This window comes from Eschscholzia californica, unplaced genomic scaffold (genome assembly GCF_041429995.1).
Source record: "Eschscholzia californica isolate CP2 unplaced genomic scaffold, dmEscCali1.0.p SCAF_1, whole genome shotgun sequence".
NCBI classification, from domain to species: Eukaryota; Viridiplantae; Streptophyta; class Magnoliopsida; order Ranunculales; family Papaveraceae; genus Eschscholzia; species Eschscholzia californica.
The window spans coordinates 43,240,619-43,311,152 of record NW_028238198.1 but is presented as its reverse complement, the minus strand read 5'-3'; the positions used below and the strand labels follow the sequence as shown (position 1 = coordinate 43,311,152).

The following is a 70,534-nucleotide window of genomic DNA, read 5'->3' as shown; positions in this document are numbered from 1 at the left end:
GTTCCTGTGGATCCCCAAGGAGAAGTCCTAGATAAAACTACCGCCCCGATGAAGGTGACCGGGGGTATAAGGAGAAGTCCTTGCGAAACTATTCATGCTTGAAATGAGGAAGACAACCATGGTAGCTAAGGCCACGACCGGGGGCACGGGAGGAGTCTCGGCGAAAACTAGTCGAGCTCAAGCCGACGAAAACTGCCCTGCTAGCGAAAGCCACGAACAGGGACAGGACAACCTCAATATCTATAGCAACGACCGAGGGCCCTAAGGAGAAGTCCTAATTAAACTAGCCAAGCTCAAGCTGGAGAAACCAGCTCTGGCAGCGAAAGCCACGACCAGAGGCCTAAGGAGAAGTCCTAGCAAAACTAGTTGTGCTTAAGCCAACGAAACCAACTCTGATAGCGAAAGCAACGATCAGAGGTTGAAGGAAAAGTCCGGCTAAACTAGCCAAGCTCAAGCTGGCGAAACCAGCTCTGGTAGCGAAAGCAACGACCAGAGGTTTAAGGAGAAGTCCTATTGAAACTTGCCGAGCTCAAGCTGGTAATATCAGCTCTGGTAGAGAAAGCCACGACCAGAGGTCTAAGGAGAAGTCCTAGCAAAACTTGTCGAGCTCAAGCTGGTAATATCAGCTCTAGTAGCGAAAGGTACGACCAGAGGTCTAAGGAGAAGTCTTAGCGAAACTTGCCGAGCTCAAGCTGGCAATATCAGCTCTGGTAGCGAAAGCCACGATCAGAGGTCCAAGGAGAAGTCCTAGTGAAACTAGTTATGTGAAGACAGCTCTGGAATAGACAACCAGGGCCAGAGCTAAAAATTCTAACACTATTCAAAACTTTTTACGCAGGGCTAATTCGGGTTCTATTTTGCAGAAGGAAATAGTAAGCTTAGGGCATGTTAGACTAGGTCTGAAATTATTTCTTTTGTAGGAGCGATCATTCGGAGCATACGTAGTAAGCCTAAGAAAAATTGCATTAGTAAGTATAGGACTAATTACATTAACTTTTTTTTACATATTTAAAGAAAACAGGAAAACACAGTCTGGCGGCAAGCTTATATTCACCAGAAGAAGAAGAGGACAAAGGACCGCCAATACCACCGAAGCCCTTATCATAACGGCCAGAAGGTGACCACCCACACGGCGACGAACCAGAAAACCCACAGTAGAAAAAAGAGCAGGTTCAGAAGTGCTGGTAGTACCAGTCAGAGAATAAACCAGAGGATAAAGTGGCCTGGAGGAACTGAGGGTAGAAAGGTGATCGTCATCCATAAGATCGCGCGGACGAAAGACGTCAACAAAACCCTCGCCAGCCACTTCCATGCAGAAGTACTCAATGGAAAGGTCATCACAGTTCAGAACCATGTAGAAGGCAACCCTAACATCACTACCAGGGAGAGTTCCGCTAACCATTAAAAGAGACATGGTGAGATTTGAAAAAATTATTCTTACCTTAAACGTCTATTTATAGGGAAAAAAGGGCCATGATGATAGGGCGTGATCAACGAAGAGTCGCGGCGAGCAGTCGTGGGAAACTAGCAAACCCAAACGTGGGAAATAAAGGAAAGCACCAAAGTAATGAAGAAAAGGTAATTCTTTATTAATTCATAAAAAGAAGCTGTTACAGAAAAAATTACAGAAAAGGACACCCCAAACCCACCACTGGCATTTGGGTCTATTACAGAAGAAATTACAAAAAGCCCCAATTGTTGAGGGAAAGGAAAACAGATAAAAAAAAATGAGAGACTGCAAAAAGAGTCGTCATGGAGTTTGAGAATAGAAAAGCGGAAAGGCTGATAGGAACCCCCATTCAGAGATGCAGTTAAGGACGAAGAAGCCCTCTAGGCATCATCACCCTGTGCCGTGAGCACCTAGGCGGAGGGCAGTACTGACAAGCCTCACCCTCCTTTGAGCTCATACATAACAGCGCGTGAAATTATCACGGCCATTATGAAGAAACCCATCCTTTATCACGGTCATTATGAAGAAACATTCATCAAAGCAAACGCTTGGCATGAACTCAAACATGGGCCTCATCCCGAACCTTTGGGAAGTAAACAAGAAGAAATGAGGAAGCAACAACAGAAGGAAAGAATTGCCGAGATATTTTTTAAACTTTTCGGCAATGAAGAATTAGGAGGCAAAAGCAGGCTATTTATAGTGAGAGGATAACCAAGAGACTTCTCGGAAATAGATAAGAAGCATAAAAGGCGATAGCAGACGCGCCTCGAAAACACTCAACAAAATAATAACTAGGAAGTGCAAACAGCTCAAGAATCGCGGTTACCATAGAGGCTTCCGCGGATTTCATGGAAACGTGCCTCGTTCACCAGTCACGACGTTCCACGCGCCCTCAAATGGTAAAGTAGGTTGCTGTGTGAAAAGATTTAAAAGATCAGCGCCGGAAGCACAGGATCAGAAAATCAAATCTATGACGTCATAAAATCACGCATGGATAAGAAATTAATTACTTGCGCAGAAGACGAAACGTGCCCTGGAATAATAAGCCACGTGTCAGAACACAGCCGGATCAGCTCTAGCAAAGCTAACACCTAGCCAAAGAAAATCTCCAATTCATGAACATCAATCAACTCTGGTGTACTGACAGTAAGACAGAACTCCACCAAACGGCCACAATCTAGGTAAGGCCCAAAAAGTTTCACGATACAGCTCTGGGATAGGTAATACTTTCGACTTCTGGCCTTCAAAGTAAAACGCACGAGTTACTTCTACTCCGTAGTCTCTCTACTTTCAAGTAAGGAGTGGCGGGACTCATGATGATGCATAAAATGTCCAGACATTGACTAACGTCTGAAGAGTCAAAGATCAGCCCAGAAGTCTCTCGGAACAGCTCGGCTTAAGGCAGCAGGACAGCTAAAACCCCTGATGGTCCACCACACATTCCTACAACCGGGAGGTCGGCCAGAAGAAACCAGCTCTGCACAAAACGCCCTTGGCATGGATAGATCAGCCCTAGGATCTCTAAAGGAATAAGGGGGGTCTCCACAGGTTCGACCTATATCTTACGCCCCAGGACTGGGAAGATATCAGCGCTGCGCAACCTAATGACTTAATCCCGGACTTTCCAGAAAGATCTCAGTCGGTTACACATCTTGAAGTGTTTAAGCCAGGTTGACTCCACGTATCTAAAGGAGGAAACTTCTCTTCTAGAGTCTATCACTCCGGCAAGATATCAACGAAGTATCCTTGAATTTAGGAACTTTCACTTATCAAAGATCCGGGATAGACTCAAAGAGAAACCCTAGATACGCAAAAGAGGTAACTTCTATTACGGTTTGATGGCCACCGCCTCACCACCGCCACTAAGGATAGTCGGCCTACCTTCGCCTATAACAGTCCCACCACATCGTCCTTCAAAGGACACGATCTCTGGAGAACAAACACACTATCTCTCCCGAAAATAAGATCACTTCATACCAGAAGGATCGCCCCCAAAAACAGAGTTCTCATAACTCGCCCTCCAAAAGGATCAATCAATATTCATTCTTTTACTGCAAAGAGCACCCTGACTATCTTGAGCGTCGGAGCGGTTTTCGAACCCTTTGCAGGTTTTCCCCCCTTTGGGAACAGACGAACAGGAGCTAGAGCAAGGAATGAGGAGCTGGAGCGAGGAATCAGGAGTTGGAGCTGGAGCAAGGAGCAGAGAAGCAGAGTAGAAGAGCGGAGCAGAGCAGGGACGCAGAGCTGAACGGAGGAATCTCCCCCCTTTAAACAGAATATACCATCATAATTGAGGTTGTCATGCATCAACTCCCTTTTTCATGCTAATTTAACCGGGAGCTTATTTTCGACATCAGCAATGTATTCTTTTATGTGCTTCATTCTTATTATATTTTTTGATATTTTAGGAGCATTTCTTATATGTTTTACTTGTAAGGCGTGGTTTGTTCCAAGTTTGGGGATGGCGTGAGCTTGGCATCAACTTGCAACCTATTATACATGAGTCTTGGTAGTATCATCTTTTATCTCATCCGGTTATGGTAATATCTCTCCACTCTTCTCTTTAAATGGATGTGTCTCTTTATCTTTTGGTGAGTGTGTGCTTAAAACATTGAGGACAATGTTAGCTTTAAGTTTAGGGATGCGGGGATATGACTATAACCAATGCATGACCATGGGTTTCAAAGACAAAAGGGTTCAAATTAGCCAAAAACTAAAAATTGTAAACATTTTGAGTAGATTTGCATGTGATTGTAGTGATAATTTTAAGAATTTTGATGCATATGTGTCGAGTTGGTGAGTTTTGTGATTGCTAGTGGCCTTTGTATGAAAGTCGAGTCATTGAATGTATTTGTTGTACAATATGAGTGACATCTTAGTGAAGAAGAAACGTCTCTAAGAGACCTAGAGTAGTCATTAGTGGAGACTTAACCCGTGTGAGAGCTCAAAGCCTAAATTGTCCTTCGAGTGTACTCTTCTGCGCTAACTGCTAGTAGAATGAAGAGCTACTCAACCTCGTAACTATTAATAGAGCTCATTTGATCTCGTGTGCTCAACTTCTTTAGCCACTAGGAGTGACATTAGGATAGCGAATTAACCTTGCCCTTGTAGTCTATGAAACCCGATGAGAATGCTAACTAGAGGAAGATGGATACACCATCACCATCTATCATCTTATACCCGAGAATGAAGACATGAGAAGAAAAAATGAAGAATGTCAAAAGAAAGTACGAAAGGAAAGTTGATTGCAAGAATATAGTATTGTGCGATTGGTGTTTGTTTTGCTTTGTACGGTTGTACGTAAAAAAAAAACAGAATGAAAAAAAAAGTGATATGAAAAAAAAAGTAAGAAATGAATAAAAGTGGTTTAATAGTATGTTCGAGCATGTGTTAGCTCTTTTGTGTGTACAATGTGATTGTACATGTGTGTTGATGTTTTGTATTCAAGAATAAGTATTCGAAGCAAGAAACAAATTAAATGTGGAGGTGCTTGAGAGGTTCTATCAAGAAGAAGTCGACATTCTCAGGAATCCACCATAATCATCTATCTCTAGTATCCTCTAACCTTTAGAAGGCATCCTTAGAGGGTAGAATGGGTGAGAAGGGCGAGTGAGCTTCCCCACTCCATTTAGTGGTTGTTTCCCTTTAGAAGACCATCCATTCCTAAATGTTGTCCTCACCCTTTTTTATGTGTTGAGTCCATGTTAGTGATCACACTCACACATACGAGCGAACCATTCTTGAGTAATTTCATCTTTGGAGTGTGTGCCCGAGAGGCCAAAGTCGAGGCGAAATGTACTAAAAGGCCAAAGTCGAAGCGAAATGTACTAAACTAGGAATCAAGGCTTTGTTTCTTCGAAACATAGATGTTTCTCATTAGGGTATGACACTTGCATTTTAGGGTAAGACCATTAGTGAAGAGGTCTTTAGCTTTTACATGAACTTATTTACTTTGATTCATTATGTGTTGACATGCTTAAACCCTTTACTATATGAACCATGCTTTGCTATGATGTGAATGTTGGACCCTTGTGTCTCATGAGACTTCATGTTTGTGGGTATCATCTATGGAAACCCTCACGAGACAACGCTCGTCCTCTACGAGCTACCTAGGGGTTTAAAGTCTAGTCGCATATGCTAAATGCAATCGGGATTCCTCCGAAAGTGAGTTAGGCTTTTACTTTATTTTGTTTGCTCGAGGACTAACAAATTTTAAGTCTGGAGATGTTGATGTGACATGAAAATGTCACATTTGGAGCGCCTAACTTAGACTAATTAGTTCGGTTCGGGTGTTATTTCTAATAATTTATGCATGTTTTCATGATAGGTGACAAACATGAAGCTAAGTATGAGTTTGGAATAAAAGAGTGCAAAACATCACCTTTTCCTCCCACATGAAAATGAAGGGCAAGAACCGGAAGTAAGAAAGATCATGAACAAAACGTAAGGAATCAATTAAGGGCAAAAGGAGATATTAGAAACCTATGGGCGAAATCGAAAGAAAAGAACACCAAAGGGCATTTTGGTCTTTTTGTGGAGCAGAGATTAGAGACATAACTTAGAGGCACTCCGTGATTTCTAAATGACAATCAAAGCCCAAGCCCATGAAAAAGAAGAAATAAGAAAGAAGAGAAGATAAGAGAAATGAAGATGATCTTGAAGGCAGCCTCTTTAATTAACCCCAAGGGCATTTTGGTAAAGTGACTTTTGGATAGACAAAGAAAAGAGGGCAGCCACTCTATCATCTTCTCCATCAAGGAATTAGGATTAGAGAGAGTTCTAGATGGGAAAGGAGGCAAGAGAAGCAAGTGAAGAAGCAAGGAGAAGAAGCAAGGTGAAGAAGAAAGGAGGTGAAGGTAGAGAAGGGGTAAGCTAACTGACAAAGCTATAACTTGGTTGAGCTGTTGTTCGGCCAGAGCTACTGCTGGCCGGACAGCAGCTTTCCGGCGAGTAGCTTGGCCGGAAACAAGCAAGCTTGGTCCGGCCCAAGCAACCCCCTTCAACCCTTTTCTTCTAGCCTTCTTTTCCCATTATTTCTTCATGTTTTCTTCAACTTTTTTAAATATTTTCACTACCATCTCTTCTTAACTCTTCTTGTATTCTTTTAGCTTTAGGTTTTTAGAGTGAGAAAGGGTTGATTTCCAGAGTTTTGGGCTAGGTTTTACTGGATATTGGTTTTTATTTTTAGAGAGATAAAGCTTCAAGAAGCTCCCATGGAGTTGCACTATTTTGGGGAAGAAGATGAAGTGGATATGGGGCAACAAGATTTCTGCTAGGGGAGCTAATATTTCACTTCTAAGGAGACCCACATTTTTCTTGTAGGGAGATTGGTTGCACCTACTTGGTTTATCCTTCCATCGACTATAGTTTGCAATCAAATCAAAAGGGGGATTCTCAAACTCTAGATATTTAATTCTCTTCTTTCATTTGCGTTAATGTACAATAACTCCATGGTTATCTAATTATTTTGAGTAGAGGTTTAAGGATGATGTATTTCAATTAAGCTATTATATATGTATGGTTGAATGTTTGATAATAAATCAATGCTCTTTGTATTTCGATTATCGTTTCGGTTGTATTTTCATGTGTTTTGTCATGCACCTGACATAGTTAATAGATGAAGTGAAGTATTCGATATCGATCGTAGTCTAAGTCAAAATTTCATTTGTCTTGTCATGCACTTCACATAGTTAGGCGACTTGACAACACCTTCGATGACTCGGGTTTAACCGATTAGGATGTTTGTTTGACTACACGTATGATCTCCGGATATATCTAGTGCTTAGAAACATCTATCTTAGGAGTCGAGCACATTCGATCAGACCGTACATAGTCGTAAGATCATCATTATGGATTCCCGGACTTCGACAGCTCTCATCCAACTCTCTTACTTGACCCTATTTGAACTCGCTCTCTCGCCCATTTACTTAGATAATCTAATTAGTTTTACTTGTTTTCTTCTTCTATTGCCTATTCATATCAAAACCCCCCGTTACCTTAGGTTTTTCCGTTTTGTCTAAGTAAGCTAGTAACACTTAAACCGGCAGATAAGACCCTTCGTTATCCAAATCACCTTCTTATCCTTGGATCGATCCCGGCTTTGCCGGTTACTACTTGATACCTACGCTTGGGTGTGCAACCTTTCGGGTGCATCACATTATCACCCATCTTATTGAAAAAAGATAGTACTACTTGGTTCATGATTAGATATTAGAAACTTATCCTCTTTCATAGATGAATCAAGTATTTAGGCGTTATGATGCATATTTGAAATTTCTATTTCGTAATAAATTCTAGAAGAGATAATAACTTTCATAAATGAAGTACTTTATTATTTCCATAAACTATTAGGTAACATTATAACCCATCTTATGAAAACAGTACAACTTCATTTGTAGTTGAATATGAGAAACTATTTTCCTTTTATTGATGAAACTAAGTCTCTAGCCACCGACGGACATTTTAAATAGCATTCAGAAAGACAATTATATTTTTCTGCAAAAAAAAATCACCAATTTAGACGACAAGAAGTTAGTAATAGCAGTATACATGGGTGGTAGACAATGTTTTTTTTTCTTTTCTATTATTACACAGAGAAAAATTCTAGATCTATCTATTGGAGAGACCAGACTGAAAATCTACCCATTATAAAATAAAATGTCTAAGTATGCAGCAAAGGGATGTCTTATAAGTGTTGAAGGCCCCTCCATTAATTTAAAGGGGAGTTTACTGCGGAAGAAGGCGCCTTTCACCCTTTATGGGTGTCTTTAAAACATTCGTACATCGAATACATATATTATGCCATTTCAAAAAAAAATGGTCTTGAAAATGAATAGAGGGGTGAGGAGATAGATACCATCACCAGTGATACCACTACATTGCTTCAGGCACTGCCCCACACATTCGGCTCGATCCTGGGCTGAAGTTTGTTGAATAAACATTTCCATCACAACAAATACAACTAGAAACATCACAACTATATTTCTCATTTCAGTTGACATCTTACTCTAATAAAATTTGATTCTTAAATTTTCTTTTTTGCTTAAGCTTTTATCTTATAGGGTAATTTATAGGATTGATGTCTAAGGAATGTTTGTGAAAGTGAGAAAATATTTTTCAAAAAACAAAATCAAATAGATTTTCCTTATCTAAAACAAAATCAAATAGATTTTCCTTATCTAAAGGAAAATCATTGGGATTTTTTCCTTTATTAATTACATTTTTACAAAAGACAAATCATTAAGAAAAGTTTGAAGATTACCTCAAAATCTTCAAGTTTCTCTCTCCAAGCTTTTTCTCCAGAAAATCCTCTCCAAAGGCTACTCCAACAACCACTTGCAAACAACAAGGGTCCAAGACCCCGCACCCCCTTATATATGAGTGGCAAAGTGAATTAGATGGACCACGACGTCCAACACATTTCGCCGCCACACATCTCATCCCAACCTTTAAAGATGTTCTAGACAAGCAACCACCGGAGGAAGCAGAACTTGGCGGAATAACTTCGCTCACAACCACGCGAGAAATCAAGACCGCCTGAACAATATCGGTTGTCGCGTTGCCGAAACAGCTTATTTGTCGAACTGAGCCAAGAACTCGAGAGCAAAACTTCTGGTAACTCCGACGAGTATACATACACGATACTTATATATATATATATATATATAAAACAGAATGGGTTTATGCTGACTATGACAAAATAAATGCAGAGTGACTAGGACAAAATTAATGAATTGTGATGAAATCTCAACTTTGAGTCTCAATCGTTGGATCCTCTTCTATCACTGGGGCACTTACTAAACAGATGGGATTTGCTCTTTCCTCTTCCTGGTTTCAACTTTTGTTTTTCGGGTAGAACTCCAATCGTTTCAACTTTCATCTCATCATCTCCTGACTTATCAGACCGTCTAACCGCTCCAATTTTTGTTATCTTCGTTAGTTTGGGAACTCGGCGGACCTTACATTCACAGGTAAGCTAAACAGTTCTCTTGGCTTGGGATTGAGTAAGTTATCTTTTTGTCATAATTGACCAAGTAAATTCTTATAAAAAGTTATTTTGGGCATTTTTAAAAAAAAAAAAACTTTGAATTAATATAAGGGAAAAAGAATACAAAGGACTATACAAGAGGAAAATGGGGAGCTAATACAATTACATACTCAAGATACCCCCTCAATTCGACACAAAGTCAAAATACGAAAAAACCCTGGTCCAGCCAAGGGACCTACTCCAATGGAAAAGAACACCCAAAACATCTTCCACCTCTACGCTGAAGGCAGGAAGTGAATTTTTAAAGATACCCTCATTCCTAGCCTTCCAAATACTCCATCAGATGGCAAATGGGGAAAGGTTCCATAAGCCTCTCTTCGATTTCTTCATTGGGGCCTTTTTTCACTGAGCTAAAAGTTGATCTAGAGAATCTGGTAGGCTCCAACTCAACCCAATAGACCCAAGGAAGACTTCACAGCCTCCGAACATGGATCAACAAATGAGACGCTGATTCTTCACTCACTTTGCACCTACCACACCTATTTGTAAGACCCATCCCCACTTCTTGAGGTTGTCCACCGTTGAAATCCTCCCCAGGACTGCTGCCCAAACCACGAAGCTCACCCTAGGAGGGATATGACTCGACCACAAGAGACTGAAATCAAACTGGTCTGTCGAAAGGCCTGAGTTGGGGCTAAGTCTAAAATAACAGTTCTTGACCGAGAACACCTCATCCCTCTCCTTAACCCACACTCTAGTGACCTCCTTGCCCTCGATAGGCACAAACTGATCTAGAGTCCTCAGAAGGTTGGCAAAGATTGAGATCTCCCTATCATTAAGACTCCCAATCATTTTGGGTATTCTTTAATCGTGACCTGGTTCTCTATTTGATATAAAATTCACATGTATTTGTCATTTCAGTGTTTCTAGATGTCTTCGGATGGATAGCTACATTTGACTAATGAACAACGAAGATTTATTACTTCATTGTTTAGGTTAAGTTAACTTTATAGTAATTAAGAAATTAAGTCTTCAAGCTTTATGTGTTTTGGTATTAATTACGGAATTTTTTTAATCGTGGTAGTAGTGTTGGGAAATTAAAACCTAGCTAAAACTTGTGATGAAGAGGATTTGTCATGGTGCTTCTGACTACTTGCTAGAACGTGTTAGAACTGGGGAGTTTAAGAACATATTGCAACACTAAATAGGCGATAAAGATAGAGCCTAAGGGCCAAAATAATTACGAGAACTCTTCTAATCGAAGAACAGGGGAAAGTGTAAAAGGATCTACACTAAGGAGAAGTGATGATTAGACATGCTTAATAAATTGGGAATCTACATTATGTCCTATGTTCTTATAATTAAGACTTTAAACTTTTGTTTATGTAGTTTTCATTTGTTATTTTTAATTCATTTTTTTGTTATTTTTGTTATAGAGGTTGTACCTGAGAACATACAAGATGTAATGAATTTCGACAGGCTGACAAGAGAAACTGTTGCTACCGATCTTCAGGCACGAATACTTCCTCTTTCTTTCTTGCTTCCATTAATGTCATTTAAGTTCAGAATTTTGAAAAAGTAAATCGTAAAATCCAGAAAATGTTTGAGTGTAGTTGTTTTTCGAAAGAATAATCCAGAACAGAAATCTTAATCTGAAATGAAAGTTGTTTTGGTATTTTAGATTAAACTATATATGTCTTCAGTTATTCGCAGTTGTAACTGGTCGCTACATCTAAATTTTGTACGGTAAATGTTGTCCCTATCGAGCTTTAAGTTCAATCGAGCTTTGTTTGTTCAATATGTCTAAGGAGTTGAACTTGATTCTTATTTGTTATCTTTTTATGTTCAATATGTATTTCTACAACCTAATTAACATGTTAAGTTCACTCCTAGAGCAGTAGCAAGAATAATGCATCACCCATAGCGTCATGAGATGGGTATTCAATATGTTACAGATGAGGTTGTTTCCATAGGAGAGGCACCAAGTAACGAGTCATGAGTTATTTAATTTCTTTTTTTGTCCTTCCACTTTTTCTTTAGGATCATTATTGGTGCTAATATAATTGACGAAATCATTTTATGTATGTGATGAAATAAATTATTTTAATCGTAATGCTACTTTTTAATTTATATCATATGTGGTCAAATAAATGATTTTAATCGTAATGCTACTTTTTAATTTATATCGTTCTATCAAATTGACATTTTATGTTTTGTAGGAGTTATATGTTCTCTCTGTTGCTATCAACTATGATTCATCCTGGATATAGATTCCTCGCTGAGAATGCCATTTTGGTCAAAATTTGCAGAAAGCACAAAATCAACTATACGAGGCCTAATGTAACTACTTCGACTCAGAAGTGGCCACGTGTCTGTCTGCTCGTGTCTATAGCAAAGAGGAGAGTTGTGGCCGGGAGAAAGAGGCAAAGAGGAGAGTCCTAGCAAAGAGAAGGAGACGTGCGTAACAGAAAAAGAGATGGAAGAAAAGATGGTGGTTGGTGGCAAGTGATGGTGATAATAGTGGTGATGGTGATAATAGTGGTGAAGTTGAAGATCCCCATCTTCTTTTCTTAGGATTGCTTAGTAACATTGGCAAGAATTCCAAATGTCTACTTTCATGTAAAATTGAATCACATGATTAAGTGTCCAAAATCTGTTAGAGAATTAATGAAAGAAGCAATCCGCAATATGTGGTTAAATCTTCTTATATGTATTTAAATTGATTTTCTCCGTGCCGGAGGCACGGGCTATACCTAGTTTATCTACGTATAAGAAAAAAAAACTGCCTAGGACGAGGCAGGAAGTTCCCGCTCTGCCGCACGATGGGCAAGGTAGGACTTCCTGCCCTGCTGCATCCCGGCCAGGGCAGGAAGCTCCTGCCCTAGCCGCGTCCAGGCAAGGCTCGACGATCCTGCTTGCGCGTACAGGCAGGACGCTCCTGCCCTGCCGCGTCCTAGTCCGAACACTCTTGCCTGACAAGTCGCTCCTCTTCGCCCTGGTCAACCGAGGCATCTCCCCCTCTCCATGTGGAAGATCATCAAGTCCGATTGATTTAGGGATCGTAGAGTTGTAGCTGGAGACCAACTATGATCGTCGAATTACGAAGTAATTCGCGGCTAACTTTGATCGGATCCTACAATGGGTTACACATAAGAGTGTCAAATTGATCTAGGATATGACTAGTGGGAGTGATATATAACAATGGGAATGTCCCATAAACATATCTCATAGGCCTAAAAAGAAATTAGGCAAAGATAGTACAAAAAGGCCAAAAACAGAGTTTTTGGGCCTTAGCCGATTCGGGCACTACTAGGGCTCGGATTGGGCTGAAATTTTAAGGGGAGATTTCTGACATATCCAGTAGTATTCATGCAAAATTTCGTGGTGTTTGGACACCTCCTAATTAGGGAATTGAGAAAATATCATTAGATGCTATTTTCGACTATTTCCTTAAATCTTATTCTAAAGGGTATTTTAGGAAACCTTTGAGGAGGTGTATTCTCATTAGGGTTTTCTATAAACACTTTTAGGACAGAGAATAAGGTGTGGAATTTCTCTCTAAGCTTTCTTACTCTACCATATCAAGTAGAGAGGAGAAAGTGAGTTAATTCCCATTAACTATCTATCTAGTCAAGAAGAAAGGAGTTCTTCTTCCAACCACCATTGATGTGCTAGCTAAAAAACAAGGTGGGAGATCAAGTTGATTGCTCATGTCCCAAGTAGAGGAGCTACGCTTGAAGCTCTTGGTCTTCTCATAAGCAATTGGAAAGGTTCGAGGGAAAACTGGCGAATAAGGTATTTATCTTTCTAGTTTTACTTAGTATTATTATGGGCTTATGCATGTGATCCTGGGAATACTAGTGTAGACATTAGATGTCATATTTCCGCTATAAAAACTAGTAGAAGGGTGTAAAACCCAACAGTGGCGTCAGAGCCTCTTGCAATTAGCCTATCTTATCTAAGTGTTTTGAACACAAAATTTTGATTAATTTTGAATAAGATTCAAGTATTTGTCAAAAGATTTCAAAATTTGTTCTTGAAAAGAGTTTCAAAACCTAAAATTTTGATCCAAATTGGTTTGATTAAAAGAGTTGTTTTAAGTTTTTGGAAACTTGTGAAAAACAAAATTTGGAAATTTTAGAATCGTTCTAGAAGAATTTGAGATATTTTTGAAGTGGTTCAAATTTTGGAAATAGCAATTTAGAATTGCAACACAAAAAAAAAATTAGAAACTATTTGAGTTTTTAGAAACTCAATAGTTCCGGCCAGGAAGCTTCCTGGTCGGACCAGCAGCCTGGAAGACGCGTCCAGCTACTGGGTGGACGCGTCTTCCAGACGCGCCCAGCTGCTCTAGATCGCGTCTTCCAGACGCAAACAACAGCTTAACCAGGACGCATCCATCAGACGCGTCCGGTAGCTCTCGACCAGACGCGTCTGGGAGGTCCTCGGTGTCTCGGACTAGGTCCGAGACACCTAGTGCTGGTCTGGTCTAGCACCAGATGCGTCTAGGACGCGTCTGGTGCATGGACTAGCGTCCTGGCTCCGGCCAGGACGAGATCAGGCCTAAAGGCCTCGGCCCGGACATGCCGGCCCTATGGGCCGTGCCATGTCAGAGCCCTTTTTGGGCTTGGGCCGGGACTTGTCTAGGACTTGTCCCAAGCTTTTCAAGGCTTTTCGGACCACGAAAAGGGACCATCATTCGAGTGGGAGTTTTATCCAAATTTTCTCCCGATTCCAATCCAAATATTTCCGAAATTAACCCGAGCCATTCAAGACCCAAACAGAATTTCTCTTTAAAATCGGATTTTAAAATCAAACCAAGATGCACCATTAGTCTAATTCTTTGATGTAGACTTAAGGTCCGTACATGACATATGAATGTCGACAAGAGTATCTCCCGGATATACATGCATATATAATTGTTAGCCTTGAAATATATTAAATGATTGCATGTAATGTGAACGCGGAAACTAGTATAGCCATAGAATTTATTTCTTATTCTTGTTTTAAGCACAGATGGGTGCATAATGTGTAATAATTTTAATTTCAAGTTTACACGATCTGCGAATCGTTTTGAGTCTTGTAATTAGAGTTTAGAGTTTATGAGTCCATTGAAGAAACTCAAGGAAGAAATCCAAAGGCGAGTGGGAGAAATCAATGGAGGTTCAAAGATGGAGATCTAGACGAACTAAAAGGCGAAACAAGAAGCAAACCAAAGGAGATTAGATCTTCTAGGTTAGGGGCCATACTAGGATCCATATGTGTTTGATTTACTTTCTCGCGCGCATTTACTTACTTTTTACGCTTTATGTCGTGGATGTTAGTTAGGCTAATTAGTTCACTAAAACAAACGCCAGAATTTCGCTCCCACTTAACTTCATGTCTATCCTGTCCTTCCCAGTATCCTGTAACTTCACGATCTGCGCATTTACTTAATCCGTTTGAGCGCGGCCACGCATTCTCAGTTGTCACTCATCAAGTGGCCTTGAGACACTTTTGACCTAATGTGATTAGGATGACACAATCCATTCTTGCGCTCCCACTTAACTTCATGTCTATCATGTCCTTTCCAGTATCCGCCTTTATAACCTCCTTTTACGGCGCGGCGTTTAACGGAACTAAAGTCGGGCATTCTTTACATAAGATGAGTGGAGCACTCATGTTTTGAGGAATCTCTCAGATCTTGTCTTTTGAGAAGTATTTGACGTTCATCAAGAGTGATGTACTTATCATTAGAGGGTTATCCAGTGTATAAACCTTTTATACACCCACGTAGTCGAATCAAATACACTATTCCTATAGCCCATGAAACTGTGATATCCCGTCGACTCCCGTGCTAGTCTTCCTGAGTCATTGTTGTCCATGCAATGACCTGGACTAGGGATCTGACAATAAATATTCCAAGTTCACTTAATAGGGGTTCATTTATCAGATCACGTATCTGACAAACCTATTCGAAATGTTTTATTATCAATAGGCTGTCGTTTAAATACTAAACCAAATTTAGATGACTTGCGAAATAATTCTATTATTTCTGATAACGAGAGTTGTAAATCTGAGCCTCTTCCGTAAAACTCTTTTTATTCACTCAGTTTTACTTGTCGAGGTTTATTCCAAATTTACCTCATGGCTTAGATTGTGTATGAATTTCATACTATGTCTTAGGTGACAGTTTAGTTTGACTACCGTGGTAGTCAGTTTTAACCTTTGCTTATTATCAATTAATTTGAAGATTGCTATCTTCAACGTTGATAATTTCTAGTAATCTTACTAGAGTTAAGGCATTTAATTTCTTATGTAGAATTTGCAACAGTTACGGCTTAAACACTTTTAAGCCTACTTTCCTTCCATGTCTGGAAGTTTGCTACGATGACTTGTTTCAACTCTTGTACTACTTCATCCTTTAGCCTTCTAGGATATTTTAAGTAGTGATTTGGTTTTTCAATCCGAATTTGAATGTTTAAATGCTAATCATGTCCGACATGATTGACTTTATGTTTACGAACATAAATCTCTCTCTCACGCGTGCTTGCTCATCGATGTCTTTCAGACTCCGAGTGTTGCAACGCTCTTTGTCATGAGTTTTTGGATCGAAATTCTTTTAGACTTTTCCGAGTCTTAGATTTTCGGTTTCGGATCTCAAGCATCTCAGCGTACTGAGTCTTTCTAATCCTATCATCTTTCTGATCTATGCTTATAGATCTTCAGATGCCCAAAATAGCATTTTATCCTTGTGTGTGGTCCTTTTATTGAGTCAGTTTGTTACTGTTATACAACATCCTATGTTGTACTCAATGTTTTGTATGTACTCTACATATGGACCCGGAAGGTTTGTTGCTCCCACTTACCTTCTTGAGATTCGTGATTCAAGAATTTCTCCATTCCTCAAGAATCAAAACCATTTTGATTTTCTGTGAATCGAAGATTCTGACTCTTGCGTGCTTAATCCGACGATCGATTCTTCGAGCATACTTATGGACATAACTTGATTGGAAGAATCTTATTCTTCTTGTCTAGTTTCGGGAAACATGAATGTTTCCATCCTTCTCAGTTTTCTACTTTGGAAAACTAATTTAGGTCTCCCGTTGACTTAAATTATCAAGCTTCATGTCTTGATGAGATATTGATTTCATTATGATTTTGGCTTCTAACCAAAATCTAGAGTCAGTTTCCAACTCTACGCAGGTCTTTTATCTCTTCAAAAATTACCTTTATTTTTTAGTCTTTGAGATTACTTTTGACCTTAAGGGCTTTGAACTACAATTTGGTGTACTCTCAGTCGCTTGAGAGTTCTCCTGCGATCGACATTCGCTTTTGTGCGGTGGGTTTATAAGATCATATCTTTAACCTTTCCTTCTTCGAGGAGCCGCAGTTTGTTGCTCTTGGTCGAATTTAATCGTCTTGTACAAGTTTCATGATTGTTCTTCATGACTCTTCATGATTTTTCTCATGATCGAATTAATTCGACTTGTACTTTTCTCCCACTTATTCTTGTAGTACTTTTCTCCAAGAAATGCACATTACTATTAGAATACTATCATGAGCAACAAACAGTTTGTTCTCTTGATTGGTTGTGGAAGAAGCCCAAAATTTCTTTTAAAAGAAATTGCGTCAGATATTAGCTAGTTTTTGTATCCTCGTAAAACACTTTTACACAAGATTTAGCTTTTAGACGGATTTTTGGTAAATTCGTGGAAACAATCATTTCTAGAATATATCCTAAAGTATTCAGAAGACTGGCTTTAAACTCATCTTTGATCGAATCATGCATAACAATGTTCGATACTCCCACTGAAACCACCATCCGTCGGATGTGTTTCATGGAGCAGAGTTAGAAACTGTTTCTTAACTCCTTTGATGGTTATCAAGTGTTTGACTCAAGTTTTCACCATTCCAATCTAATCGGATGGCTTAATCTTTCTTGTCAAAGTGATTCATTGCTTCGGTGTGTACTTTGTTTGAACCTTTCAAACGTTCTGACTTATACTTAATGATATGTACTTTTCCAGACTTCATGAAGTTGTCAGAGTATATATTGAAGTAACTCTCGTTAGCTTCTGCAAGTAAACTTATAGGTCTGCATAATACTGTATGAGTCCTAATAGGTTACCAGTCTTATGCCCTTTTGAAAGGGTGACTTCGTCAATTAGTCCTTAAGACCAAATCGACAATGCCGAAGTTGATGAGTTTGAATCTCTTGATTTTAGCCATTATCGATGTTAACCTTCAGTTAATTTATCACTGGTTTAAAACATCAGATGTTTCTAGAAGAACAAAATGTTCTAAGCTAGATCAGTGTCTAATAGAAGCCTTCGATCCCTTTCAGCATCCTTAGCATTACTGCTTCTGCTCCCTCTTGGATCTTTACTTCTTTTAGTCAAGTATGTGATTTCCTTGAGCTTTACCGAGCCACACATCCGGTTTAAAATACCTGATGAAGGAATTTTACGATACTTGTTTTTAACTTTGTTAACAAGGATACGGAACCGGAATTCATAATTCCATTCCTTTTGTCCTCCAGGTGCTAAAGGTAGTTTCCTTTTAAATGGTCTAGCCATTGTTTGGAAACATTCACAGTAATGAGGAATACTCTTGATCATGTACTCGACAACTGTTTTTCTTTGATCAAATGTTTGTCTCACTCGACTGATCCTTTGCCCTTTTGAATCTCAAGAGCTCTTTCTTAGATTCTTTGTATCAAATCTCAAGAACCTTTCTTAGACTGGATATTCCCGTATGTTCTGCTCAATTTGTTCGTAACAACCTGAGTGACTCATCTAAGGTCTTATCTATCTTTGTTCAATCGATATTAAATTGGGTGATAAATGTATTATGTTGTCTTCCCTTAGGATGACTTTCAGATTGCCTTGGAGGTCTCGTACCTCTCCATTTATGACTTCTGTCTTCCTCAGTTTGTCTTAATGGTTATGCTAGCATCCATTACTCTTCCAAAGAGAATGTTATATGATTGCTTGCAAATGGCTTTTGACCTTCTTCGGTAGGAGTCAACATTGAGATTAGTTATTCTAGTAAGCTTTCCTTTTGAATCTGAGAACAATTCTCGTATTCATTCTTCCATTCTAGGAGGTGGATCAACACCTCCCCTAGGTGTGATTTAAAGTTGACTCATTTCTTTGTGTCATCATAAAACTACATAAAAGAAATGGCAAAGTTTTAAAACTCGTTATCGTTTTTGAAAAACATTATTTTTGAAAAACATTACTTTTCCCACATTATTCAATAAAATCGTCCCCAATTGAATAAGTGATTCCAAGACCCCAGTTCTTCAGAGTAAAGCGGACGAAGGCCCTACCCTTTGATTTCGTCGTTCCGGGTGAGCGAACTACTTCACTGATCATACCTTATGACTCTTGGTTGATAGATTTCATTAATGAATGACTAATATATCCTTTTGACTTGAGTATCCAAGACTCTCTTGCTGATCTCGTTGAGTAGAACCATTTAGACTTGTAGGCCTCTTCTATAGACCTACCCGCATTGTCCCAAGGAAGAGGTACTCTGCGAAACCCGACCCACCTTCCTCGAACAAGGGCGCAACGAGTGTCTTAATCTGGATAGGCGATTACTCAAGATTACTTTTTGGGGACTTTTACGCTAGTCTGGCGTTTGTTATAGTGAACTATTTAGCCTAACTAACATCCACGACATAAAGCGTAAATAAGTAAGTAAATGCGCGCGAGAAAATAAATCAAGCAGACATGGATCCTAGTATGGCCCCTAACCTAGAAGATCTAATCTCCTTTGGTTTTCTTCTTGTTTCGCCTTTTGGTTCGTCTTAGATCGCCATCTTTGAACCTCCATTGAATTCTCCCACTCGCCTTTGGATTCCTCCTTAAGCTTATTCAATGGACTCATAGACCCTAAACTCTAATTACAAGACTCTAACGATTCGCAGATCGTATAAACTTGAAATTAAAATTAATTACAAAACATGCACCGATCTGTGCTTAAAACAAGAATAAAGAAATAAATCTATGGCCATACTAGTTTCCCGCATTCACATCACATGCATTCATATAATATATCAAGGCTAAGAATTATATATGCATGATTATCTTGGGAGATACTTTTGTCGACATCATATGTCACATTACGGACCTTAAGTCCAAATTCGAAGAATTCGACTAATGGTGCGTTCCGGTTTTATCTTTTATGATTTCTAAAATCAACTTTTAAGAAAAACTCCGTTTTGGGTTTTGAAAGTCCGGGTCAAGTTCGGAAAAAACTTTGGGTTGATTCTTAATGATTTCATAAATCAATTTCAAGAGAAAAACCATTTTGGCCTTTCGGATGGCCCGGGTTTATTTTGGAAATATTTGGTTGGAATCGGAAGAAATTGGATAAAACTCCCACTCGAATGATGGTCCCTTTTGATGGTCTGAAAAGCCTTGAAAAAGCCCGGGACAAGCCCCGGCCCAAGCCCACAAAAGGCTCGGACAAAGGCACGTACATGACACGGCCCAAAGGGCCGGCATGTCCTGGTCGAGGCCTTTTAAGGCCTTGTCTCGTCCTGGCCGGAGCCAGGACGCTAGTCCATGCTCCAAACGCGTCTCCAAAACGTGTCTGGTGGATAGCTACTGGTCGCGTCTCAAGGACGCGTCCCAGACGCGTCTCAAGGACGCGTCCCAGACGCGACCTCTATAACTGGACCCGTCTGGTCAGACGCGACCTCTGTAACTGGACGCGTCTACCAGACGGGTCCACCAGTAGCTGGACACGTCTGCCAGACACGCCCACCAGTAGCTAGAACGCGTCTGGTCAGACGCGTCCACCAGTGCTGGGACGCGTCTGGTCAAACGTGTCCACAGCTGCTACTGGTCCGGCCAGGAAGCTTCCTGGCCGGATTTCATGAGTTTCTAAAAACTCATGTTTCCGAAAAAAAATGTTTTCTTTTGCAACTCTAAGTTGCTATTTTCCAATTTTAAAACACTTCTAAAATTCTTCCAAATCTTTTTAGAACACTTCTAAATTTTGTTTTCCAAAAGTTTCCAAAACTTAAAAATAACTCTTAACCAAACCAATTTTAGATCAAAATCTAGGTTTTTGAAACACTTTCAAGAACAAATTTTGAAAACAAGTTGACTAATTCTTGAATCCTATTCTAAATCAATCAAAATTTTATGTTTAAAATACTTTTAAACATATCAATCTAAACAAGCATAGATTGGATCAAAATCTAGGTTTTTGAAACACTTTCAATCATAAATTTTTATTTTCAATTTGAGAACTCATTGAATCCTATTCATTATAATCAAATTTTGAGTTTAAAATACTTTCAAAACACTTTACAAACTCAATTTATCAAACTATCAAGCATATCAAATATGTACTAGCTCTGACGCCACTGTTGGGTAGTATACCCTTATACTAGTGTTTATAGCGGATAACGACATCTAATGTTTAACACTAGTATCCCCAAGATTTTCATGCAAAACTAGAGATTAACTTATAAAAGATAGTAGATTACCTTAATCGCTATTTCCCTCGAATTGGTAGAATAAAGAAGACCAAGATCTCCAATCGTCGCTCCTCTACTTGGGACACCGAATAGTGTATTTAATCTCCCTCCTTGAAAGCTTGCTAGCACTCCAATGGTGGTTTGATAATAAGAAGACCTTCTTCTTGCTTGACTAGAAGATAGCTTGGGAATTAGCTCACTTTCTCCTCTCTACTTGATGCGGTAGAGTAAAAAAGCTTAGAGAGAAATTCCACACCTTATTCTCTGCCCTAAGAGTTTTTATATATAACCCTAATAAGAATCCACCTCCTTTTAGATTTCCTAAAACACCCTTTAGAATAAGATTTAGGGAAATTATCGAAATAGCAACTAGATGATATTTTCTCAATTACCTAAGGATATGACGTCCAAACCTAGCCAAAATTGGCATATTTAATTTTCATAACATAAGAAAACGTACCTCCAAAAATCAGCCCAATACGAGTCCTAGAAGTACCCGAATCGGCTTAGGCCCAAAACCCTTATTTCGGGCCTTTTTGCTATCTTTTGCCCAAATTCTATTTAGGCCTGTGAGATATGTTTATGGGACATTCCCAATGTTATATCACACTCCCACTAGTCATATCATCCGATTAAATACCCATTCTTATGTGTAACCCGATGTAGGATCCGATCGAAGTAAGCCGCGAATTACTTCGTAATTCGACGATCGTAGTTGGTTTCTACCATAAACTCTACGACCCCTGAATCAATCGGACTTGATGATCTTCTTCATAAATTGTCCTAGCCGACAAATTACTCGCTTTGCAATCTTGGTCGAAGGACATCTCCTTCAACTCCTTCACTAACAAACCTGCGCTCTAAGAGTAGTTACTCTACTCTAAACTCTATAAATAGAAGAAGCCTCACTCTTGGAAAGGACATCAGGCTCTCACTCGAAATCACTTACTCATTCTCTACTTAGCATTCCAGAAACCATTTTACTCTGATCACCTCATGTCTAGTTACTTCCACTAAAAAGCTCCAGCTAGAAGTCCCCTACCCCGACAACCTCCGATCTAACTTAGTCTAAAGAACAGGTTCCGGCTAGAAGTGTCTACTATAGCTCATCAATGCTTATTGGAGGCTTTCTGTTCCTCTTGCTAGCCTTCCCTTCCGTAACCAGAAGCCTACTCTTCCATAACCAGAAGTCTACTCTTCCTTAACCCAAAATATACTCTGACGACCAAGTAGTTCAAAAGCTATCCCGACTCCTCACTCTGTTGAACCAAGCTCCGGCCATTCTACGAGTCGTGCCACCCCCCGACGCTACAGCCACGCTGATATCATTAGTAACTCTATCTTCGTTCTATTTATCTTATTTAATTGAATTAAGTAACTGACTTGACCGTCGGAGGGTCCTTGGCCGACACCATCACCGATGCCCTTGGACTTCACGGTTATGTTTCTCTTGTGCAGATTTACCAGTACCCGTTTCCTACTCAAATGTTAGCCTACCAGTAGTCGTTTCCTACCCAAACATTAGCCTACCAGTAGTTGTTTCCTACTCGGGCGTTCGTCTACACTATTAGCAATTTATGTTCAAACTAAACTAATATTTCAAGATTATAGCTCTATGAGCAAGTTAGGGGATCACACTATTATTAACTTTCCAGTTTTTGACACTTGTAAGGAGTCAGTCTTAGATGACATGTTAGGAATGAATGATATTGTAACCAACTATGAGGCTCTAGATGCGTTTAAGGACGTCAATGACATAGTAGTTAGAAAGATAGTGGATAGCTTGTTGGATTATTTACCTAAGGAAATTACGGACTTTGACTTGGTCCCCGAGCCTATTGCCTTACCCTTAGAGTCCAGTTCGATCTTCCAGATGATCTCAGACTCGGTTATTGATCCCTTTTGGGATATTTCAGACGTCTTCCCTAGCATGTCTAAGGACTTAGTGGATGCTCTATCCAATAAGCTCGCGGATGACTTTTTACCTTCGATTGACCTCTTAGACCTTTACCTATATGTCGATCCTTTTGACGACTTCTTAGTAGGCGCCCCTAGCATTCATGCTTACTTAGTGGATCGTGCATCCACTAAGTTTGGGGATGGCTTCTTTTCGTTTTTCGTCTCACGTGCATTTCTGTGGATTGATATTTTTGTCAGACTTTTAGCATTTGTATATAGCTTTCTTTGGGTTGACCCCCAAATCTTCTGCCTTTTACTGTCCGATCGTTAGGCCGATTGAGATAGGCCCTGATGTTTGTGGGTAGCATATCTGGAAACCCTCTGCGAGATATAACTCGTGCTCTTGTGTGAAAACAAGAGAATCAAAGCCTAATTGCATAGCTCAATGAAATCGTGTATACCCGCGTTGTTAGACTTTTATATGGTCATGTATACTTTTATGCGCTTAATTCTCATTATACTTTTTGATATTTTAGGAGCATTTCTTATATGTTTTACTCGTAAGGCGTGGTTTGTTCCAAGTTTGGGGATGGCGTGAGCTTGGCATCGACTTGCAACCTATTATACATGAGTCTTGGTAGTATCATCTTTTATCTCATCCGGTTATGGTAATATCACCCCACTCTTCTCTTTAAATTGATGTGCCTCTTTATCTTTTGGTGAGTGTGTGCTTCGAACATTGAGGACAATGTTAGTTTTAAGTTTGGGGATGCGGGGATATGACCATAACCAATGCATGACCATGGTTTCAAAGACAAAAGGGTTCAAATTAGCCAAAAATTAAAAATTTTAAACATTTTGAGTAGATTTGCATGTGATTGTAGTGATAGTTTTAAGAATTTTGATGCATATGTGTCGAGTTGGTGAGTTTTGTGATTGCTAGTGGCCTTTGCATGAAAGTCGAGTCTTTGAGTGTATTTGTTGTACCATAGGAGTGACATCTTAGTGAATAAGAAACATCTCTAAGAGACCTAGAGTAGTCATTAGTGGAGACTTAACCCATGTGAGAGCTCAAAGCCTAAATTGTCCTTCGAGTGTACTCTTCTGCGCTAACTCCGAGTAGAATGAAGAGCTACTCAACCTCGTAACTATTAAAAGAGCTCATTTGATCTCGTGTGCTCAACTTCCTTAGCCACTAGGAGTGACATTAGGATAACGAATTAACCTTGCCCTTGTAGTCTATGAAACCCGATGAGAATGCTAACTAGAAGAAGATGGATACACCATCACCATCCATCATCTTATATCCGAGAATGAAGACACGAGAAGAAAGAATGAAGAATGTCAAAAGCAAGTACGAAAGGAAAGTTGATTGCAAGAATATAGTATTGTGTGATTGGTGTTTGTTTTGTTTTGTTCAGTTGTATGTGCGAAGAAAAAATGAAAAAGAAAGTGATATGAAAAAAAGAAGTAAGAAATGAATAAAAGTGGTTTAATAGTATGTTCGAGCATGTGTTAGCTCTTTTGTGTGGGAAATGTGATTGTACATGTGTGTTGATGTTTTGTATTTAAGAATAAGTATTCGAAGCAAGAAACAAATGTGGAGGTGATTGAGAGGTTCTATCAAGAAGAGGTCGACATTCTCGAGAATCCACCATAATCATCTATCTCTAGTATCCGCTAACCTTTAGAAGGCATCCTTAGAGGGTAGAATGGGTGAGAAGGGCGAGTGAGCTTCCCAACTCCATTTAGTGGTTGTTTTCTTTTAGAAGATCATTCATTCCTAAAATTTGTCCTCACCCCTTTTTATGTGTAGAGTCCATGTTAGTGATCACACTCACACATACGAGCGAACCATTCTTGAGTGATTTCATCTTTGGAGTATGTGCCCGAGAGGCCAAAGTCGAGGCGAAATGTACTAAACTAGGAAACAAGGCTTTGTTTCTTCGTAACATAGATGTTTCTCATTAGGGTATGACACCATCTCTTCTTCTAGCCTTCTTTTCCCATGTTTTCTTCAACTTTTTTTTAATATTTTCATCACCATCTCTTCTTAACTCTTTTTGTATTCTTTTAGATTTAGGTTTCTAGAGTGAGAAAGGGTTGATTTCCAGAGTTTTGGGCTAGGTTTTACTGGATATTGGTTTTTATTTTTAGAGAGATAAAGCTTCAAGAAGCTCCCATGGAGTTGCACTATTTTGGGGAAGAAGATGAAGTGGATATGGGGCAACAAGATTTCTGCTAGGGGAGCTAATATTTCACTTCTAAGGGGACCCACGTTTCTGTTGTAGGGAGATCGGCTGCACCTACTTGGTTTATCCTTCCATCGACCATAGCTTGCAATCAAATCGAAAGGGGATTCTCAAACTCTAGATATTTAATTCTCTTCTTTCATTTGCGTTAATGTACAATAACTCCATGGTTAGCTAATTATTTTGAGCCGAGGTTTAAGGATGATGTATTTCAATTAAGTTATTATATATGTATGGTTGAATGTTTGATAATAAACCAATGCTCTTTGAATTTCGATTATCGTTTCAGTTGTATTTTCATGTGTTTTGTCATGCACCTGACATAGTTAATAGATGAAATGAAGTATTCGATATCGATCGTAGTCTAAGTCAGAATTTCATGTGTCTTGTCATGCACTTCACATAGTTAGGCGACTTGACAACACCTTCGATGACTCGGGCTTAGATTTTTTATCGACACATTCGATCGGACCGTACATAGTCGTAAGATCGTCATTATGGATTCCCAGACTTCGACACCTCTCACCCAACTCTCTTACTCGACCCTATTTGAACTCGCTCTCTCGCCCGCTTACTTAGATAATCTAGTAAGTTTTACTTGTTTTCTTCTTCTATTGCCTATTCATATCAAAACCCCCCGTTATCTTGGTTTCTTCCCGTTTTGTCTAAGTAAGCTAGTGACACTTAAACCGGCATATAAGACCCTTCGTTATCCGAATCACCTTCCTATCCTTGGATCGACCCCGACTTTGCCGGGTTAATACTTGATACCTACGCTTGGGTGTGCAACCTTTCGGGTGCATCACATTATCTCCCATCTTATTGAAAAAAGATAGTATTACTTGGTTCATGATTAAATATTAGGAACTTATCCTCTTTCATAGATGAATCAAGTATTTAGGCGCTATGATGCATATTTGAAATTTCTATTTTGTAATAAATTCTAGAAGAGATAATAACTTTCATAAATGAAGTACTTTATTATTTCCATAAACTATTAAGTAACATTATAACCCATCTTATGAAAATTGTACAACTTCATTTATAGTTGAATATGAGAAACTATTCTCCTTTTATTGATGAAACTAAGTCTCTGGCCACCGACGGACATTTTAAATAGCATTCAGAAAGACAATTATATTTATCTGCAAAAAAAAATCACCAATTTAGACGAAAAGAAGTTAGTAATAGCAGTATACATGGGTGGTAGACATGTTTTTTTTTCTTTTCTATTATTATACAGAGAAAATTCTAGATCTATCTATTCGAGAGACCAGACTGAAAATCTACCCATTATAAAATAAAATGTCTAAGTATGCAGCGAAGGGATGTCTTATAAGTGTTGAAGGCCCCTTCGTTAATTTAAAGGGGAGTTTACTGCGGAAGAAGGCGCCTTTAACCCTTTATGGGTGTCTTTAAAACATTCGTACATCGAATACATATATTATGCCATTTCAAAAAAAAAATTGGTTTTGAAAATGAATAGAGGGGTGGGGAGATAGATACCATCACCAGTGATACCACTACATTGCTTCAGGCACTGCCCCACACATTCGGCTCGATCCTGGGCTGAAGTTTGTTGAATAAACATTGCCATCACAACAAATACAACCAGAAACATCACAACTGTATTTCTCATTTCAGTCGACATCTTACTCTAATAAAATTTGATTCTTAAATTTTCTTTTTTGCTTAAGCTTTTATCTTATAGGGTAATTTATAGGATTGAAGTCTAAGGAATGTTTGTGAAAGTGAGAAAATCTTTTTCAAAAAACAAAATCAAATAGATTTCCCTTATCTAAAACAAAATCAAATAGATTTTCCTTATCTAAAACAAAATCATTGGGATTTTCTCCTTTATTAATTATATTTTTACAAAAGACAATTCATTAAAAAAAGTTTGAAGATTACCTCAAAATCTTTACTGAAGTTTCTCTCTCCAAGCTTTTTCTCCAGAAAATCTTCTCCAAAAGCCACTTCAACAACCACTTGCAAACAACAAGGGTCCAACCCCTTTATATATGAGTGGCAAAGTAAATTAGACGGACCACGACGTCCAACACATTTCGCCGCCACACGGCACATCCCAACCTTTAAAGATGTTCTAGAGAAGAAACAACCGGAGGAAGCAAGACTTGGCAGAATAACTTCGCCCACCACCACGCGAGAAATCAAGACCGCCTGAAGAATATCGGTTGTCGCGCTGCCGAAACAGCTTATTTGTCGAACCGAGCTAAGAACTCGGGAGCAAAACTTCAGGTAACTCCGACGAGTATACATACACGATACTAATATATATAAGAACAAAACTGCCTAGGACGGGGCAGGAAGTTCCCGCTCTGCCGCACGACGGGCAGGGCAGGACTTTCTGCCCTGCTGCATCCCGGCCAGGGTAGGAAGCTCCTGCCCTAGCCGCGTCCAGGCAGAGATGGACGATCCTGCCTGCGTGTACAGGACGCTCCTGCCTTGCCGCATCCTAGTCCGAACACTCTTGCCCGACTAGTCACTCCTCTTCGCCCTGGTCAACCGGGGCATCTCCCCCTCGCCATGCCACATCCCGAGCATGGTCTAATGCTCTAGCACCCGTCGCTCCCTCTGGGTTATGGGTCTCCTTGACTCAAATATTCGTTGCCCTTGCGTAACTCCTTCGAGCTCATCTCAAAATGCCCGGGCATACTACATGGAGAAACAAGGTGAGACGAGGCTTCTAGGCCCGCTTCCATCATTGTAAACTACAACTACTCCCTAAGTCATCCATCGCTAACTCAAAGAGTAGGGGACAAACTGTATTAGCAAAAAATTACACTAGGCCTTCCTTACGCGTCCACCCTCGCACAACATGAGAGGTGTGCCTTCAGTAGCCTCGCTAGCCTAACAAGGAGGCCCACCGAAAGCCCTTAACCTAGCAAGCCCAGCACGCCTCGTAGCGCAGAAAACCTAGTGTGCTTGCTCAAGCCCACGCTTCTGGTATGGCAAGACATGGTCTGCCATGACATCCCACTCGCACTCCAACTAGTTGAGCGCCCACGTGGCTAGATAATTAGAGATTGAGTCACTCCAACCTAGCATTTCGCTACACGTTGAAGTCATGGTAGAAGACCAAGTCTTGCACTACTTTAAAGGAGTAGTAGACCATTTCTACTGGTAACGAACAGACTAAGGTGACGTGCATCATAGGGCTACACTGCCCTCTCAAGAGATCAATGGCTACGAAGCATTCTAGTGGGATCCTACTATTGCGGATCTAACAAACCTGTGCTCTAAGAGTAGTTACTCTCCTCTAAACTCTATAAATAGAAGAAGCCTCACTCTTGGAAATGACATCAGACTCTCACTCGAAATCACTTACTCATCCAGAAACCATTTTACTCTCATCACCTCATGTCTAGTTACTTCCACTAGAAAACTCCGGCTAGAAGTCACCTACCCCGACAACCTCCGATCTAAGTTAATCTAAAGAACAGGTTCCGGCTAGAAGTGTCTACTATAGCTCATCAAAGCTTGTTGGAGGCTTTCTGTTCCTATTGCTAGTCTGCCCTTCCCTAACCAGAAGTCTATTCTTCCATAACCAGAAGTCTACTCTTCTTTAACCCAAAATCTACTCTGACGACCAAGTAGTCCATAAGTTACCCCGACTCTTCACTCCGAACCGAGCTCCGGTCATTCTACGAGTCTTGCCACCCCTGATGCTACAGCCACGCTGATATCATTAGTAACTCTATCTTCGTTCTATTTATCTTATTTAATTGAACTAAGTAACTGACTTAACCGTCGGAGGGTCCTTGGCCGACACCATAACCGATGCCCTTGGACTTCACGGTTCTGTTTCCTCTTGTACAGGTCTACCAATACCCGTTTCCTACCCAGACGTTAGCCTACCAGTAGTCGTTTCCTACCCTGACATTAGCCTACCAGTAGTTGTTTCCTACACGGGCGTTCGTCAACCCAGCTACCTGACTTCCAGAACCGACCTTCTGCCTGTTTACCCGTCTATTTGAAGGCCTGAAGCCTAGTTGTTGGGTGTCAACCTAAAGATCTCTCTAACGTGTGACTTTCTACCCGTCCACAATCAATTGATTCATAACTAATAAGCCAGTAAGAATCATAGTTCATATATAATAATTATCAATGGATTCTCAAAACTAAACAATTAATCATAATCAAAGCAATTGTTGGTTATGATATTAGATTGTTATCATGAATACTCACCCGCTATAAATTATAAATTAGTTACATTACTCACGAGAAATCAATTTATAATATTGTGATTGTTTCATCTCATGAATTATTAGCTTACTCATATATCACTGGTTCAGAGAATTTATAATATTAGATTCATAACTAACAAGTTAGATTATTCACCAGAAATCATTTATGGTATTATTGTGATTGTTTCATCCATGAAGTATTATGATACTCATAATATTGCTCAAACGAATTGATTACTCGCCATAAATTTGAGAGATAAAGTGAAGATTCAAGTCCTCGTTGTGAAGTTTAATTGAATCCTTGAGAGAGAAAGTGAATGGTTAAGTTTTTTATAGATTAAAGCAACTAAGCAAAATATTGAGCAACTTCAAGCCTTCACACTGGCATCATTTCTTCTCTCCCGTCCTAAAAAAAAATGACGGATGTAAACTTTCCAAGACCTTTTATTCTCAAATAAAAAAGAAAGAAATATTATCTCGTGAATACCCAAAATACCCAACATGACTCCTTCCATGACTATTCTTATATTTTAGGATTATATTGTAAATTTTGCGTCTTTGTAAACAACATTTTTTTTTTGAAAATGACGTTTTTTCCGGTCTGTTTTTTATCTTGTGTTTTATTATACAGATAGGAGAGAGAAAGGGTAACTTAGAGTCATGTGGTTTGGGTTAATGCCCCCACAACTTCATGTGACACGTGGAACATAGTTTTCGAGCCAACGTGGCAGAATTATGTGGACAAATGTGATTTTCCTTAATTTGGTTACCCACAACCACATAATAACCTGTTATTTATCCCCCAACAAGGTTTCTCTTTTTTGTAGCCACATAAACAAATACTCCTATATCACCTCCCATCTTCATTCTTAACTCCTTCCTTCTCCCATGGTCTGAGTATTTCTCTCTCTACAACTTCAGCAAGAGAGAAATTTTCTCAGTCCTAATTCACATAACTCTTTTCTCTCTCTTTTTCAAAAACCCTAGTTTATTCAACTACCCATATCATTTAATCTCTTCAAAACCCCCAATTTTTTCGAAAAAAATCTGTCTTTTTTTTCGTTTTTAAGTTATAAATGGATTTATCTCACAAATTTCAAGGGGTTAAGCTTCGATCAAGTAAGTTTCTTACTGGTTCAACAATTTTAGATACTAGAAAGATTAGTTTTAGGCCTCATTTTAGGCCAATTTCAGCTGCTTTAACATTATCATTACGAACTAACAGTAAAGATTTAGTGACAAGTAGTATTACTTTAGATAACCCTAGGAAGCAAAATAAACTTAGGGTTTCATCAGTTGCTATTGAAACTGAAACTAAAACAACTAGGGAAGAAATTGAATCATTATTGGCTGAGGGTTCTGTGGATGAACCTGATAAGAAAAGGAATAGTAAACAATCTAATAAGGGTGCATCAAGTGTTTCTTCAGGTGTTAGGTTAGAAAATATTACTAAAGGTTATAAAGGAGTGACTATTTTGAAAGATGTGAATTGGGAAGTGAAAAAAGGAGAAAAAGTAGGGTTAGTTGGTGTTAATGGTGCTGGAAAAACTACCCAATTAAGGATTATTACAGGGCAAGAAGAACCTGATTCAGGTAATGTTATTAAGGCAAAGCCCAATATGAGGATTTCCTTTTTGAGTCAAGAATTTGAGGTTTCTTTGAGTAGAACAGTGAAAGAAGAGTTTATGAGTGCTTTTAAAGAGGAGATGGAAATTGCTGAGAGGTTGGAAAAAGTACAAAAGGCTCTTGAAAGTTCAGTAGAGGATTTAGGGTTAATGGGTAGGCTTTTAGATGAATTGGATTTGCTTCAAAGGAGAGCTCAAGCTATTGATTTGGATGTAGTTGAAGTTAAGATTAATAAAATGATGCCTGAACTTGGGTTTTCACCTGAAGATTCAGATAGACTCGTAGCTTCTTTCAGTAGTGGATGGCAAATGAGAATGTCACTTGGAAAAATTCTACTTCAGGTGCGTACTTATTTATGATTTTATTTTTTGCTTGCTTTGATGTTTTATTAACGAAGAAACATAGGTTATTTAGGTAGGAAATAGTGCAAGGGATAAGAGAGAGAGAGAATTGGGGAGATGACATTCGAACTTGGTTTAATTTACGAACTATAGTAGTTTAACAGTGCCATGGCACTTGGAGTTATAGATAATATAGTAAACCTGTAATATTAATTCCGAGGATACGTTCATTTGCAGGATCCAGATTTGTTACTTCTTGATGAGCCCACAAATCACCTTGATCTTGACACGATTGAGTGGCTTGAAGGTTATCTTAACAAGCAAGACGTACCTATGGTGATAATATCTCATGATCGAGCTTTCCTTGATCAACTGTGCACAAAGATTGTTGAAACGGATATGGGCGTATCGAGGACTTATGAGGGGAACTATTCTCAGTACATCCTTGCAAAGGAAGCATGGATAGAAGCTCAATTTGCTGCATGGGAGAAGCAGCAGAAACAAATTGACCACACAAAAGACATCATAAGCAGGTTGGGTGCCGGAGCTAATGCTGGCCGTGCATCTACTGCAGAAAAGGTATACCAAGATTGACTATAAGTGTCATTTTTAATCATGGTCGGTTTCATTTCTATTATAAGAAACCCTCGCTTATCTCTTATACTAACAAAAGAACTCCTAAGGGGTGTCTTACTCTTATTAGCTTCAGTTATAATAGCTCAGTTAGTATATTCATCTACTTAGTATTGTTATTTGTTGCCATTAAATTTTTGCATTCAAAATTTTAATGCACTCTTGATTTCTTTGTGTGTCTTTTATAACCAAAAGAAACTTGAAAAGCTCCAAGAAGAGGACCAAATAGAGAAGCCATTCCAACGGAAACAAATGAAGTTCAGATTTCCCGAGCGTGGAAGAAGTGGACAATCTGTAGTGACAGTTAAAAACCTAAAATTTGACTACGATGAGAAGGTCGGTACTCATATTCTTTAGCACAATATTCTTTAGTGCAGTTAGGTTTTAAGTACATATACAACTTGGGCACTTCAGAATGACTGCATTGAAGTTACATCTTATTAGTAGCTACTTCTCTTTTAGGTTTCTTTCTCGAGAAGGTTTCTCTTCTTGTCACTGTATAGTTCCACGCTAACATGAACTTGTGAACCAGGTCCTGTTTAACAAGGCAAATCTTACAATTCAGAGGGGTGAGAAAGTTGCTATTCTTGGGCCCAATGGATGTGGAAAGAGCACATTGCTTAAACTGATTATGGGTTTGGAGAAGACAAGAGGAGGTGAGGTTCTGATCGGGGAGCATAATGTTCTTCCCAACTACTTCGAGCAGAACCAGGTTTGTCATCATCAATAACTACGCCCCGTTGTTATTACTGTATTCAGTACTTTGCATGAACCAACCAGATGAGATTAATGTACTCCATTTCAGGCTGAAGCACTTGATCTAGAGAAAACAGTGCTCGAGACAGTAGAAGAAGCTGCAGAGGACTGGAGATTGGATGATATAAAGGGACTACTTGGCCGTTGTAATTTCAAGTCTGATATGCTTGATAGGAAGGTCTCCCTTCTGAGTGGTGGTGAGAAGGTAAATCTATGGAAAATCTATGGAAAATCTTGGAAACGTGAACCAGCGTCGTTTCTTTTCAGTGATTATGTGATTTCTAGCACTTCATGTATCTGCTATAACCTTTGTAGAATAGTGTTAAATTTGTGGTCATCCAACTCAAAGGCAATTGGGGAAGAACATATAGCTTAATTCCTTGGTGGATATTTTCCCTTGTTAATCTATTATTATTACAATCAGAGTTAGATATGATTTTATCATAATTGTATTCATTCTTCCCCGTACTACGCAAAAAAAAAAAAAAAAAAACTTGATCTTTACTTTTTATATGCAGGCGCGTCTTGCCTTTTGCAAGTTTATGGTGAAACCATCAACATTGTTAGTCCTAGACGAACCGACTAACCATTTAGATATTCCATCAAAAGAGATGCTTGAGGTATACATTTCTCTGTAGTTTGTACTTGTTTTTTTCAAACATTAACGAGTTTCACTTTCTCCCTTTGTTTTCTTGAACTATTTCTCGCCATGTTATATATTTCTTTGAAATCCCTCATCAAAATCAAGAAATTCTGTCTTTACAGGAGGCAATATCAGCGTACCAGGGAACCGTTATTACTGTTTCTCATGATCGATACTTTATTAAGCAAATAGTGAATAGAGTGGTGGAGGTCAAAGATTGCGACTTACAAGACTATGCAGGGGATTACAATGTAAGTGCTCTTCTGATAGAAAGTTGATGGCTTGTTAATGCGTATGCAAAATGTAGTTCGCTTCTCCCCCATTTCATAAAAGAAATTTTCAGTTTCTCACATTCTGATCGGTCTTGAAGCTAATTTACATTTCGAATATTGGACAGTATTATTTGGAGAAAAACCTTGATGCGAGGGAGAAGGAACTTGAACGAGAAGCAGAGCTTGAAGAAAAGGCTCCTAAAGTAAAAGCCAAGTCTAAGATGTCAAAGGTACTAATCATCTTTTTGTCGAAATTTATTTTAATAAATAATAAATGAGCAACCAGATAAGTGTCGAAAGCATTTAGAGTATAGGACGTATCCTCTTTGCTTATCTTGGTTATGATGAATACATAGGCGGAGAAGGAAGCACAGAAGAAACAAAAGAGGATGGCGTTTCAGCAGGCGAAAGCTAAATCAAAAGGAACTAAGAATGCAAAACGCTGGAATTAAACCAAGGAAGCTATCGGACTCACAGAGGAAGCTATCTTTCTGGCTGTCTCTCCGCGTTCTGTTGACTCTGGAAATAAACTAAGCCGTGTTCCTTTCACTCTCTGTAAATTAACCTCATCATCATCTAGTAATAGGTCAAGCAATGACCGAGAACTCTTTATGTTCTTGAAAATGTATATATATTCAAACTCTACATACATTTTTCAATGTTAAATTTACGATACGTATGAATTTGCACTGGTTTTATATACCTTACTTTGCCGTGGTCGAAGCAACTAATACAAGTCTTTTTTCCTGTTTTCTTATGATAGATGTCTCACCCACATTTAGTAGGGCAATTACTGCTAAAACTGGTGTCTTCAATCCAGAATAGGCCAGAAATAAAGCCTTTTTCCTGTTTTTTCACTCTCTAACATAACAAAATGTTATGATGGCAGCGAAAAACACGAATCAGGACTTAGAATTTGGCCAGCTCAACTATTATCTCAATATACTTCGACATGGAGTGGACTTATGGCAGAGAAGATGGGTTCACTATGCCTTCACGCTCACTAATTAAATATGTTAATATACCATAACGGAAACTTAGGCTAACCCCACTTCTTCAATCATAAAATCTTTTGGAAAACAAGGAACAAACGGTCAAGTATTCAAACAACCAAGTCTATAAGTCTAATTGCAGAGTAAACTAAACCTGTCCAACCCTCCTTTATCTCACTTCTCCCATACCTCACACTCTCTCTCTCTAACATACTCAAACCTCCTCTCAGATTATAAATCCATTCAGACCCTGAAAAAGGGATGTGGATTCAGTCGTTGAGCGATAACGAAGCAAGTTGACTAGTAGCATCAGCTCCAGAAGAAGCAGCTGACTGGAGAACATCCATTGCCTCTCCCACTTTCTTCTTCAAAGCATCTGGTGACTCTATCAGATGGAGTACTTCTGTCTGATCCATCTCTAGAAGCATCCCAGTAACTTTACCTGCATGTTCGTGCTCTATGCAATCTACAAGCGGAAATAACTGCTCCCCAAGCATCTGAAATCATCACATTTAGATATCTTCAGAAAAGAAGAACGATTTCATTTCATGCTTGTACTATTTCAACTTTTAAGGGGTCGTAATCTATGTCACTTACCATGCGTTGTTGTTCTGGGCTTGCGGAAGCTAAAGCAGAAGCAAGAGTGCGTATAGGAACTGGTCCAGTTCGTTCCATTGGAGACATAGGCATTCCAGATACATCAAGCGGCAAAGGCATCATAAGACCTCCCTGATGAGGGAGCACAGAAGATGGGTCTAGCCCGTTTCGTCCGTTGGCCATGTACCTAGGCCCTCCTCCTTGATTCGAATTCCGCTGCATCAACTAAATATTCACAAAAACACATCTACAGATACATGCATGATTTGCGAAATAGATATCTAGATACTAGAAATATACAGACCGAGCCAAAGATAAAAATACCTGCTGCTGCTGCATCTGTTGTGGGGTTCCTCCTCTCCTGAAGCCCAACCTCTGTCCAGACTGCCCTTGTCTCTGGAGGTGATATGGCACCATAAAATTTGGTGCAACACCTGGCCGAATTGTGGGCAAGAACTGCTGCTGAAATCCATAACCAGGGGACTGAGGCGGTACCATACCTGGAGTTCCTTGACTGAAATACAGCTGTTGAGGTCCCAGCCTAGGCCCCCCAGGATGGAACCCAGGGATACCAGAGGGAAGAGTGGGCAGCACCCCAGGTGCTCGAATTTGAGCAAAATGTGCCTTAACAAATAACACAAAACAATTTTTTGTAATCAGAAGAACTAATGAGCAACAAAATTATAATGAAATATGAACAAGGAACTAAATAGGATTAGTTGATACTTCTAATGTTCGAAATAAATGAAAATCCTTAACTACTACTTTCTCGAAAAAAACTGATCTCGATTAATTCAACAAAACCACAAAAAGGGAGTTTTGAACTGGACAGAAACTTGGCAGGCAGACAACCATTGGTATCTCAATCCGTCAAACCTTTGTTGTTGATTTAGAAAATCATATAAGAACGCCCCAGGGAATAAAGATATTCATATATCAGGATAATATTGAAAAGAAAAGATAAAAGATTGTTACCAAGTAATGGACATGTCTAGGTATTTACACAGTTAAGCTATGAGAAGACGGTCTACAATATCTGTTATCTAAATTGTATCTGTATGAGAAGACTTTATTGGTATTGACAAAGAAAAAAAAAGCCTCCTCCCTCCCTAATTAACCAAAACAACATGAATGGCAAAAGGACATATGTGTATGGGAACATGTCTTCACAAAGCTACGTACTTCTTCAAAGTTCAAAGTAGACTTAAAAAGCAAGGAACTGTGAGGCTACATGTCCAAAACTGTACATTCGGGCTGTGTGAATATCCTTCATAGGTAAACTATACACTAGTAGCAACTATCGAGTACCGCACAACACGAGCAAGCTGCAAGAACAAATATACACTTGTGGTGTGTGTGCGTGTGCGTGTGTGTGTGTGCGTGTGTGCATGTGTGTGTGTGTGTGTGTGTCTGTGTGTGTGTGTGTGTCTGTGTGTGTGTTTTGCACGCACACATAGCGAAACCAATGAAATACTCAGCACAGAAAATTAAGCAACTTCACATAAAATTCTTAGTTTGCAGAAGTGAGGCACCTGTAACCTCGCTTTCCTTTCTTCTTTGCGTTGGGCCACAGCGACATATAGTGGCTTCCTTCCAATCATCTTCCCATTCATTTCATTTACCTAAAAAAAAAATTTGGAAGTACAAAGTAATTTAAGCCATCCAGAAAGAGGGGGAGACTCAAGAATATCCTAGATAAAAAGGTAAAGAATAATTCCCACTTACAGCTCTAGTAGCTTCCTCGGGTGTAGAAAATGCAACAAAACCAGAACCCCTGCTCTGCCCTTGGGGATCAAGCATCACCTACAAATTTTTTGTAAAGGTAAAACCACTATTATAAGAAAAAAAAACAAGGAAAGAGAAAGAGAGAGCAAATGGTTAATTATAGGAGTGAAGTTTCATCGGCAAATACCTTGCAGGACGTGATCGTACCGAAGTCAGAAAACAAGTTTTTCAATTTTTCCTCGTCAATGCTTTCATCAAGATTTTTCAAATACAAATTAGCCCCTTGCAACTTTTCCAATCTACCATTTCTTTCCTGCTCAAACTGGGCCTTCAACTCAGCCTCTCTCTCATACTTTTTTTGAGCCCTACCCACATACCACACCTTATCATCTTTAGTAATGCCATTCAGCTTATCCACAGCAGAAGCGGCATCTTCAGGGTTCTCAAAATTAACAAATCCAAATCCTTTAGAAATTCCAGTTTCATCCCTCATAACAATTGCACTAGTGACGGGACCATAAACTTCAAAAACTTTCTTAAGGTCCTCATCAGAAATTGTTTCCGACAGATTTTTCACATATACATTGGTGAATTTTGGTGATCCATTTGCTTGATCCCTGTCTTGCTTGCGAACAAAAAGGCCAACATAGACTTGTTTATCATTCATCAACATACCATTCAGATTTTTAATGGCATTTTGGGCATCTTCCTCCTTTTCAAATTGAACAAATCCATAACCTTTTGATTGACCGTTGCTATCAGCGGCCACCTTGCAAGAAAGAACGGTACCGAAAGAAGCAAAAGTATCAAGCAATGCCTTGTTATCTATTGACATGTCCAAATTCTTTATAAATACATTCGCAAGACCACTTTTTCGGATACTAGGATCTCGATGTGAGAACATAATCCTGATAGGCTTTCCATTTATTGGCGTAAAATTCAGAATCTCCCTAGCGTTAACAGCTGCAATTAGAATTAAAACAATAAGATTCAAGAAAAGCCATGCCAGTGTGAAACCCGAGATGAACCTTAAACAGATTTGGTACAATGAAACATAAAGCGAAATTCCTGACATTCCATGCATATGAAGTCCAAAAAAGTTATAAGACTAAATGAACTGTCACAAATGTACTGACACTACTGTTTGCGTTACCAACCATCCGGATGCATGTTTTAGTTGTTTGTTGCTATGGTATGATATGATTAACGGAACAGAGCCAGAGAGTACAGTATCCATATCCGAAACCGTTTCAAACATCCGAAAGTTATTAAATACCTGAGCTACCCATTTCCACATCCCAAAGTTTTCGGATACATCCAAAAACTATCTGAGCCAATAAGCCTAATATAAATTTCTGCATCCCGAAGTTTTACATTTATTTGTGTTATATTATATTTGGATCGGATATTTTCAGATATGCAAACAGCCAATCAATCAATTCAATTGATAAAGAGGAAAACCCTGTATCCATAAGAACACGTACTTTCAAGGACATCAAAAATACATCGATCATTGATCAACATAGAATAAATTAATATTCAACTAAGAACATATATATCACACAACACAACAGACAGCATTCAAATAAACAATTAAGCAATCAGTTATACTAAAATATAAGAGTGATCATTTTATAAACTGACTAAAATTGTAAAAAAAAATTTTTTTTTTTTTGGGTCTTACCATCCTGAGTACTGTGGTAATTAACATATGCATAGCCAAGAGAAGCCCTTCCAACGAGATCTCTACAAACCCTAATCGATGAAATTTGAGCAACTTGACCAAACAGATCATGCAATTGTGCTTCAGTTACAGATTGATCAAGATCTCCAACATACAAAGAAGCAATACCAAATCCTCCTCCTTGATTCTGAACTGCTTGTTGCAATTGTTGTTGTTGCTGCGAAGCCGCCATGACTGCTACAGGTAATTGAGGAACAACATTCGCCATCACAATAACAATTCAAATTCCAAAAACTATTGAAATCAAATTGATAGAAACAAAAATAATTATCAATAATGATAGTTTTTTCTCGGTTTTGATCTCAAACACGTAAATTGATCAAGGTTTCTAGGGTTTATGTTTTTGGGTTTTTTCGGGGAGGTTTTTTTTTCTAAAGAGAGAGAGAAAAAGCCCGCAAACGGGACTTTAAAGGATGGAACTGAAACGAAGCAATGCTTCGTGAGGAAGGCCAAGCTTTTCAGTTTTTATTAGTTCAAAGTCCCCGCGTTGAGTATGTCTATATGCTGACGTGGCGATTTTTAATTAGATATTTCTCCGAAGTTGATGCGCTTTTTTCGTTGTTGACGATGAAAGGGTATTACTCAATTACCGTTGTACCCTCCATAACAAAGAAATTTTCCAACATTTCTTTCCTTTTTTTTTTTTTTTGTTGAAAGACCAACATTTCTTAATACTAGTAAATGTGTTTGGTACTTTGGTAGGTTTAGCTAATATCAATTTTTGAACGTATCAAAATCAAGCTTAGGATAATTCAATAGAGTCAAGTCAACAAGGAATTGGTATAGATATGTTGTATAATGCTTTTAAGAATCAGGTCAATAGTTTTTTGGTTGGAGAATAGCTAAAAATACATTTGTGGTGGTAAAATTAGATAATAGTTTTGAACAAACATTTTATCCATAAGCCACTAATCATACAACAAACCATCAACTCATGAAGCCTTTATATTTTTACGAAATGTGAGGTGATTGGTAGTTAGCCCACCTAGGATTGTTAGTAGGTATTCACTACTAGTTATCCCCTTTTTCGCTCAAGGGGGTGGAACCCTCGTAATTGAATTTTGCGGAGAGGACGAGAGGTGATGGGGATAATGATTGAGAGAAGAGAGAAAAAGAAGAAATGGAGTCACCAACAGCGGTTGGATGAAGCGATATCCAGTGGTTGAATAAAAAGAAAGATGAAATGGAAGAGGTTGGATGAAGCGATATCCAATGGTTGAATAAAAAGAAAGATGAAGTGGAAGAGAGCGATGAAATGGAGGAGAAGAAGAAATCAAAAGAATGACAAAGAATTAATGACAAACACATGAAGATTAAGTTTCCAAAATTACATAAAATTAGAGGTAAAAATGAAACCTCAAATACGATTCGGAGCTGAACGAAAAGTTGATCACACATTGTGGTCAACAAAATTCACCTGTTCTTATAAACACTGATTATATTTTAGGGTTATTTTCCAAATAGCCCCCGACTTTGTGACCGGTTTCCTGCCTAGCCCTTACTTTGTCAAAAATACCCAGATGACCCCCTTTTTCAGATTCCGTTATAACACCGTTAACTAGTCATCACCTCTCTCTCATCCAACTCATTTCCTCTCTCTGCCACCTCACCTTCTCGCCACCTCATCATCTTCCCACCGGCCGGCCAATTTTCCGCCCGGTGACCTTCAAACATAAATATATATATATATATATCTCCTCTCTCTCTCTCTCTCTCTTTCTTAAAAAAAAATATATATATTTTTTTTAAATCTCTTTCCTCCCTCTCTCTAAAACTCTGGCGAAGGAAAACCCCTTCGCCGGAGGTGAGTCTGTTCGTTGAATAGACTTTCAAGGTTTGTTCAACGAACAGACCTGTTCACGAACAGATCGTTCGTGAACAGGTCTTTTCGTTGAACATACCTTTAAGGTTTGTTCCCTTCGCCGGAGTTTTAAAGAGAGAGAGAAGAGAGATTTACAAAAAAAAAATTGAGAGAGAGAGGAGAGATAATATTTTTTTAATGTTTGAAGGTCGCCGGCCGGAAAATTGGTTGGCCGGCGATCTTCGCCGGGGAAGATGATGAGGTGGCAAGAAAGTAAGGTGGCAGAGAGAGGTGATGACTAATTAACGGTGTTATAACAGAATCTGAAAAAGGGGGCCATCTGTGTATTTATGACAAAGTAAGGGGCTAGACAGGAAACCGGTCACAAAGTTGGGGGCTATTTGAAAAATAATCCTAGTGTCTGACCTGATTCTACTTTGTAGAACTCGAGCTGATATGGCCTCTTTATATGGAGAATACTGACGGGATATTTCGGAATCATCATATGGTTCCATCTTGCAGACATCCTCATTTCTTCGGGGAACTTTGGGTGTATGTCTAATCCATCTTCAATGTTACAGGAAGTTAGATACAAGGATTATCTTTCAATCAACAGGAGGACTCTTGAGATCAGGTTTCATATTATCTTTATTTTGAGCTGTCAGACCTGCAATCTTCAGAACGAAGAGCATCTCCAATGCAACACTCAATCTTAGAAACTCTAAGTGCCACCTAGGATTTTTAGAGTTTTTTCTTAAAATTCATCTCCAATGCAACACTCTATTTGGATCTCTAAGATGACGTGTCGAGGGTGGAATAGAGATATCTCAAGAGAACACTCTATTTCTAGAGTGTCCTCTTAAGATATTTCTAATTGTCCAACTCATCAATATTTAATTTTCAACCAATAAAAATCGAGTCTTCTATATTCTCTAAAATAACTAATTATTTTGTTGACAAAAATAACTATGCCACATAAGTAAATAAGATAAGTTTAGAGTTTTGCATTGGAGACAAAAAAAAATTGAGGATCTCTATTAAGGCCACCTAGGAGTGAGAATCTCAATTGGAACTTAACACATAGGATGAATAGAGATTTTTATGAGTTTTGCATTGGAGATGCTCGAAGAAGGCGCTACAAATCGCAGTTATATTATGAATTTCCTCAGTTCTGTTATTTTGTACTGCTACTTTGTTTTTTGCATTTTACTTTTTTACTTTGGTTATTGTAATAGACTCTAAATTTAATGCATTTTCCTTTCAACAAAAAAAAAACAAAAGAAAGAAATTGGTGTGTCGTGCTTACACTTGGTAGAATAACTTGATTGACTATGTAACCTTTTTTCTTTTGTTAAAATATATGGACTATGCAACCTTTTTTTTTGTTAAAATATATTGACTATGCAACCTACTTATAAAAAGCTTTCAACAAAAACACCTGTGTATACTTTCAACAAAAAAAACAGGTATGGATAAATATATTGACGGAGACTTTTTTTTTTTTGTTGAAACAGATTGACCGAGACTTGATAAAATAAAGAAACATGTACTTTTCTCAACAAGTTGAATGGTATATAAATGTAACATTACTTCTTTTTACACATCATTACCCCTAGGTTATAAAGCCAACTTGTCGACTTTCCCTTCTTCCTGTATAGCCAGGGACGGATCCAGGATTTTCACCTTGGGGGTGCGGATTTATTTACTTAAATAAATTATTTTTTTTGCAAACAGACTAATTAACAAAATATTTATATTCATTAATTACATTAATACTTCAACGATTACAAATGAAATTGACCTCAGAGAGTTCATATTTTGAAATGTTTTCATAATCGACTCATTGTCAATTTCATCTCATTCCCAGTTCCCTCTCTCGTTCTCTCTCTCTCTTTATTATTTCTATTTCAGGGTTATACGAATTAGGGATTCTTCTAATTCTAACAGGTTTATACAAGGGTTTTAACAGATTAGGCCAAGACAGAGAGAGAGAGAAAATTCGATTTGCATCCTGGTTTCATCAATCTTCAGGCAATTTCGTAAATCTTCAAGCGATTTCATCGAAATCTTCAAGCAATTTCGTCGATATTGAAACGATTTCGTCAATCTTCAAGCAATTCCATCGATTCTAAGCGACTTTAGCAAGCTTCAATTTAAGTTTTCCAAGATTTGTGTTTTCAATTTTATCATCTAAAAGGTGGCAAAAAATTAGATTATTTTCACACCTTTTCTTCTCATGCGAATTCGATTTTTACATACAAATGGAATCAAATTTTCTTACTAGATTTTCCCTCGAACGGACCCTTACAGGAATTTAGGATAGTTGAAAACTTGAAATATTAAAACTTAAAAATAGTTCAATGAGACTCGAACCCAGTACCTAATGGCTCCCACCCACCGAGAATGCAAAGGCTTAACCGTTGAGCTAAGTACTTCTCGATGTTATTTATAAACCCGATGGGGTATATAAGTTTGGAAATATAAATGTAAAAAAAAAAAATTAAAATGTTTGAAAAAGGATTCAAACCCACATCCTCACAATCTCGCCATCAAGCCAACCCACACCTTAACCACTAAGCCAAGGCTTTCTCTTTGTCATCTTATTGCATCAGACCTTATATATAAGGTATACTTACATAGTTACATGTATATTTAATACTATTATATTTTTTTCGGGAGGATCCACGGGGTGCGGCCGCACCCCCTCGCACCCCCATGGATCCGCCCCTGTGTATAGCCAACCTTTAATTAAATATGAACCTCTAATATTTTGAACAACTATAATTTTAATCTTCTAAGTAACAAATCTACTAGGATATTATTTTGTTTTCAAAAATATCTTTTTACTAGAAGAGGTGTATTGGCCAAAAACGGCATCTGGGCTCAAAGGAGACGGAATTCGGGTTGGGCCTTCCTCATGCGCCCGCCTTCATGCAACATGGAGTGTGCGCCTCTAGCAACCCCACGAGCCTGGCATGGAAGCCCATCGAGAGTTCCTCACTAGCGAGCCCAACACGCTTAGTAGGCCCAATCATTCTGGCATGCTCGCCCTAGCCCACTCTTCTAGCGTGACAACCCTAGCCTGACTTGTCAACTCACTCGGACTTCGTAGGGTCACGCCACCACGTGGCTAGCAGTTAAAGAACAAGTCACCTCAATCCCTAACATTTCGCTATACATTGAGGTCATGGTAGAAGACCGAGTCTTGCGCTACTTTGAGGGAATAGCAGACCTCTTCTACCGGTAACAAGCGGACTAAGACAACAGGCATCGTAGGGCTACGACGCCCCATCCAGAGATCAACGGCTACGAAGACACTCTAATGAGATCCCACTATTCCGGATCTAACTAACCCGCGTCCATGGGCGGTTATCCTTCTCTAAGTTCTATAAATAGAGGAGGCCTCATTCTCAGAGAGGATCATCTCGCTCTCACTCGAAATTACTTACTCTCAACTTGGCGTTCCAGAAACCCTTTTTGCTCCGATCACATCAATCACCACTAAAGCTCCGACTAGAACCCGTCTACTCCAGTGACATCTTATCTAAGTTAGTCAAAGAAGGAGGTTCCGGCCAGAAGTGTCTACGATAATTCATCAGATCTTATTGGAGGCTCTCTGTTCCTCATCTACCTTTCTAGTCTACCCTACTGTGACCAGAAGTCTACTCTGCCGTGATCGGAAGTCTACTCTGCCATCACCAGAAGTCTGCTCTACCATCATCAGAAGTCTACTCTGCCGTGATCAGAAGTCTACTCTGCCATCACCAGAAGTCTGCTCTACCATCATCAGAAGTCTACTCTGCCGTGATCAGAAGTCTACTCTGCCTAACCAGAAGTCTACTCTACCGCCCGAGTAGACCAGAAGCTATCCGACTCATCTTTCCGTAGAACCGAGCTCCGGCCACTCTACGAGTCGCGCCACCTCCGATACTACAACGACTCCACTATCATTAGTAACTACTTTCGATTTATTCATTTACATTATCGAACTAAGTTGCTGACTTGACCGTCGGAGGGTCCTTGGCCGACACCATCTCCGGTGCCCCCTTGGACTTCACGGTTTTGTTTCTCTTGTGCAGGTCAACAGGTCTCTAGTACCCGATTCCTACCCAGACGTTGGTCTATCAGTAGTCGTTCACCACTCGGACGTTCGTCTACCCATCCACCCGACTACCAGACCCGACCTTCTGCCCGTCAACCTGTCTATTTGGAGGCCCGAAGCCTAGTTGCTGGTGCCCACCTAACGATCTCTCTAACCGTGTGACTTTCTACCCGTCCACAAGAGGAAAGACTTGAGAAAAAGATAGATGCCCTTTCTAGAGGGAGGGGAGAGTGGGAGACCACTGTTTTTCTTCTAGACATGAGAAGATCCCTTCTCTTTTTTTTTGTTAAGAAAGAGGATCCCTTCTCTATCTCTTCGTTTCTCCTTCCCTCTCTCCCTTACCACCCTCTCCCAGTTCCCTCCCTCTCCACTTTGTCTCCCTCCATTCATTCCTCTTTCTCGCACTCTCTTTTCTTTTCTTTTGCCGAAGAAAGGGACGATCACCTCTACCGTAGAAAAAATTTACTACAAAAAAACTTAACTCGTGGTTTTGGGAAATAAAAAATAATCTCCGGGGAATAAATTCTCTAGGGAATCCATCTTTTTTTGTATATTCTCAGTGGAATATTTTATTTTAGTCCAAAAATTCACTTGATCAAACATTGCCTCCTAATCTTCATCCTCTTTATCACCTTCACCACAACAATTTCCCATCACCACTCTTTCAGCCACCACCATGCCGACCGGATTGCCACGTATTCTTTTTCCTCCCTTCTCTTCTCTAACTCACTGTTACCCTCTCTCACTCTTTCTCTCTCTCTCTCTCTCTATCTTTAATTGGAGATTCCTCTCATTATTTTTCTCGTTGTAGACACTTCTCTTTGTCGAAAATGTGTCTGTATGAGAGAGGGAGAGAAACAATGAGATATCGATTGAGAAACAATGAGAGACTGAGAGAGAAACAATGAGAGATCAAGAAACATATATAGTCAAAGCAATAGAGAGAGATACTAAGAGATAGACAATGAGCAATCGAGAGAGAGACTACGAGAAGAAGAGGGAAAGAATAAGAGACCAAAAGATAGATGATGCAAGACAGTGGGAAGGAGAGAGCAATAGGAGGGAACGATAGAGAGAGAGAGAAGAGGAGGGAGAGATAGAGAGTGAGAAGATAAAGATTAAGGGGCAATGTTTGATCAAGTCAATTTTGGACTAAAAAAAAGTGCCCTTGAGTCAATATTTAATGACTAAAATTTTTATTCTCCGGAGAATTTTTTTTATTCCCCAAAGCCGCAGTCAAGATTTGTCCTTATGCTTTGTGATTTTTTTTTTTTGTAATAATGGTGCCTATAAAGGCGCTCCATCTTTATGTCCTTCCCTTACCACTCTCTTGGCCACTAATTAGATTTAAGAGTTAATTTTTACTTGACCTCCTACTTTGTGACCAGCTTCCTTTATGACCTCTTATTTACTATAAATTCAAATATGGTCCCTTTTTTTTATATAAATGTCCTATTTACCCTTCTTATAAATATTTTTTCAACATAAAATAAAAAAAAAACTTGAATTCCACCTCACTTCCCTCTCCACCACACATATCTCTCCACATCACCTCTCTCTCTCTCCATCTCACCTCTTTCTCCAACTCACCTCTCTCTCTCTAACTCACCTCGCTCTATCTCCAAGTCACCCCTCTCTTCTCCGACCTTAAAAAAAAAAGTTTAACTCTCATTCTCTCTCTGTCTAGAAACTCCAACGAAGGGGAAACCCCTTCGCCGGAGTTTCTAGAGAGAGAGAGAGAGATGAGAGTTTATTTATTTATTTTTAAGGTCGTCGGTCGGAAAATTTTCCGGCCGATGACCTTTGTCGGAGAAGAGAGGAGTGACTTGGAGAGAGAGGTGAGTTAGAGAGAGAGAGAGATGAGTTGGAGAGAGAGAGAGAGAGAGGTGAGTTGGAGAGAGAGAGAGAGAGGTGAGTTGGAGAGAGAGAAAGGTGAGTTGGAGAGAGAGAGAGAGAGGTGATGTGGAGAGATGTGTGGTGGAGAGGGAAGTGAGGTGGAATTCAAGTTTTTTTTATATGTTAAAAAAGTATTTATAAGAAGGGTAATTAGGACATTTACATCAAAAAAGGGACCATATTTGAATTTACAGAAAATAGGGGGCCATATAGAAAGCTGGTCACAAAGTAGGGGGCCATATAGGAAGCTGGTCACAAAGTAGGGGGTCAAATATGAATTAACTCTAGATTTAATCCAAGTATCCTCGGGCTGTTCCAATCCGTGAGGCGTAAAGAGAGATGCGTTAGAAGAGATGCCTGTAAAAGCACCCTTTGGGGGCCAAAATTAAACTGGTCGGAGAATTGGTGTCATATGTTGGAGACCCTTGTGGAAACTGAAAACAAATTTTGGGTTTCTAGTCCAAAAATCTACCCCTAAACACACATTTAGTCCACCCTAATATTAATATAGGATTTTAAGCCAAAATAATAATTATAATGGATATTTAGTTCAACTTAGTTAAAGTATGTTTATATGTCAAGATTAAAGTATTTTTCTGTTTATTGATTCTTGTTTTATTTCATAAATTACCTGTTATTTATTGTTAAAGTTTCATACTTTATTTCATTTTTTTTATATGTGTTATACATAACACATTATGTATCAACAATGTTTCTTCAAAACGGAAAAGGACTAAAAATCTATTTTTTGAGAAGATTGGACCTTAAATCCTTTTTGAACTTTATTTTGGACTTAAAACCGATGGACCCAATTGAAAACGACCTAATGTGCTTCATTATTGTTTCCTTTTGAATGGTCCCGCGTTTAAGGAAACTTAACGGCTACTACTCATTCACCTTGTTTACATCAATAAACCCTCTCTCTCTCTCTCTCGAAACCCTAGAAATCCAAAATTCTATCCCTTTACTCCATAAAGTTGTTCTTGCTTCTGCTGAGAGAACTGTTTTTTCCATGGGGATAGACGATCACATAGAAAGAATCTTATGGACCGAAGAGCAGATCTTAGCTCGAGTTTCAGAACTGGCTTCTGAAATTTCAAAAGATATTAAGGGATTTTCTTCTCCTCCAGTTGTTGTTGGTGTTGCAACTGGTGCTTTCATGTTCTTGTCTGATTTAGTGAAGAAGATTAAGTTGCCAATTTCTATTGATTTCGTTCGAGCTGAATCTTATGGATCTGGAACTCAATCGAATGGTGCTCCCAAAATATCATTCGACGTTAAGATCGATCTTAAGGGAAAACATGTAATTCTGGTATATAATCCTCTCTCTGTCTCTCTTACTTTTAGTTTCTTCCGATCATAATCTTTGTTTTGAAGTTTCAGTATGATATGATTTTGCAGTGATTTTATTACTGAAAAATGCTTATTTCTTGTTATTTTTGTATAAAGCTTGAATTTTTACTCTTATGAATTGAGGCACAAACCCATATATCATGGAAGTTTTGTGGAATCCTTTTGTTGTTTACTTGCAGATCATGTTTTTGCAATTTGAAACTAAAATTTCTTTAGAGTCTAAGCATATTAGTTTCTACTTTTAGCAAAAAGAGAAGAAATTTGAAGGAAAATGAAGAAAAAACTTTCTTATAAGCCTAAAGTTCATTTTGGGGAAAATCTGAACTTTATGCTTACTTTGATCATTATAGGGATAACATTAGGGTGTGATAGAGTATGGGTACTTCAGGCATGTAACAGATTTTATCAAAATGGGCTTAAGCTAAACCCAAAACTCAGCCATCTAGTATACCAACATGGACTATGGAGATGTTGCAAAAATATTACATTTAAACACTTAATATTGTTTTTTTCCTTTTCCTTCACTACCACCTCAGAAGCCGTCACTGACCACAACCACTTCCCCGTTTCTGCCATGTCACCGCCTCACACTCTACCTCGCTTTATTCGTCATTTTGTTTCCTAACCACAGCCTTCACTAACATCTCATCCCCAATACCAAGAAAACTCATCTTATCTAGTCCCCAGTGACACTAAATTGGAGAATTTGGCTTGCATTATTGCTCCCAAGACCCATGAAAAGAGGGAGGTGCACATGAAGGATGTACCGGGATACAAGTTTGCCAATCTGTGTTGCCCTAGTTAGGAACTTTTTTGTTCGATTCATTTCACAGTTTACAAAAATCACAAAAGTGAATGCATCTTAATCCAGATCTGTTCATGTGTTTGAGCTTCGTAAGCATATTTTGCTGTTTCGTTCATCATGAAAAAGATGTAGGCGTAAATTGCTACCTCAGTCTTTGTAAAAGAGATGTTAGCTACTAGTAAGCAATATCTCTTCCGCAAGGCTGGACTAAGTCAGTGGAAGAAGTGCTGATTTTATTTAATTCTGGATCATATCATACATGGTAGCAACTCTTACACGCTAAAAATGTCTAATCCGATGAATGTCTTTTTTTTTTGAAGATATTGGTAACTGAAAGTTACAGATAACCTTGTACTCAAATTTAAATGATATGACAAACTGAGAGGAGTATGTGTTGTTCACTCTATGAATTTATATCATGTTCAAGAAATTTGATATTGTGGGTTCTGACAGAACTTTCATGTCCATGCCCATGTGAGCTACATCATAAGGACACCGATTGCCTCTTGTCCTGAAACCTAGCTTGCTTCAAATTTATTTCCGTAAATGAAATCATGTATTGCTAACTTAAAAAAGAAACTATCGGTCTATCTAGTCTTCTCTAAATGATCTAGTATAAACCTGTTATTCCATGCTGAATCCTATCGTTAGGCCCTAGTTTCTTGTTCTTTTTATCATTGTTATGCATCACTATTGTCGCTTCTATTCGTGAAATGCATAATCATTTCCTTTTTTCTAGGTTGAGGATATTGTAGACACAGGAAACACTCTTAATTGTCTCATTTCACATTTGAAATCGAAAGGGGTATCTTCTGTTTCTGTTTGCACTTTACTTGACAAACCTTCAAGACGCAAGGTTGATTTTCATTTGGTGGGTGAAGGAAAGTATTATCGGGGATTTGAGGTATGAATCTTGTCTCATCTTCAATGATAAAAGAATGCAAAATTTCATGCTTAACAAATAGGTTATATACATATAAATCTTGTAGTATGCGATCTCTCTCTCTCTCTCTCTCTCTTAACAATGTAGAGTGTTCTCCTACCATGTTACTGTAACTAGTTCATTGGTTGTTGTGATAAATAGAGCAAACATTAACTTGTTACTTGCATTCTCTTTTTTGACAGTGTCCGGATTATTTTGTGGTGGGTTATGGAATGGACTTCGCGGAACTTTATAGGAACTTGAGTTACCTTGGGGTCTTGAAGCCTGAAATATACAAGTGATTTATAGTCATATCGACACGAATAAGCTTTTGAAACTGATAAAAAGAAATGAGGGCAATTTAAGGTGGTGTATTTGGGCAGAGGGTAGGTTATAACCTCATGTCATTTGTACAAGCTGATTACTTAATTAAGCCCTTCTCCCCTATTGAAGCTGATTACTTAATTAAGCCCTTCTCCCCTATTGAAGCTGATTACTTAATTAGATTTATTGTTACTTATTATTCTAAGTCCTTATATTTTAGTGTTATTTATCAAATGATTCTATAACGCTCTCGTGAAATCAATTTGGTATAAGAAGAGCGAGTACATAAATTGACCCTCTTTAATTCTGCCAAAAAAATTTTACCCTCTTGAATGCACTGCCCATTCCAAATGATGCTCTTCCTATACCAAAAACCTTCGGAAATACCTTTGTAATAATCAAAATTTTCAAAATTGGCCTTATACCAAATAGCGATTATGAGGAGGTTGTCTTGATATATCATACAGGTTTGGTAGTGCTGAAACCAAGATCGTGGTGAATCCCTTTTGCAGACATAATATGGATATCATCAAAATAAGCCAAGCGGGGAACTAGGAATCTTCGTGTCCCCCCAGACTCTCTTATCTTCTTCAGAAATCAGAACAAAACTTAACAAGTTTAGAAGTTCCGAAACCTTAGGTTTCTTCTGAAGTGAAATTTCCATTGCTTCCCCTCCACACACCACCATGCCCATATAGTTTCCTTGATTCAGTTCCTCGTCTGTTTGCCTTTAATTCTTGCCGTTCATTCCACAACATACTTCATCTCAATTACCCTCTTGTGTTGGCACCCAAAGAAAACCAGATGGAAATGCTGCTAGGACAGATTTGATTATGGGTAATGTGCCACATCTTGAAAGCCATTTAGCCTTCCAAGCCGAGAGCTTTTTGTTAGTGCACCCACTGACCATATCCCAGACGAGGTTTCACGTTTTTAACAGAAAAATTGAGAGAAAAAGAGAGATAAGCATTACTTCTTTTCATAGTAAATGACGAACTGTGGAAGTAATGCAGAAGAAAAACAGTACAGAGTTTGTTTAAGCTTGCTTCTGAAAGATGGATAGGAAACCAAACAACATTAAGATGGATAGGTTACCGAACAACAAAATTTCTAAAAGATACTCGAAAAACAAACTTAATTTACAGGTGTTTCCGTTGCAAGATATTAGTTTAATTTGGTGTCTTGCAATAAAAATTAGCTTGCCCTCGACGGTTGTCTCTTGCCTGTTGATGATGACGAACTCCGTCCCCTAAAACCCACAACATCGAGTTTCGTAGGTTTAGAATTCACATTGCTAGATTTTCTATTTCCAGTTTGCTTTCTCTCTGCTCCGCCTGATGGTTTTCTTGAGCTACTAGAGTTCGAAGAAGTTTTCGGTTTCGAAACAGTAACAGTTGCCCTTCTAGCTTTGATTGGTGTAGATGTTTTTCCTCCTTTGGTTCCTCCTACTGTTTTTCTTTGTGATGTTTTGACTGCTACTACTTTCCCATGGGGTTTTGATGATTTTGCAGATGTAGTACCAGTCTTGCTTTTCTGATTTGTAGGTTTCGTGGAATACGTTTTTCTTCCTTTTTGCTCGTATACTTGAGACTTTGCATTTTCCCATCTTATGTTATCAACAGTGACAGATTCCAAGCTCTCATTCTTACTAATTGCTTGCTCGATACTTGCAGCTAATGTTTGGTCTTTCTTTGAAACCAAACTCGTCACTTTGCCTGTTAAGATGAAGATTTATAGTTGAGAAAACTGAAAAATAAGTTTTAGCGATACAGTTTGATAATTCAGTTAGTGGCATACCCTTTGCTCCCATACGAGCAGTTCTTCCTGTTCGATGAAGGTAATCAATCTAAAATACCATGGATGAACACAATTTCAGGTTGCAGCCATATAATTGAATGACTAAAGAACATGTATTAAGTTTTTACTTCAAGGGTTATGATACTCACAGAGTTTGAAGGAAAATCAAACATGATAACATGGTCGACGTCCAAGTCGAGACCTCGAGCAGCTAAGTCTGTGCAAACTAGTGTAGGGCAATCTCCTGTTTCACTCTTAAACTTGTAGAGATTTTCGACCCTATACACAAAAAAGAGACTCGGTTAGAAGTTAGGACAATAAGTCTATATTTAGACACAAACAAATGAAGTCGGAAAGGACACAAAAGTAGTACTCAATCATCTTACCTTTGTTCTGCTGGCACTTCCCCGTGATAATTTACAGTGAAAATTTGATTTTCACCGAGAAAATGATCCACGGCACGACTAGAATTTAAGGTGTTACAGAATACCATCACCCGGTTTCCTTTTGAAAGACTTGGCTCAAGTACCTATTATTAATAAAGCAACATCATCATGTTAATATTTAATACTTATTTCATCAAGAGAACATAAAACCCTACGAAAATCCAACTTGGTCTGGTGGTATCATGTGTTTTTTTTTGCTGCAGAGAGTGGGGTTCAATCTTCGGTCGTGAGGCTCTTTGGCCTTTTTAAAACCCTTCTAACATTCGCAAGAAAAGCTTGGAAGCACTATTCGTTCTCTCCAGAGCAACTAGGAAGCACTATTCGTTCTCTCCAGAACAACTTGGAAGCACTAGGAAATTTCCTTCTACTTTTTTATCTTAAGATAAACAACCTTATAGAAGACTTGTTGGTTACTTTACCTATCAATAACAACTTAAAGATAGTAATGGTTTACAAAATAGACCTGTAATAATGCCTCTAGCTTGTTTTCAGACCCTGAAAGTTTGATAAAATCATGTCGAGCAGATGCAATCTTCTTGTGTAATGTCGATGTTCGTAAATGATTTATTCCTTGAAATTCCTCGTCAATTAACTTTTGTACTGCCTGTTACACCATAAACAGAGTAAAAATTTTTGACTACCTAAGAGAGGAAGAGAGTCAATAAAGTCATAAAGGTAAGTATACTTGCTACAACTTCAAAAATAAGTCTCAAGTATTTCATGTGAAAGCCTATTACAGTGAGTGGCCTTCCTGAGTTGAAGGTATTTAAAATGGGAAAAATGGCCAAAACACCCTAGGTCAAATATAATCCATCAATTTTTTAAGCTTTGACTCCTTACATGTGATTTTGCACAGGTTTGCAGAGTAAGGGTTCACAAGATTGCACGCAGTATGCAAGATCTGCACATAGCTCGCACAATTTTGAATAGGGAATCCAAGCTTTAAGAATTCTGACATGTCTATTTAACCAAGAGTCCAAGACTAACAGAAAAATGAGTATCCGGCCCAACTAAATAAAACACAAGAAAGGAATCCCTAAAGCTATTAACAGTTTCTCGGCACCATACTTATATATCCTAGAGACTATTGTCTTGCACTCATTTATCATTCAGAACTTGAAATGTAAGAAGACATTATAAAAGAATAGAAGAAGCAGCATATGATGCCAAATTGCCAAGTCTTTGATATTTCCTAAAGCAAGTGCATTCGAAGAGACTAGTTTTATTATAGAAAGGTCAGATCTTGACTGCCTTGTATGTCTACTAGTACTAGAGTTACAAGTGAAAATACCTTAGTCATTGTAGCTGTGACCAAAATTGTTTGAAACCCAGGGTCATCAGACTTCATGGCACGGTTTTTCAATGGGCTAAGAAACTTACGTAGATCAGGACCGAACCCACGATCAAACATAGTATCTGCCTCGTCCAATACCTACAACAAGATAACCACGAACGATCACACAGTATTTAAGGATAATTATAAAAAAAAAGTTTCATTATACTACTTATAGCTAATTAGCTTTTTGTTATGGGTTCTAGTTACTGTTTATAATCAATTGTTACAGTTTTGATTGCTTTAAACTATTCTTTTTCTTTTGGTATCAGTAAGTTCCATGAATTTATAACGATGTTGCAGCTAGACCGTCTTGGTTTTTCGTATAAAGTATGATTGCAATAATTTAACGATAATAACTCACCAAGTATTTGATGTCACCATAAACCAGGTTTCCCTCTTCAATATGTTGAAGAACCCTTCCTGGAGTTCCAACAACCATGTCAACAGGGACATTCAATGAATCCTCTTGGGGTCTTAAACGCCCACCCCCACTTACCATTGTAGACCTAAACCTCGCATGATGGCTTACAGATTTTGCTACACGAAAAACCTGTAAAACCCAGAGCGAATCAAGATTGGTTTATACTAATTAACACAATCCTGGAAATCTAATTTAAAAGATAGATAAGAACCTGTTCACAAAGCTCTCTTGTGGGACATAAAACAACAGCCCGAGGGCGCCTTGGCTTCATTAGCATCCCATACAATTCTTCATCCCGTCTCAGTAGCTACAATAAATGTTCCATTATCACAGAGAATAATGCTTAAATATGTAAATGGTAAAAGTTAATGGTAATGCGATTCTACTGCTCTTTCGATCCTATCCGAAAGAAAACCAAACATATGCCCTTCTAAATAGATAAAGAACTGCAGAACCAACAACCACCCACATATTCTAAGATTTTTAGCCCAAACTAGTATCTATAAACCTACCATTTACCTGAACTTGTTGAAAATTGAAACAAATAGAATTATATCTAGAATGTCAAATTTTTTTTTTTTAATCTGGAATGTCAAATGTATCTCTCCCAACACAATATGTATAGGAACGTCAGGAACGATTATGTAATTTGACTTTGAGTATCTCTTTCGACCTAAGACTCAAAATTCCCACCTAGACGTTATGAGTTTGAGTATCTGGAGCCGTAGTTTACCCACTAGATTTGTCTCACGTAATTTATAGTTGTGTATGTATAAATAAAGTCCGTTTTCTGTCGTTCTTGATGGCCTCTAGCGTTTTTACTCATGGGTTGTTTAGGGTTATTTTCCTAGCCACTACGGTAGATGTTCAATTGCACTGATGTATCCATGCCATATAATGTAATGATGTTAAAAGAAGCCTCTCTAAAATCCGACTATATGTTTCATTTGTGTGGGAGAAAGGGAAATATTGTAATTGAATCAGATAGATTAGCTAAAAAGGTGAGAACTTTCAATACTAGTTGATAAAAGATCGAAAGAATCAAAGCATAAAAATGAAATTTGTAGAGAGAGAGAAATTACTTGAACTAAAGGCAACATATAAGCCAGAGTCTTTCCAGAGCCAGTATGAGAACCCAAAACCACACTTTTCCCATCAAGTATTGCTGGAATACCCAAACCTTGAATCTCAGTAGGAACAGAAATACCCAACTCTTCTAGTGAACCCAAAACCTCCTCACTCAAAGCCAATTCATTAAAACTAGAAAAAACCCTAGTGGGTTTACTCTTATATGAAGATTTCTCATCCTTCACCTTTTCATTTTTGTCAATAGATGATGAGGGATTTGAGGTTTTAGAAGAATCTTTGAGATGTCTAAGTCTAAGTCTTTCAAGGAGAATTGAATGTCTCATGGGTTCTAATCCATCGTCTGGTTCAACAGTTGCAGTACTGGTTGTAGATGGAGAATAAGAACATAGAGGTCTAATGAACCTAAACCCTGGAAAAACCCTAGATGATGATGATACAGATAAGGTTCTAACAAGTGGGTATTTGACAGTTGAAGAGAAAAGAGTGTGAGAAAGAAGGTTAGAAGAGAAGGAAAGAGTGAGAAGGGCTCGGCCAGTTCCACTCATGGCTGCTATTTCTGATTCTGTGTTTTCTTTGCCTTCTCAAAGATGATAAAGAGTTGGAGGAAAATCTCTTATGGTGCGTTTGGTAGGTGTGGAATTATGGAGGGAATTCAGTTCTTCGAAGGGAAAGAGGCATTTCTCATTTTCTAATTGGTCCTCTAGAATGTCCAACACGTCTTTTTGACCCCATTGGGTAAGATTTCGCAAAGGAAAAAAAATGTAAATTACGTTTTTCTTTCCAACTTCGCCCCCTCCTTTCAGTTTCTCTCTTCTTCATAACTTCATCTTCTTCATCATCTTTGATGGACATTCTCAAGAAAATATTTTACAATAAAAAATATCGTGGTTGGGTTTAAGGATCTCTCCACAGTAAAAAAAAAAAAAAAGAATGAGTTATGATCTCGAATTAGCATGGTTTTTAGTTTCTTGTATTTGAAGCGGGATCAGTGTCAACCAATGGCCCAATGCCAAGTATTGGTCACTACCACTAGCAAAAATGATTAGGGAAATTTTGTCAAAACTCCCTATAAATTTTTTTTTTTGTCAAAAAATAATCACTCAATTTTTCTAGTCTTTAGCTCCCTAGGTATTTTCGAAATTTGTAGAAACAACTTGCAAGAGAGTATCAAAAAATATTAAGTTTTTAACTTAAACAAAAAAAAATATTTGAATTTTTAACTAAACAGAATGTAAATGTTAGGTTTTTAACCAAACAAAATACTAACTCTTTTTTTTATGAAAGAACAAAATACTAACTTGTCATTTTAATTTTAAACAATTGAAATTGGGCCCATTTCTTCAGAAGATTATTCATAGAATGAAAGGACCTTGATTCTCCAGAATGATCCTATTTAGGAAAGCAAAACCAAGAGTTATCACAAATAAAGTTGGTTTAAGATTTTAAGTAATTTTAAGGAAGAACATGATAATAAAGAAAGGCCGCGGCTTTGGGGAATAAAGAAAATTCTCCGGGAAATAAAGGTTTTTCTTAAAACTTGTCAAATAAGATTGACTTTTTATTTTTCTTTTTATTGCTAAGGGGCTTCTAATTTTAGAAGATGCTATAAAAAAGGCTCCTCCATCTCATCACCTCTCTCTGCCACCTAACCTTCTCGCCACCTCATCATCATCTTCTCCGGCGAAGGTCGCCGGCCGACAAATTTTCCGGCCGGCGACCTTCAAACATTAAAAAAAAAAAATTTATCTTTTTCCTCTCTTCTCTTTCTCTCTCTAATTTTTTTTTTTTCTCACGATCACTCTTCTCTCTCTCTCTAGATCTGGTCACCAGATCTAGAGAGAGAGAGAGAGAAGAGTGATTGTGAGAAGAAAAAAAAAAAAAATTAGAGAGAGAAAGAGGAGAGAGGAAAAAGATAAATATTTTTTTTTCTTTTTTATGTTTGAAGGTCGCCGGCCGGAAAATTGGCCGGCCGGCGACCTTTGTCGGAGAAGATGATGATGAGGTGGCGAGAAGGTTAGATGGCAGAGAGAGGTGATGAGATGGAGAACTTTCAAAAAAATGTATTTTGTATTCCCTATAAAAATTTATTCCCCGGAGAATTTTAAAAAAAATCTGGATTTCCTCGAGAATTTATTCCCCGGAGAATTTTCTTTATTCCCCAAAGCCGCGGCCTAAAGAAATTCAAAACCACCAGTAAGGGTAGTTCCAGAAGCACAACTATCTCACTGGATACAACTATCTCACTTTCTGATCTAAAAGTTCTTTTTGATTGGAAACCTAGGGTCGTCTTGATTCTCTCTCTCTCATACATGTTACTTCCAAAAGTGAGATGACTGTGGACTTCGACACGATAATGGGCACGTGTGAAGTGCAAAACTGCGTCTCTAAAGCGTTCGTTCGCCCTAGTGCGTCTCTAAAGCGTCCGTTCGCCCTAAACGCTGTTCGTCTACGCAAGTGCGTGGTTTGCTCCGCCTTCTCTTTTAGTACTCTATGTAAGACTAATTTTAACTAGCTCCCATCTTCCCAAATTATAACTCAAACTTTGAAGGTTAATATTATAACTCAAAACATTTAACACAACAAACGTCATAACGGTAAATGTCTTGAGTTGTTTGTCCAAGTGGGCCAACTCAAATCAGCAAAAAGCGCCCCGATGTCCGATTCCAACAGGTCTCACCTTAGTAATATTGAAAAAATGTACTCCAGTCTCCATATAACAAAATGGAAAAAAGTAGAACAAGTGTATGCCGAAGAACATTCAAATATTCAAAAATTACCAAAATACACATTTTATGAATACAACAGAGAATATATGAACACTCAAATATTCAAAATTTAGTAAATACAAAAATACCATCAGACTGTTATTTGTCATTCTTCGAAGAAAGGATACTCAAGTCATTTGTGAGAACGATTCGGGTAATACCAACTTACAAGCCTCTTGAGGAAGTTCACTGCTATATATCTTGTTCAAACTTGAACCACTTCCAGTTTGAATATAATTGCTCTTCATCGTCGAAGGGAAGGACATTGTCTGGAAGGGGTTCTATCTTACGAGTTGCAGAAACAGCTGGTAACTTTTGTCGGTACTTTTTTGCCATTTCTTCAGCCTCCAAGAATACTTTCTGTCAATGAATGATGTGTTAAACAATTTTATAGTTAATCATGTTTGTCTTGTCCGACTTCACATTTGCAATCTGAATGTCAATGGACTCAAACAAGTCGGACACAGGCGAGTGAGATTCATATAGTAAAAAAGCAAACACCATTGTGTCCGAGACTCACCCAACTAAATTAGGAGTCAACTGTCCGGGACTCTGAGATAACATGAAATGGCTATTGCGTCTTTGACCAAAATAAGTCAGACTTAGAGTACTCCAGACAAGTCAGACTCAGTCGAGTCAGGTTCATATAGTAAAAAACAAATACCACGTAAGTATTCAGAAATATGTGAGATTTACAATTGAAGAACAAGAAGACAAACCTCCTTATCCGATAGAAAAAGGCCAGGTTCACTTTCAAGATCTGCAATGCTGCAAGATAAAAAATTCATAATGTAACCAGTTCTTACTCATCTATATGTTCACAAAGACTTCAAACAATTTCCGCTACGACTCAGTAATTTCCCTCAACATTAACTGGAGAAGAATATAGTCCTTGCTTACCTCAGTGATATTTTATCCTGAAACATTGACTTCACCACTAAAACTTTCACTTTCTCGTCCACTTTTAGTAAGTCACTCACAGAACTAATTCGAGAACGTGTGATCTTTGAGATATGCAGCAGCCCACTGAAAAGTATAGATAAAATTACAAGTTCAGAAGAAAGAGTTTTGTTTAGACTAAACAAACGTAATAAAGGCATTAGAGGCAAGCGGTCAATATTTTCTTTTAGAAATGATCTCAAAACAGGGAACCATATGGTCCATACGAAGGCTGGTAAAACTGGAGAACGAAATATCCTTACGGTAAGATTGGACCATGATTAAGCAATTACAGATATATTTTTCTCTCCATGTACGGTGGTGTTTGTTTTCTCTCCAATTCAGTTTTGACTAGAGATATGAATTTACTCGACTCAGATTTCAGAACATTGTTTTTGTCTTGTTCGTGACGTCTAACTCGTCTGGATGGTTGACTCGCGCTGATTTTGGGTCCATTTTGGTCTGATTCAACTAAGTCTTTAGTAAGAGGCCATTTTCTGAAATAACCTGAAACGACTATTGCACTCCTGACTAAAAGTCTAGGATGAGTAAGATTCAAACAATGGGAAGAAAGAAAACACCACAGTTAGATGGCCATCACTCAACAATCATAAGGAAGTCGATTTAAGAAATACCCACCTTCTATTAGTGTCACCTATCCTAACTTGTGCTCCATAAGGAAATATTTTCCGAACAGTCCCTTCAAGAACAGTTCCTTCTTGCAAGTTCAACATTTCCTGAAAATATTATAAAGTGAGGTACCTCGGAAAACAAGTTTCATTCTAGATATTCAAACATACCGAAATTTATATAATTTCACACAAATTCGGAACTAACCCAAGCTTCTCTCTCACTGAGTATTAAGTCGTTATTTTCTTCATCTATTCTACTAATACGCACAAAGATCTGGCGCCCCACCTATAAATCACAAAAGAAGATTTACACGATGAGATGTATAAATATTAGAATGCAATAAAAGAGAACATATAAAGAGCACCTGATTAAGACAAAGTCACTTTGTCTAAACTAAGACTAAAATAGATCAGAGAACTGTGGATTGGGTATTCACCAACTTACATTTTCTTTCAAATCAGTATAATTATTGACTTTGTTCATTAACTCGGCTTTAGGGAGGAACGCCCGCAAACCCTGTAAAATAGAAATAACAGTAAAACAAAACCCACAGCAAGCAGATACTTTATGAGAGAGGCACTATAAAAAATGCTTACCTCAATTCTAGTGAGAATACCACCTGTATTCCACTCCGTTATTCTAACCTCGATAGGTTCGTTAAGCTGTTTTATCTGCATGTAATTGTAAATCTCTGTAACTGACCATTTGTTCTAAAAGCATAAATCGTTAAACAAGATGGTAGGACTCGGGAGTATATCACATAACAAAATAGGTGGAAGGATGGGGCAAATTCGTTTAACACTTCCCCTAAATGCTAGCGTGTGTGCATTATCACAACTCATTTCTTTCTTAGTAATCTTGTACTTGCTTTTGAATTTCAAAATGACCTCTTTGATCCCCTCTCAACATAAACTTGCGCTTTAATTCTGAATTGTTAGAGAGAGGTTAATGTTTATGACATAATTATGGCGGCCCATCCTGCGGAGTACATTAAATATGACAACTGTAACAACCCAAGCCCCAATTGTTACCGATATTGTCCGTGCTTTTGACACCTAAGCGCAAGCCTAGTGGATAAAAGGTTTTTTCTTTGGCTAAGGTCTGGCAAGCCACCTGAAAGGCCTCGCTACCCGAAAAGGCCTCGCCACTTACTAAGCTTGAGTTTACACCTACAACGAAGTCTCCAGACACTCCCTCAGCATGTGGGATATTACAACAATTAAGTGATGAAATCCATCCCCATTGCTAAATCGACCCTAATAAGGAGTGAATCCATTTCAAGCGGTTAACAAGGGAGCTTGAGACTCTAATATAAGTATGAGAAATCTATGTTATTCTGAAGTCCTAATAACATTAAGTAACTAAGCACAAATCAAAAAGCAATATGAAGATCAATCCAGACAATCGGTCAACGTGAAAGCAATTCGATTCAATCGATTAGATTTAAAAGATCTAGCTGAATAGAAATGAGAAGCAAGAAGAGAACCTGCCTCACACGATGCCAAGCAACTCGTCTAAAGAACCTTCTAGTCGACAGCAACGGCCGCCCACTAAGTGTTCGTCCAAGAACCTCAGCGAAAAGAACCGTACCAGTCTCTACAATAGGTCTACCAGGAACCGGTATTCTACCAATGGCATCCTCATCCTGAACAATACCCATCTTTCCTTTAACCATAAATTCTTCAGCATCTTTACCCAAATCACACAACAGATACGGAAATTCTTGATCATATAAAGGAAGTACTTCTTTAGTTAACATTGTACCCAATAAATCTGCACCTATATTCACATCTAGTTTATTTTCATTTCCTGAAACAACAACACCCACAACAAAATCACCTGGTTTTGGCTCATAATATTCAACACTCACCTCTTTCTCTCTCTTCTTATCCTCTTCATTTATAACCCTCTCCTCTAAAACTCCTGATTCTCTCTCTTCTTTAGTTTCTTCTAAAGAATCATCTTTGGGTTTAAAAAACTTCAAAAATGGCTGTAAAGCTAAATCTTTTACTGGTTTTTCAGCTTCAGAAACTACTTCAGTAACAGGTGTATTGGTTATGGGTATTGGTGAAGGCTTACCAAGCAATTCAATCTCTTCAGTTTCTTCAAATTTCTGGTTTTTATCCTTTTGAGAAACTTGGGTAGTTAAAATTCCGTCCAATCCATCATTTGGAGAGCAAAAGAGAACATGGGTTGTTCTTGAAACCATAGAATTTGTTAAGAAGAGTAGGGTTTGAGGAGAAGTTGTGATGAAAACAGTGGGGAAGTTTGAATTTTTTGAAATGTGACATATTTGAGTGTTTGGGTTTGTTTTGGTTCTAATGGTTTTGTGAAAATTGTTGAAGTTTAGTGAGAGAAAGGAGGAAGAAGAAGAAGAGTTGATAGAAGGGAAGGAGTTAGAGAGATGAAGATGATGATGATTAGGGAATGGCATCTTATCCTGCGCACCTCATGAGAACTCTCCGTTTGGATTAGAGTTGCTTTCGTTTCCAGTTCCCGGTTGTTTTATCCTTTCAACTCATATGGGTTAAGATTTTTATTTTTAAAGCCACGCACTGGATATAAACCCCATACAAACTTTAGCCACACCACATTGTCTCCACCTTCAACCCCACCACTTAAAGCAAACCAAGCTCGCCTCCCATTTTGGGAGCTCTCAACTTGAATTTAATATAATTTTGTCGTCGGTCGTCGTCAGCCATCTCTGGTCGGCGACGTTCTTCCCGCGACTTGAAGGGTGTTTGGATAATAGATTTTGAGATTTCCACTTTTTTCTCCAGAAAATCTTCTCACTTTTCCAAAACACTGACCAAGAGAGAGATGTAAATGAAGAAGAAACATTACATTCGCCAAATCTAGCAAGGGGATCACCCATTTCCCCTTCATAAGATATTCGGATCTAACCCTCGTTTTTTTCCAGTCCAATTAACTTTTGTCATGTTTTCATCCTTTTCGATGCCTTAGGGAAACATGATAAGCGAGCTTGTAGAAGAACCATTAATTCATCATTAAAAAAGTACCTAAAACGGTTTGTTGGATCATCGTAGTTATCTTTTAAGAAAACTAGATATAACTCGTGCCTCCAACATGATAAACTCAAATACAGAGAAGCTTATGAAAGCAATAAAGAAAAATATATATATATATATATATATATATATATATATATATATGTATATATTTAATTGAAAAATTCACATTCTTTGTGAACAATGAAAGACTGTACATAGAATAATATCAAAATAAATACAAAATTGAAAATACACAAAATGAATATATAACTTTATTAAAACCAAATACTGCATTGTAGAAATTTTTATATATGAGTTGGTTGCCTAAGTTCTTTTATTTGAATTTGTCAACGGGAGATGGCCAAAACCTTACATAGAAAAAAACTTTTAAAGACTAAGGAGTTCAAAAAAATACAACGAATAAAATCTAAAAGAATTGAATAAACAAAACTAGTTAATGTCGCACTCTCAGTACACCTCTTTTATCATCCCTAATAATCTTACGTAAATCTTCCGGGAAATTGTTTGGTGTCATCTCAGTATAACCCACTTGTGCTTGCATTTTTTAGGGGAAATCAGCCGCTTGATTTATCTCCCTGTACACGTGTACTATTGTGCACTCCTTTAGCTGTACCCATAATTCTCGGATTTCTCTAACAATTCTCATGATATGCCACGGAGGGTTGCCTAAGTTATTCACTACTCAAATGATAATTTTAAATTAAAATTAGTTGTGCTTGTAGAATTAGTACAATATACACATTGTAATATAAAGGGTTAATTCCGTTTTGGCCGATAATTCGATTTGGCCCCAAATACCACTTTTCGGGCAGTGTTGACATCATGAAATCAAACTCAATACTTTTCTATACCCGAATTACCCCTCCGACTAAATCTTCTCTTTCCCCACTAAATTTTTAGCTGTCACATCCATTATTCACTGTCCTTCACAAATTGAAAAGCAAAAATCACTTTCATTATTCCCTCTCTTTCTCTACTTTCTCTCACTAACTATAACTCCACTAGTATTGTAAATATTGGTTTTCTTCCACTAATCTAAACCCAACAAAAGGAAAAAAATTGAAGACTTCATAATTCTGGCACTTTCTCTTTCTTTATGTAAGAGGGGGTAGTGGATTGGGACTTTCATAGACTTTCACAGACAAAATGTTCCGTAGACATTTCAAGACATTTCAAAACATTTTGGATGACTTTTTATAGACAACATGTCTTCATAGACATTTTCAAGACATTGAGTTTGTAGACAAAATGTCTTTATAGACATTTCAAGACATTTGATCCATAGACAAAATGTCCTGGGGATAGACATTTATTATTTTAATATTATTATTGTTGTTTAATCACATGAAATAATATATTTATACTAACATTTCAAATATATATTTTCCGACTTTCGTCGACATCTGTGAATATTTGTGGACATTTGTGGACATTTGGTAGACATTTATTATTTTAATATTATTATTATTGTTTAATCACATGAAATAATATATTTAATGTTATTGTTTAATCACAAAAAATATATACTAACATTTCAAATATATATTTTTTTTCGACTTTCGTAGACATCTGTGAATATTTGTGGACATTTGGTAGACATTTATTATTTTAATATTATTATTATTATTTAATCACATGAAATAATATATTTATACTAACATTTCAAATATATATTTTTCGACTTTCATAAACATCTGTGAATATTTGTGGACATTAGTGGACATTTGGTAGACATTTATTATGTTAATATTATTATTGTTGTTTGATCACATGAAATAATATATTTATACTAACATTTCAAATATATATTTTTCGACTCTCGTAAACATCTGTGAATATTTGTGGATATTGGTGGACATTTGGTAGACATTTATTATTTTAATATTATTATTGTTGTTTGATCACATGATGGACTTCAAATGTCTCTCGTTTTTTGAAAGACATTTTGGCTTCCAAAATTGTCCCAAATCCTTCACAAAATCCATCAAACTATGAAGTCCACCAAAGTCTGAGACATTTTGGAAGACAATCGAATGCCTCGGACTTTCATAGACTCTCAAATGTCTGTATTTGAATGCCTAAGACTTTCGTGGACTCTCAAATGTTTGGATTTGAATGCCTCAGACTTTCGTAGACTCTCAAATGTCTGGATTTGAATGCCTCGGACTTTCGCGGACTCTCAAATGTCCGCGAAAGTCTCAATCCAATACCCCCCCCCCCCCCTTAAATTACGCAATCATGTATAGAAAAAGGCTATAGATACTAATTGAAAATGAAGTTCATCAATGGAATTCTAAGAATTTTAAAGAAATCAAGACCATAGAAACTTACCCATTTTTTTAAAAATTAACTTATGGTTTGTTTGGACGACGGAATCATGAATCCGCGGATTCATGAGTCCTTGGGATTCATGATTCCACGGATTCATGAATCCAAGTAATATTTTTTGGTTTGTTTGTCAACTAATAAGAATCTTATGATTTAAGTATTTTTTTCAGGAAAATCTTTTTTTTTTTTCTGGAAACTTTTTTTTTCGAGCACTGTTTTTTCTTTTGGGAAAAACACGGTCTCTATTAGGGCTGGGAAAACAGTCCGGGAACCCGGGATCCGGCCCGTTCGGCCCAGACCGTTTTGACTCGCAGTCCGAGTCCTACCCGAGCTGGGCATACCCGGCCCGATGGCTCGGGCTTATTGGGTCGGGACTCGGACAGGGGCTTAAATCCGAGTCCCGACCCGATAAACCCGCCCGATACCCAAGCCCGATGACCGCCCGATTCAAAACCTGCGAGATCTTAAGATCCAACGGCCACGGTATCGCGTATCTTGAAGCCGTACTTCAGCCGTTGGATCATAAGGTGCAGACAACTAAACCTTAAGACGTCCCTTCATCCTTATAAAAACCCTAATCTCACAATCCTACTCCCACTTTACACCTTGCCGCCTCCATCTCTAGTCTCTCTCCCTTTAAACCCTAAACACCATTAGCCCCATTACACCTTCTCATAAAAAAAGTGTATATACATTGTATTTGGTACCTTGTGGATTTTGGGTTTCAAATGACACAGCATCTTGCGATGATGATATTGTGGTTGTTCTTGATGAAACAAGACTGTTTGTGTTTGTGCTACTAATCAATTCAGAATTATCTTCCATGAATCTACTCAACAATGAAAATTGATCTTCACTTGTTATGTCAGAAACAAATCTTTGTTGTGTGTTAAAATGATCTTCTTGAAAACTAGTATGAATTGGTAATGACAACGTTGATATAGAATTCGAGTTTAGATAATTCGAGTACCCGAAATTGTCAACTTTAGGGTTTGTCACCAATGAAGTAGTATAATTCTTGTTGTTTTTGTTCTTGTTTTTGTTTTTGTTATTGTTTGGATAACTAAATTGTTCTGCCATGAATTTCTTCTTCAACTTTGTGTTCCAGTAATTTTTTTACTTCGTTATCCGTTCTTCCTTTCATTTTAGATGCAATGACAGACCACCTAACATCACCCATATTTATATAATATAAGATTAGTTAAAAGTATCAAAGGAATTAAGTATTGATTAAGAAAAAAAATAGATTTAAGTTAATCAACAAAACAATAATTATAGAATTTTGTTTAAGATATAATCTTATGTAAAATGGTATTTTAATTATTTATTTGTTTTTATTAAACAATTATTATTTTTTAAAAAATTTTAAAGGCACAAAAACCCGAGCCCGTTCGACCCGAGCCCGTCCGACCCGAGCCCGTTGGAACCCGCTCGGGTAGCCGGGCTCGGACGGGCTACGGGCTCCTATAGTATTGTTTGGTCCGGCCCGATCCGCCCGACTCCCTATCGCGGGCTTGGCTTATCCGAGCCCGAACCGCCCGAGTCCGGCTCATAGTTGCCCGAGCCCGTCCGATTCCCTCCCCTAGTTTCTATCAAGCAAAAAAGTTTTTATAAAATTTCAGTCTTCGAAAAAATATTTTTCGAGAAAAAAAATCAATTTTTCGGTAAAAAAACGGATTTGGAAGAAAAACAGTTTTTAAGGGAAAATCTGTTTTTTGGAAAAAAAAATTTTGGGTATTCGGAACAAAACTTATTTGGGGAAGAATCAATTTTCGGAAAAAAATGGTTGTCGGAAAAATCAGATTTTGGGAAAAAAAAACGATTTTTTAGAGAAAAAATAATTTTCGGAAAAAAAAAAATGATTTTTAAAAAAAAATATAATTTTTGAAAAATAAAAATATTTTTGACATTTAAATTAATTATTTTGTAGAAGGAAATATTTTTCGTTGATTTTAAGTTTGAAATGTAGATCTATTAATCCAAAATCCGAGGGGGTAGGGTGGGGATTTTGGTCGAATACAAATTTTAGAATTAGAAATCCTTAGGATTCAAGAGTCCTAAGATTCTTGGTAGTCAAACAGACCAAGAATTCATGATTCTTACCAAATCTCACTTTTGATAGGAATCCTACTTAGAAATCCTGCAACCAAACACACCATTAGTAAAAATATAAAATTTAGTACAAACCCAAACAAGATAACTTAATTACTTCAATAGGACATAGAAACCCTAGCTGTTACAAAAAAATATGAGTAGTTTACTCGTCAAATCTCTGGTGAATACGATTGAAGAATCTTTCAATGTCTTCGTCTACAGAATTGAAAACTCTTTCTAAGACAACATTTCGGTCCTGAACTTGAAGTTTAGAAATATTAATCTCTAATAAATCTCCATTATTGTTCCTAAAAGTCCCTCTTCGAAGTCGATTATGAATAGGCAAACCTCTCTAATACAGCCCACTTAAGAGCTTCTTCATCATCACCTCCTTCTTTAAATGAACTTGATCTAGTAAATGTTCTCAGATGAACTCCACATGATCTCAAAATTTGGGTATTCTTTGGATCAGAAAGTGAAAAACTGTTAATACCCTAATAACCCTAAAAAGAGATGAAGTAGAGAAACAAAGATAAGATGTATCTAATGCAAAGTTAAAGAGGGGGAAATTGAGTAATGTTAGTTTTTCTTTTAGGTTCTACAACTCAAGAAAAAACTGTGGGTATAACTTTACTGTTTTTTTTTTTATGTATTAATGTTTCTCTCTCTCTCTTGCTAGTGTATTTATAGTTAGTGAGAGAAAGTAGAGAAAAAGAATAATGGAAGTGATTTTTGCTTTTTAATTTGTGAAGGACAGTGAATAATGGAGGGGATTTTTGAGTTTAAGGTCCAAAAATAGAGGGGGTAATTAGTCATATATCCACTCCTAAATCAATAAATAAAATAAAACCAAAATAAACCGAAAATGTAAAATAAGTCCAAAAATTCACTATTTAGTGGGCCCCATGCATCAATCCTTTAATTTTCTCTCAATTTTGCCCTTTCATAAATATTTTTTAACCATTGGTAAACCAAAGGTTTATAATGGTTGAGTTAACACAATTATTCTTTCCATAAATTTTATGCAAGAATATTTATGGTGGATATTTAATGTTAATCTTTATTTCCAAAACTTATATTTTTCTAAAGTAACCTACCAAATCAATGGATATTTACCTAAAATTAGTTTCTCTCTCCCAAACACGAGTTTCTCTTTATGTAACTATATGTTCTTTAAATTCAAGAAAATATATTAAGTCCAAAACTGATATTTGTCTAAATTAACCTACCAATTCAATGAATATTTACCTAAAACGAGATGCTCTCTCCCAAAAACGATTTTCTCTCTCTGTAACTCTATGTTCTTTGAACTTCAAGAAAGTATGAATTTGTGATTTGTTTTTTATCTCTACCTCGATCCAATTAAACATCTAAAAATTCTTTTGTGAGGTTAAAAAGCAAACTATTTTGCTAGCATCTTACTGATTCTACTAGCATATTTTACATTCTACTAGCATCTGATGAATGAATTGAACAAAGTAGTTTAAAAAGCAAATACTATTTATCTAGCATCTTATTGATTCTAATAGCAATTTTTACATTCTATTAGCATCGGTTGAATAAATTTGAATACAGTAGTTTAAAAAGCAAGAATACTTTGCTAGCATCTTATGAATTTGTTATAATAGGTTAACAAATACTTTTTAGTAATTTTATGAAAGAATATTTATGTTGGATATTTAATGTTAATCTTTATTTCCAAAACTTATATTTTTCTAAAGTAACCTACTAAATCAATGGATATTTACCTAAAACTAGTTCTCTCTCTCTCCCAAACACGAGTTTCTCTTTCTGTAACTATATGTTCTTTGAATTCAAGAAAATATATTATTTCTAAAACTGATATTTGTCTAAATTAACCTACCAATTCAACTAATATTTACCTAAAACGAGATGCTCTCTCCCAAAAACGATTTTCTCTCTTTGTAACTCTATGTTCTTTGAACTTCAAGAAAGTATGAATTTGTGATTTGCTTTTTATCTCTACCCCGATCCAATTAAACATCTACAAATTCTTTTGTGAGGTTAAAAAGCAAACTATTTTGCTAGCATCTTACTGATTCTACTAGCATATTTTACATTCTACTAGCATCTGATGAATGAATTTGATAAAGTAGTTTTAAAAGCAAATACTATTTAGCTAGCATCTTATTGATTCTAATAGCAACTTTTACATTCTATTAGCATCGGTTAAATAAATTTGAATACAGTAGTTTAAAAAGCAAGAATATTTTGCTAGCATCTTATGAATTTGTTACAATAGGTTAACAAATACTTTTTAGTAATTAAAATATATTATGTGAAATTGTTTTTGTTACATTTTCAGTATTTTACTAGCATTTTCTTCATTCTGTTACTATTTGATATGAATTTGTTACAATAGGTTGATTCTAATAAAATTTTATGCTGGTAGAATCTTATCGAGTCTAACAACATTTTTAACATTTTATGTTAACGTTTGTTTTTTCTTACTCTTCAATACTGTAGATGATGAATGAAACCATCAATCGATTCTCTCTCTCTCTCCCACTCGATGCTTTCACCTTTTTCACTCGGTTTAATTTGGGCGTCGATGATGAATGAAATCAAAACCTAGTTCATATATTAGAAAGTGACGATGCTCTCTCTCTTTCTCTCTTCGATTTGCTTTTGCCCAATTCTAATAGAAATATAAAAGAAAGTATTCTGCTAAACGGTAAAGGCAACTATTTTTCCGGAAGGAAAGTTTGTTTTTAAGGAAATCATTTAATGAATCTCTAAATATTATGGTATATATTATTTTAGGTTATTTTTTTTAACTTAGGATAGGTTAGGCAGTAAAAGAGAATGAGAGGATAGACATGTAATTTACTTTGAGTGGATTTATTTTCTATTTCAGATTATCTTTGGTCTCTAGACTCATTGATCATGCGATTTTGGACTTAAAATACATCCCCCGTAATGGAGGTGACAACTAAGGATTTAGAGCATCTCCAATGCAAAACTTAAAAAAAATTATATTTGGCTTATGTGTTGAGTCTCAATTGAGATTCTCTTTCCTATGTGGCTAACTTGAGTATCTCTAATTCAAGTCCTTCTCCAATGCAACACTCTAAAAAATTCTAATAGATACACATGTCACACATACATGTAATAGGAAAAAGTAGTTGAGAAAGAAAGGATTTCTATTGGTCCAAAAATTAAATTTGATGACTAGGACACTTAAGACTCTCAAAAGAGATCTCAAAAATAGAGTTTCTAGTTGAGACATCTTAAAACTTAATGCTTCCACATCATCTTAAGATCTCAATTGAGTTTTGCATTGGAGAGGATTTTTCTCCAAAAAAACTCTAAAGTCTTAGGTGGCACTTAAGATTTTAAGATTGAGTCTTGCATTGGAGATGCTCTTATTAGGGAAAGAGAAGATTCAGTCAGAGGGGTAATTCGGGTATAGACAAGTATTGAGTTTGACTTCATGATGTCAGCACTGCCTGAAAAGTAGTCTTTGGGGCCAAAACAAACTGCCGGACACTTATTGGGGCCAAAACGATGAATTGGTCACAAATTGGAGGCCAAAACGGAATTTACCCTAATATAAACATCTAACCTACAATGAAAAAAATTTAGTGAGGAAAAATTAACCCTACAGAAGAAGAGAAATCGAATAAAACCCTAAGGGTGTGTTTGATGCCTCCCATTTATATGAAAATAAAAGAATCTCCATGGAAAAGGTATTTCCACCGTTTGATACGAAGTGTAGTTCCATGGCTTTAATTCTCTAGGGAATCTATTTCCATGAAATAGTCCACTTTTCTTCCCCCCCCCCCCCCCCCCCCCCCCCCCCCCATCGAAATTAGTTTCCGTGGAA

The 70,534-nt window shown here is 37.7% G+C and overlaps 5 protein-coding genes and 1 long non-coding RNA gene across 9 annotated transcripts; 2 read left to right on the top strand and 4 right to left on the bottom strand.

The window, feature by feature from the left end:
* Positions 1–26,027: 26,027 nt before the first annotated feature.
* Positions 26,028–26,781, bottom strand: LOC147567006 (uncharacterized). The gene is made up of 2 exons (XR_015237521.1): positions 26,574–26,781; positions 26,028–26,212 (listed from the first exon to the last, which is right to left on the bottom strand). It is a non-coding gene; the product is annotated as an uncharacterized LOC147567006 (long non-coding RNA).
* Positions 26,782–29,837: 3,056 nt separating this feature from the next.
* LOC147567005 (ABC transporter F family member 5-like) lies at positions 29,838–34,221 on the top strand. Its single transcript, XM_086653608.1, has 9 exons — positions 29,838–31,242; positions 31,480–31,821; positions 32,071–32,211; positions 32,408–32,587; positions 32,681–32,836; positions 33,150–33,251; positions 33,397–33,525; positions 33,672–33,776; positions 33,903–34,221. Exons 1-9 carry the CDS (start codon positions 30,352–30,354, stop codon positions 33,996–33,998), a joined length of 2,142 nt encoding a protein of 713 aa, XP_086509734.1. The 5' UTR covers positions 29,838–30,351; the 3' UTR covers positions 33,999–34,221.
* Positions 34,222–34,573: 352 nt separating this feature from the next.
* LOC147567004 (polyadenylate-binding protein 2-like) lies at positions 34,574–39,296 on the bottom strand. 2 transcript variants are annotated; one of them, XM_086653609.1, is made up of 7 exons: positions 38,545–39,296; positions 37,048–37,823; positions 36,861–36,938; positions 36,668–36,757; positions 35,460–35,759; positions 35,136–35,360; positions 34,574–35,035 (listed from the first exon to the last, which is right to left on the bottom strand). In XM_086653609.1, the coding sequence occupies exons 1-7, from the start codon at positions 38,810–38,812 to the stop codon at positions 34,808–34,810; spliced, it is 1,965 nt and encodes a 654-aa protein (XP_086509735.1). In that variant the 5' UTR covers positions 38,813–39,296; the 3' UTR covers positions 34,574–34,807. The 2 variants fall into 2 exon arrangements, with proteins under 2 accessions (XP_086509735.1, XP_086509736.1); XM_086653610.1 differs by having other exon boundaries at positions 35,136–35,351.
* An 8,003-nt stretch (positions 39,297–47,299) lies between these two features.
* On the top strand, positions 47,300–50,041 carry HGPT (Hypoxanthine-guanine phosphoribosyltransferase). Its single transcript, XM_086653612.1, has 3 exons — positions 47,300–47,715; positions 49,301–49,465; positions 49,687–50,041. The coding sequence occupies exons 1-3, from the start codon at positions 47,416–47,418 to the stop codon at positions 49,783–49,785; spliced, it is 564 nt and encodes a 187-aa protein (XP_086509738.1). The 5' UTR covers positions 47,300–47,415; the 3' UTR covers positions 49,786–50,041.
* A 725-nt stretch (positions 50,042–50,766) lies between these two features.
* RH39 lies at positions 50,767–55,713 on the bottom strand. The gene is made up of 9 exons (XM_086653611.1): positions 54,890–55,713; positions 54,019–54,114; positions 53,748–53,936; positions 53,342–53,482; positions 52,514–52,654; positions 51,991–52,133; positions 51,754–51,883; positions 51,605–51,653; positions 50,767–51,522 (listed from the first exon to the last, which is right to left on the bottom strand). The coding sequence occupies exons 1-9, from the start codon at positions 55,439–55,441 to the stop codon at positions 51,002–51,004; spliced, it is 1,962 nt and encodes a 653-aa protein (XP_086509737.1). The 5' UTR covers positions 55,442–55,713; the 3' UTR covers positions 50,767–51,001.
* Positions 55,714–57,641: 1,928 nt separating this feature from the next.
* PDE338 (Nucleic acid-binding proteins superfamily) lies at positions 57,642–61,824 on the bottom strand. 3 transcript variants are annotated; one of them, XR_015230646.1, is made up of 8 exons: positions 60,720–61,738; positions 59,830–59,904; positions 59,678–59,749; positions 59,438–59,518; positions 59,073–59,337; positions 58,562–59,013; positions 58,182–58,429; positions 57,642–58,021 (listed from the first exon to the last, which is right to left on the bottom strand). XR_015230646.1 is itself a non-coding variant. In XM_086653607.1 (8 exons), the coding sequence occupies exons 1-8, from the start codon at positions 61,665–61,667 to the stop codon at positions 57,854–57,856; spliced, it is 1,617 nt and encodes a 538-aa protein (XP_086509733.1). In that variant the 5' UTR covers positions 61,668–61,824; the 3' UTR covers positions 57,642–57,853. The 3 variants fall into 3 exon arrangements, 1 of the variants encoding a protein (XP_086509733.1); XR_015230647.1 differs by having other exon boundaries at positions 58,562–58,687; positions 59,240–59,337; positions 60,720–61,731; XM_086653607.1 differs by having other exon boundaries at positions 58,381–58,429; positions 58,562–58,687; positions 59,240–59,337; positions 60,720–61,824.
* Positions 61,825–70,534: the final 8,710 nt, after the last annotated feature.

Coding starts and splice junctions, on each gene's coding strand:
- HGPT (XM_086653612.1), top strand. CDS start 47,416: ATGGGGATAGACGATCACATAGAAAGAATCTTATGGACCGAAGAGCAG. Junction 47,716..49,300: donor AGGGAAAACATGTAATTCTG/GTATATAATCCT, acceptor CCTTTTTTCTAG/GTTGAGGATATTGTAGACAC. Junction 49,466..49,686: donor AGTATTATCGGGGATTTGAG/GTATGAATCTTG, acceptor CTTTTTTGACAG/TGTCCGGATTATTTTGTGGT.
- PDE338 (XM_086653607.1), bottom strand. CDS start 61,667: ATGCCATTCCCTAATCATCATCATCTTCATCTCTCTAACTCCTTCCCT. Junction 59,905..60,719: donor CTTGGCATCGTGTGAGGCAG/GTTCTCTTCTTG, acceptor AATTACATGCAG/ATAAAACAGCTTAACGAACC. Junction 59,519..59,677: donor ATACTGATTTGAAAGAAAAT/GTAAGTTGGTGA, acceptor TGTGATTTATAG/GTGGGGCGCCAGATCTTTGT.
- LOC147567004 (XM_086653609.1), bottom strand. CDS start 38,812: ATGGCGAATGTTGTTCCTCAATTACCTGTAGCAGTCATGGCGGCTTCG. Junction 37,824..38,544: donor TTACCACAGTACTCAGGATG/GTAAGACCCAAA, acceptor TTCTAATTGCAG/CTGTTAACGCTAGGGAGATT. Junction 35,760..36,667: donor AAAGGAAAGCGAGGTTACAG/GTGCCTCACTTC, acceptor TTATTTGTTAAG/GCACATTTTGCTCAAATTCG.
- LOC147567005 (XM_086653608.1), top strand. CDS start 30,352: ATGGATTTATCTCACAAATTTCAAGGGGTTAAGCTTCGATCAAGTAAG. Junction 31,822..32,070: donor GTGCATCTACTGCAGAAAAG/GTATACCAAGAT, acceptor TATAACCAAAAG/AAACTTGAAAAGCTCCAAGA. Junction 33,526..33,671: donor ACTATGCAGGGGATTACAAT/GTAAGTGCTCTT, acceptor AATATTGGACAG/TATTATTTGGAGAAAAACCT.
- RH39 (XM_086653611.1), bottom strand. CDS start 55,441: ATGAGTGGAACTGGCCGAGCCCTTCTCACTCTTTCCTTCTCTTCTAAC. Junction 52,655..53,341: donor TCACAGCTACAATGACTAAG/GTATTTTCACTT, acceptor ATGGTGTAACAG/GCAGTACAAAAGTTAATTGA. Junction 51,884..51,990: donor GAAGTGCCAGCAGAACAAAG/GTAAGATGATTG, acceptor TTTTGTGTATAG/GGTCGAAAATCTCTACAAGT.